This window comes from Gossypium raimondii, chromosome 7 (genome assembly GCF_025698545.1).
Source record: "Gossypium raimondii isolate GPD5lz chromosome 7, ASM2569854v1, whole genome shotgun sequence".
NCBI lineage: Eukaryota > Viridiplantae > Streptophyta > Magnoliopsida > Malvales > Malvaceae > Gossypium > Gossypium raimondii.
In genome coordinates this window covers 864,506-928,731 of record NC_068571.1, presented here as the reverse complement: position 1 = coordinate 928,731, position 64,226 = coordinate 864,506, and the positions used below count along the sequence as shown (strand labels likewise).

Here is a 64,226-nt window from a genome sequence, read left to right as displayed (position 1 = left end):
CAGCCTCTGGTATTCCGTTCAGTGTACTTTGAAAAGTAGTATAATCATATACACCATAATCGGGAGTTAAGGGGTGTTACATGACTGGAGGTGTCGATAGAAACATATCTTCAGTAGTAGGTGTACGTGCTTCCCAATCGAGCTCCGGGTGGTATAAGAACGATCCGGACCGTGTCGAATGTTGAGGCTCGGGGTCGTCACTAAAAATATCCTTGAACGATAGAGGAAATTAGGGCTCGGGCTCGGGCTCCAAGTGGTATGATGAAGAGTCGGATGCTTTATATTGGGGTTTGGGATTGGGGTTCGAGGCAGAATCGGTTTTGGTGTTCCTGAATGGCGGAACTCGATTACGACACGGTCGTGTGTTCCTCTGTTGCCATTGGGAAGATTTCAGTTACGCGTCTTTCAGGATCAGCATATAACGACCTTGGAATATAAAGGGCTTCCCGTGTGCCATATATCATTCTGCGGACTTGCGCGTAAGAGAGAACCTTCCCTCTAAGACAGACTAGGGAGGGCGTCTCGAATGTCGATCATTCTACAGAAAGATATACGGTTCATGTTTTTCCACCCAATTTAAAGCGTCCTAACCCAAACCCTTTTTGCCCATTCTGTGGACTTCTTGGATGTCGACGGGAAGGTTCGGGATAAGTTATGCGCAACTAAACTGCCTCAATACTCGACCTCCATCGTGCTATTCCACCATATGGAAATGAATCAAAGGAACATTTGACACAAACAATTGTTGTTGCTCGATAACCCATGATGGTATGAGCACTGCGACCTCTTCCTCGACATATGGCATCCATAGAAACTGCATAATATAGACAACACATTATTAGTTTTTTTGTTCAATTATTGTATTTAAAAAAGAAAGATTTGGAACTGTATTTTATGCCATCCCCGGAATGAGTCTCTATCATTATACGGTACACAGGTACGGTGAACGATCGACCGATTCCCGGTACAGTTTCCCATAAAAAAATGAATAAATTATCATATTATTTTTTCCATGCAAAAATGAGTATACTATACTATACAATTAAAAAACATATTGCAAAATTGAAAATATATTTACCTGTTCACGAGTGGCCAGACATACAGTTGGTGGCTCACTAATGCCAGAAATGGCATTTAATATAATGCTCAAGACTGGAGTAGAAGTCAGCAACCGTCAATTATTTTCGTAGACAGCTTTGTCACTCGACAAAGCTTGCTGTATAAGCATGTCAATACTACAGAGCCCCAACTAAATCTTCCGACAAGCCAGAGATCCTCTAATAAAGGGAGATACGTGATGTAGACTTTATTTTGATTAACGTCTGGCAACAGTATCCCACCTATAAGTTGCAGAAGCGTAGATAATGTCCATCTGCGTTGGACTGCTCGGAAGATACTGGAAGTTTTCTTTTAACCAAGTAAATTTAATATAGGTTAATCGTCCTTCCTCATTGTTGGGGGCACTCTTCCAAGTAACTGTTCGCAAGTGCCCTACGGATTGAGTATTTTTCCAAGCTCGGTCACTGCTTCACCGTTTATAGACAGCCCCAGTTGGACTACTACGTCTTGCAGTGTAATAGTTACCTCCCTACACGGGAGGTGGAACATATGTGTCTCCGTACGCCATCTTTTAACTATGGCCGATATTAAATCAGCTCGCAGCTCAGATATCTGAATGTACGCGGCTATCTCAAAACCCGCGACATTCAAATACTACAAAACTCTTCGATCGAGAAAATAACCGAGATCATGCAATCGGGGTCTCACAATTCAGAACTGATCTTGCGTTTATAGTAAATATAGAATGTTATATTTCTCGTTTCAAAAAGAATTTAAATGAATATTTAAAATTAAATGAAACATTTTTCTTCTCATTTACCTTAGTCACATAGGCTGCAATATAGTTGTTGTCATTTAAAAGAATATTAGGATTAGGATCCATGGAGTGATCGACGGTGGTCAGCGGTGAACGACGGTTGTCGAAGGTGTTTGGAGGTGATCGGTGGTCATCGATCGGCGGAGGACGGTGGCAGATGGCAGTTAACGGCGATGGTCAAGGATAATCGGCAGTTATCGGCGATCGTTGGCAATTTTAGGATGAAGTACCCCATTTATTGAAAAAAGAACTTGTTTTAAATTTTGGCCCGTTGGGTCTCGTCGCGCCAAGCTAGTGCCGGCCAATGGAAGGCCGAATGGGCCCTGGTCAATGCTAACGCAGGCCTGACACAAGCCCTGTCTTTCAACCTTTTTTTTTCATTTCATTTCATTTCCATTTCTATTTCCATTTCATTTCATTTACATTTCCATTTCATTTAAATTATTTTTTTCCATTTAAATTTAATTTTTTTCTCATTTCAATTTTTGTTTTCATTTCAATTTATAATTTATTTTCATTTAAACTTTCATTCCATTTCATATTCATTTAACATTTCATTTCATTTCATATCCATTACAAATTACATTACATTACATATTTATTTAACATTTCATTTCATTAATTTTTTCCATTTAAAATTTTTTCCTAATATACAAATTTCTTTTTATATTAATCACGAGTAGTCTCATTTCAATTTATCTTTTTCAATTCAATTTTTTCAATTCATTTCATATTTTTTATATTAATTAGAAGTAGTCTCAATATTAGTGTCATTTAAAATTTTTCATATTTTATTAAAATTTTTCTCAATTTAAATATCATTTTATTTCAAAATTTTAATTTTCATTTAAATTCAAAAAATTTCTCATATCATTGTTTTTGGGTTTTTTTATGCCTGACTTGTTGAGTCACATTGTAGTAGGCCTAGTGCCTGCCAAGCTGCTGGTGCCAGCCATTGAAAGTTCGCTTGCCAGGCCTACTGCAGGCTTGGCCTGAACTGTCCTCTCATCTTTTTTTTTTCATTTCATTTCTATTTCTATTTCATTTTATTTCATATGTATTTTCATTTCATTTCATTTAATTTGTATTTGTATTTCATTTCTATTTCTATTTTATTTAAATTACCTTTTTTTCATTTAAATTTAATTTTTTCTCATTTCATTTAAATTATCTTTTTTTCATTTAAATTTAATTTTTTCTCATTTCATTTAAATTAAAAATTTTCCATTTAAATTTAATTTTTCTCATTTCATTTAAATTATCTTTCTTTCCATTTAAATTTATTTTTTCTCATTTCATTTAAATTATCTTTCTTTCCATTTAAATTTAATATTTTTCTCATTTAATTTAAATTATCTTTTTCCATTTAAATTTAATTTTTTCTCATTTCATTTAAATTATATTTCTTTCTATTTTAATTTAATTTTCTCATTTCATTTAAATTATCTTTCTTTCCATTTTAATTTACGCTTTTATATAATTTTTCTCTCATTGTAATTTATTTTTCATTTAATGTGTTTTAAAATAAATATGTATGTATATTGTATTATAATTTAATGTGTTTTAAAATAAATATGTATGTATATTGTATTATAATTTAATGTGCTTTAAATTAAATATGCATGTATATTGTATTATAATTTAACGTGTTTTAAATTAGGAATAAGAAAAAATATGTATTAATAATTATATTTAATCAATTGTATAATTTGAATAAAGTATATCATTTGTGTAATCTTTCATATTTTTACAATGTTTTTTACAAGAACTTGCGCTCAATAATATATCATTCATCATCTTAGAGTACGACATTACGAGACGATTGACCGGAAACATAGACACGATGTGGGCAAATTGATCGATTGTGTCCGGATGTTCGGCACACAATGCACAATTTGGGTTCGCCCGTCTCCCTGACGTCCATGTCATTTCGAATTCTTGTCGATTGTGGTCGACCTTTAGGATGTTTACGGAGACTACGGCCAGGCACCATCTCGAAAGCAGGCGGTGGAACTTCTCAGTTTGAGATATCGGGGATTACAGGAAATTTGTTCCCCTATATACACAATGTGCATTGCAACGTGTAGATCTCATCTATGAATTGTTCAACATTTAAGTTTGCTCTCGCACACGCTGCATGAACATGCGCACACGGATATCGAAGAGTCTAAAATATCCCACACTCGCATCGCCTATTTTGCAGATCAACTGCGTATGACCTAAGTGGAAGACCCGAACGACGATCGATGTACTCTTGAACTCAAAAAGTCTCCAAGTCGCGTGAATACAATTCTGCGTTCATTGTTTGTACCCTTCAACTATTTACCGCCATGGCCTTTGGACGGCCTCAACGTACACATGCCCGGCCTTAATCTGCTTAGCTTGTCTTGACCCCATCCTAGGCATCAATGTGGCCAACCTATAGAATATTACCAAGAAAACAAAAAAAATCAGCAGATGACGTGTGTGCCTCAATATAGAGTTGACCGCCTCTACCAGGTTGGTCGTCATCAACCCATACCGAAACCCCTCATCGTAACTTTGAGTCCATTGCCAGTTCTCCATGCTACCCAACCATGTCCGGAGATCTGTTGGTAAAGATGACATCTTAGATTCAAGCCTCGTGAACCTTTGCCTGAATCTTCGTGGTTTTAACTCATGAGCTGCATATGTAATATGGAATCAGTATTTTAAAAACTTACTGTAACACCCCTTACCCGTATCCAACACCGGAATAGGGTACGAGGCATTACCAAAACACATACACTTGTAGACGTATTTAACCGAGTTATAAAATTTCATCTAAATTAAAACTTTCAAAATTATTAACATGCTTTTATAATTCTTCATAATATATATAATGTAACATTTCCTGCCAACCACAATCTCAAATAATGAATTTATCCAATCTAGCTCAATATCAGATGTCAACTTATATTCTAACATTTAGCTTCAATTGTACTACAAATACTTGTCAAATTAAGGATCGTCTTACGGATTTGAGTACATCGTTTGCTTGGTGCCACGATTTGCTTGAATATTTCACATTGCTATAACTCAGTATGGTTTTCTTCACGGAAATACCATACCTACTTTTCACAACTCAGTATAGTTTTCTTTACCTAAATACCATACCTACTTTTCACAACTCAGTATGGTTTTCTTTACCGAAACACCATACCTACTTTTCACAACTCAGTATGGTTTTCTTTACCGAAACACCATACCTACTTTTAACAACTCAGTATGGTTTTCTTTACCGAAACACCATACCTACTTTTCACACTTTGCCATGGATCCACCATGGACTTATTCGTCAATTCATCATCACTGGTTACTGAACGTATGTACTCAATCCTGCGTATCCCTTAATTTGAACTAACAATCTCATTTTATTCTTATTTTTACCATAATCATAATTCAACAACAATATACGAATTGATACATTATATCATTCCCACATTAACCATTAATCATAAAAGTTTAGCCATATGAACTTACTTTTCATTATCTTTCCACACTCATTTTCTATGCACATCACTCAAGATATAAACACATCATTCAACCATAGTCGCAAGCTAGTGTATTTAAACATAACTCTTTTTGGAACTAACCACACGATAAACCATTTCAATGCATAACTTATAAATTTAACGTGGCATAATCTAGCCACTACTTGGCCAAAGCCTAAGCATATACACCAAATATGTTAGCCAAATACACGTATAGCATAAGCATTATAAGCATGGATGAGCACAACATTTATTCATGTATCAGGCTTACCAACATGTGTTAATTCATAAACCATTCATGACATTATTTCATGCCAAATCATATACCGAATATACCATACACACATACTATGAAACTTTTATTTTCACACATGAGCTTAAACCATGACCAATAATGCACAAATATAAGCATCATTTCTATTTCATCGTTTATCAATTAAAATCAAGCATATGACCAATTATATACAAATCATTAATATATTTCCAAATTTTCCTCCTCCTCCTCTCCATTCCACATCCTTAATGTGTATAACACACTTAAACAATATTAGCTATAATTTCACTATTCACTTACATGTATATTCAAAATGTTTATTCGAGTCAGAGTCACAAAATTATTTTTATCCAGAGCTACAGAGCTCCAAATTAAGATCCATTAATTTTCCCTGAAACTAGACTCACATATCTTCATACCATGAAATTTTCAGAATTTTTGGTTCAGCAAAATAGTACAGTTTATTCTTTAAAGTTTCCCCTGTTTCGCTGTCTGACAGTTCCGACCACTCTTCACTAAAAATTAATTATCTCATTGTACAGAATTCGGATGATGTTTTCGTTTGTTTCTTCTAAAAATAGACTCATTAAGGATTCTAACCATATAAATTATAACTCATAATCATTTTTTACAATTTTTAATTATTTTCCAAAATCAGAATAGGGGAACCCGAATTCATTCTGACCTTGTCTCACAAAATCTATTATATCTCATGATTTACAATTCCATTGCTCATACTGTTTCTTTTATAAGAAACTAGACTCAATAAGCTTTAGTTTCATATCTTATTCATCCTCTAATTCAATCTCTACAATTTTTGGTGATTTTTCAAAGTTAGACTACTGCTGCTGTCCAAAACTGCTTTAGTGCAAAATGTTGATTTCCATTTTGCCCCAAATTTCACAGTTTATACAATTCGGTCCTTTCTCAATTAACCCCTCAATTAATCTAATTTTCCCAATTAATACTTTACCTAGACATTATAAGTTGTTACACAACTATTGAAATTCAGAATTTCCACATATAACTCTATCTACAAACTCTTTTACTATTAGGTCCCAAACATTCACTTTCTATTCAATTCTTTCAATAAAATCAGCATATGAACAATTTAAAGATCTAATTTCATGCTAAATCATCATATAATTCCAACTCATATTCATATCAACTTTCAACTTCTTTCATAAAATCAAAAACTAATGAATTTAACAAGTGGGCCTAGTTGTAAAAGTCATAAAAATACAAAAATTTCAAGAAATAGTCAAGAATTGAACTTTCTTGTAATAAAAATATGAATAACCAGCTTGAAGAAACCCTTCCATGGTGTTTTAGCTGATGAGAATTCAGAAAAATGAAGAGAAATCTAGATAATTCCACTTTGGTTCCAACTTTATTAAGCAAATTTTTGCAATATTCCAATTTTTCCCTTAATTCTTCTTACTTTCTTGCTGATTTCATGCATTTTCCGTCCAGCCCAAATAGACCTTGCCTTTTAATCCCTCTTCCTTTTATCATTTAAGCTATTTAATCATTTCCCAAAATTTTGCATTTGTTACAATTTAGTCCTTTTTGTTCAATTAATTATCGGAACTTTAAAATTTCTTAACGAAACTTTAATACTAACTTTTCAACACTCCAAAAATATTTATAAAAATATTTATGGCTCGGTTTAAAATCCCCGAGGTCTTGATACCTCATTTTGATTCTAATTATTTTAATATTTATATCTAGTGCACTATTCACTATTTCAAAAATTTTCCTAACTTCACATTTAAATTATACTTACTAAATTAATAATATTTTCTACCCATTTGTTGAATTTAGTGATCTCGAATCACCGTTCCGACACCTCTGAAAATTCAAGCCATTACATTTTTTTTTCTCGTCGGATTTGTGGTCCCGAAACCACTGTTCCGACTAGGCCTAAAATCGGGCTATTACACATACAAGCTGAAAAAATTTGAAAGGGAATTTTTGAAATAAATACAAACAATATTTTTTACCCATGTTCACGAGTTTTTTTTTCCAATATTTATTTTTATAATCTTTGTGGAAGTTTGCCGTGATGTGCCAGATGCAATAAATAGATCACCTCCATGGAATCCCCAATCGCCTTATCGCAACAAGTATCCTTTCGATTTATCTGATATAAGGCAAATGTTGTCTTCTCTGAAAACGTGCCTCCGTAGATTTCTGAGGAAAAATTCCCAAGACTCGAAGCACTCACATTCCATGATGGCGAAAGCGATCGAAAGTACATTTCGGTTGCCGTCTTGTGCAACAGTAATCAGGAGTACTTGTGTGTATTTTCCGTACAACCAGGTCCCGTCCACCTGCACCATTGACTTGTAGTAAGGGAATGCCTTAACACACGACTCGAATGTCCAAAACAATCAGTGAAAAACTCGTTTCCCTGATTGTATCTCCCCGTTCAGGCCTTTATATGGTAGTGTTTGTAAATCAGTTACTGTCTCGACTATCCACGCTTGAAGCTCGTTGTATGACGCATCCCAATTACCATACAACTCTCGCATCACCATTTGTTTTACTCATCATACCTTTCGGTACAACACTTTATACTTGAATCGAGCTTGCATGTCCGCAATAAGGACCAACACCTGAATGGTGGGTGACTCTTTCACCAAAGGGATGATGCAATTGCATATAGTTTTTTCATCTAACTTTCGATGGTCTTGCGACATATGAGCAGACATACATGTGTGTGGACCTTCTAGTTTCCTTATCATCCACATTTGTGTCCACTGCACTAATGCGGCTCGAACACGCCAGTTACAACCACTTGAGACTTTCTAACATACTCCTACGTACAAAGATCGCGTCAACTTCGTTACTTTATAATCCACACCTAAGTTCAAGCTAAGTTATTTTATAACATGTAAACAGTCTTTTTTGTTATCGAATTATTGTCCTACGAACAACTCTTCATCGTCGAATTCATCATCAAATAGGTGAGCCAGTACAATGTTTGTATATTCTCGGAACTCGCGTGCAAGAGCCACATCAGGATCCACATCGGTCATGAAGGACCCTGAATTATTTCTTATAACTATGCCAGGTCTCGTGTTCCCGGCCGAATAGGGGTTTGCATTTTTACCCTCCACCAATCCTTTCTTATCATGTCTTCAGGGATGTCATCCAAATCGGGGTCATTAAAATCATCGTTAGGATCACGGTGAGACTGATCATCATTATCGGACTCTTCATCACCATTTCTATGGTGGCCAACATCTCTGGATGGATCTTTAGACGAGTGCACGAGTTTGGGGTGTTATACGAACATCCATCGGTGTTTGGATTTTCGGGAGTTGACATTGATCGTCCATAACCCGGCTGATCTTCCCAGGAGACGTTAAGATCAAAGTCAATTCCAGAGCGCTGGCTTGTTGGAATTACAACTTGAATGGGATCCAGTTCAACTATCTCCGCGAACAGCTCAACCGGGCTGGGATTTTCTATCTTAGGGGGGCAATAAATTGCTATCGTCACTAGATCATAATTATCTTCAAGCTCCATTTCTGAGAACTTGAGCGGATCTGTTGAAATCGAAAATTTGTAAAACAGTCTCAACATCTTCTTTCCACAAGAAGTTGCTATCTTTGTACTGATTTTTCGTTTTAAATCTGCCAACGAAACATGCTTGTTGAATCTCATTCCTGTTTTTTTTCGACTTTGAAATACACAGCCTTCTTCAATTGTATTTATCATTTCTCCATCAAAATGAACATAAACAAACAAAATTTGGGAACTCATCTTAAAAAATTTTTGCTTCCTTCTCAACAAAGAAAAAAAACAAACATTTTTAATCTCGATTTTCAACTAATAAAGCAAAGAAAAAAGCAAACAAAAACTCAAATGGAAGATAAAACACCTCTCTATATATCTAATAAATTTGGTGTTGGCCATTTGATTCCCAAAATTAAGAAAGCTAATTTTTTTAATACTTGATGCAGACCATCAATGTTCCAAAATAAGAAAAAAAATATTTTTTTAATGTGATAAGTTGGTGTCGGCCGTTGGTGTCCCAAAACCAAAAAAAAAAAAATTTCGAGACCCAAAAAAGTTGGTGCCGTCCATCAGTGTCCCAAAGTAAAAAAAAAATTACCTTGGGACCCGAAAAATGTACCTGGTGCCAGCCATCTACTGACCAGCACTCAAATTTTTTTTAAATTGACATTGGTGTCGGCGATCAGTGTCCCAAAGTAAAAAAAATTGCCTTGGGACCCGAAAAATGTACTTGGTGCTGACCATCTACTGGCCAACACCAAAATTTTTTTTTTCAATGTGTTTGGTGCCGGCCATTACATGGCCAGAACTAAAAAAAATTCTTTCTTTCAAATACTGGTATATTTGTATACCAATATGATACGATTTAAAAAAAATACCCTAGTGCTGGCCATTGGATTTTCAAACTAAAAAAAATCATTTTTTATAGCCTGACACAATCATCAAGTAATGGTGGGGCCAAAACACAAGGTGGTGCCAGCCATTGGATTCCCAAAACCCAAATCTATTGTTCATTTCAAGTCATTTTAGTGAATGTTTTTGAACTAGGGTTATTTTTGTAAATATTATTTTTTGGGGGGTTAGATGGGTAAAATAACTATCATTTACACTTGAATTGTAATTTACTAAGTATAAGTTTCTTTTCCTTTTAAAAATAAACTTTGAATTAGTGCATAAAATTATGGAAAGTAATATAAAAAATTAGCGTGGATTGACTTTTAGCTTGGTTGGCATCAGTATTGTTATCAGTGTAGGAGAACGTAGATTTGAGTGCGCTAAAGCGCATTTATCCTTCTATTTAAAAGTTGAGGAGGGTTTATCCTCCTATTTGATATTTCCTCTTCAAACAACCATTACTTTAATACTTCATTCTTTTTAGATACTTTTAACTTATTAATGCTAACAATTTTCATTCTTTTTACGGGTGATTTCTTTTAGATGTTACCAATGGATGCTATTTATAGATCAAAACTTAAATTTTAATTGTTATATAATTCTAATACCAATTAAGTGATAATTAAAAGATAAAATCAATCTCTATTTATATACTTAGACTTCTATTCAAGTTATAATTTTATTTTATTATGTTAATAAATATGAAAGTAGAAAATTTTGCTTATATAAAATAAAAATAATTTTAAAAATAAAAATATTTTAACTTTAATTATTAATTATTTTTATTTATTAGTAATATTAATTTAATAATATGATAGAAAATAAAAATATTCCACACTTAGTACTTGTATATATTACAGATTATAGATTATAAAGTTAGCCCTCACTAAATTTTCCATACTTGTACTTAAATTTAAATATGGAAGTAGGTGGGGATAGATTTAGGCAATGTATTTTTGTCTCAAATCTAGTGCTGGCCCCTTTTACATCTTTGTCCCATTTGATTTTAACACTTATTACATGTTATGTCATTTAATCGTCCTTTGCTTAAGCTGTCTTTTGGCCTAAAAATAAGAGCCCACTTTTCTAATCATTGACTACCTTTTGTCTGTTCCTCATGGGATTAAACATTATTCAATCTCACATTCCCTTCATTGGTTACTGATTTACTGTTTTTTCTTTCTTCTATTAATCATTTATTATTGTTGATGTTTGGATCTGGCAAGGTGAAGATAACGATGAAGTTGGACGGTTCATCTCATTAGATACAAATGGAGAGCCATCATAGGGGTGCTCTGGCAAAGGTAGTATTGAGGTTGGGTGAGACAGTTGGAGGAGAAGAGAGGGAAAGAGAGTTGGAAAGATCCCCTTTTTAGCTAGAGATGAGGGTTTTTATACTTCAATTACAATTTCTAGGTGTCACATATCATGTTTCTATTAGTAGATCAAGGACAAGTGATTAAATAGATTGTCTTCTTAGTCAATTAAATATACTATCAATAATTTTAAATGGAACGTGATAATTGGCCTTAAAAATGACAATTAAGCTGAGTATTTTCGAGGGATGTGTGCGAGGAGTAGGTGGAGCTCTCATGAGGAGTAAATTTAAGAGGTGTGACCGTAGGGTCGTCTCTGAAGGAGGAAGCTATAATAATTATGTAGGAAAATTAACATGCTAATCATCCTTCTGAAAAGTTGTACTCACGCTATGCTAAAACATGGCTTACCTGAAACATGTGAACTATAGTATGTTGGGTTTTGTAAATAAGAGTTTGATGTTTTTTAATTAAGGTTTCGAGTTCAAATATTGTAAATGAATAAATTAACTTTGAAAATATAAATTTAATCAAAATTTAATATGGCTATCAATTACGGTAAATTTCAAATAAAATAAAAAGGCTAAAGGGACATATAAGTTCCTGAACTTTGGCGAAAAAATCAAGTAAGCCCTTCTGCAAAAAACACATTTAATTAAGCTTTTAAACTCTCAATTTGCATCAGCTAAGCCTTTTGACAAACAATTTTCATTTTTGATTATTATAACACTGATGTGGTCGTTAACGATGTTGACATGGTGCTCCATGTCAGCAACAGACACTGACGTAGTGCTCCATGTCAATGACAATCGCTGACATGACAATGCTACATTAACAAAAAATTTAAAAACAATTTTTTAAAAAATAAAAGAAACATTTTTTTTACTTTTTCCTAGAATGAATCTGGACAATCATTTGTCCAGGTTCATTCAATTCAAAATTTAAATTTTTAAATTAAAAAGGTGTTTTTAATTTTTTATAAATTTGTAAAACCATATTAAAATTCATAAAGTAAAAACATAAAAATAAAAATCTCGGACATGATAATTATTTTAATATATATAATTTCAATAGGTTAGGTGTTGGACATGTTAGTCCTTTTCTGACAATTCTTAATGTAATTACAGTATCTCGTAGTCAAATTCATCATTGGGTCCGATGAAAATCTGAACATTATATTGTAAGATAAAGCTGCCCCATCTTTAAACTCTTATCAACATAAGACCAACCATGTTAGAATGGGTCAAAGTGAAATGAAAATTTATTATTTTTAAAAATATATTTCAGAAATTTGTCTTTTTATTTTTAAAAATATAATTCATTGATTTTCAAATTTAAAAAATTTAGACTCAATTATTAATAATATAATATAATATTATTTTATTTTATTTTATTCAATAGCGTGACATTTTGAAATTAAAATACTCATTTAATAACCATATAACAAAAAATGATATTTGTTAAAAAAACATTAGTTAGTATCGTTCATATCCGTGTTGCAGTCTATGTTTGAGGTTTATGACTGCCCTTCCCAATAATATCGTCTTCAATATTTAAATCTGTGTCTTCCCTTGAGAATACAATATGTCTTACTACTCCACTCAAAACTTGTTGGTAGAAGAATTTTAATGATATTAATAATTAGATTTACATTTTTACAAGTGATTAGAAGAAGTGACAATGAACTCTTTCCCAAGCATTTGAATGAAATTTGAATCTTAGAGTCATCATTATTGAAACGACTCATACCATCCGACCCTAATTAGATTATTCTTAGATTATAAAATCAATGATACATGTGATTATAAAAGGTTTTTGAAAATAAAAGAAAAATAATTAAATTCTTGAAAAATATAAAGAATCAGACTTGAAATAGACCCAACCTTTTATACCAATCAACTTTAGCATATATCAATAGCCAATGATGATGATATCTGCTATGAAGCTTACACTGAGTGAGATGCCATGTCCAAAAATGCAGATTCCAAGCCAAACCAAGCCAGCTACTTTGGTCTGCTCCCTCAGCCAACATGCCTCTTTGTCTGCCCTTTTTCCACTACCAAGAAACCAGTCCACTTTATGCTTCACCTTGGAAGTCGCGTGACTTGAGTTTGTTTTCGGTAAAAATATCACCAAGGATTTTGTATTGTAAGTAAGATCGTATTAAATATTTTACTAAAAACAGAATAAAATTAATTTTTGTATATTAAATTAATAAATAAATTAATTTTTTATTAAAAAATTAATTTATTTCTACTAATAAAATTTGATTTTTGTATGTTATAATTATATGATTATTCTATTAATCACGTAAATTTTTAATAATAAAAATAAATATAATTTTTAATTAAAAGAGTTGATTTGCTCTTCAATCTTACGAAGATTAATTTATTTATTTTTAAGTAAATAAAATAAAATTATAGTTTTACAGACTAAAATTTGTCATTTGGTGATGTAAAAGATGGGCAAAAGCGCGTGGGGTTCAAGGTGTTGAAGTTGATGATGGGGCAAATTGTGTAACAACGTGGGTCTTGCCTTCAAAACAGGCTGTCCCTCCCAGGATTTAGAGTGAGTGCAAAGCTTTTTTAGCAGTAAATCCAATTTCCAATGATAATGCTTATTTATTTATTTCCATTAACTTCTTTTGAGAAATGACATTGAAAGTGCTTGTATCTTTTTGCCATATATACATATATATGTTAATCAATTATAGAGATAATTCAACTGCAGGTGATTAGCTTATGATGACAGTTGATCTATCATTACACAAAGGAAAGTGAGATTAATTAAGAACTAGGTGCTAATGCAAAATTACATTATATTATCGAATCTTAACACGGATTATCTTCTTCATTCAAATAAACATAAAATATATTAAAAAATTATATGTAATATATTTTATATTCATGTTTGAATATAGGATAAAAATAAATTTTAAATATGAATTGAAAAAAGAAAACACCCACGTGATGCCATTGTTACAAATATCAGAAAACTCCAAGGTCATTTTGGATGATTCCCAACAGTTAAAAATATATTAGTTATAGTAATCTCTCTCCATTTCTGCATTTCTTAAGCAATCATCTTTCTCTCTCTGCAGTCTTCACTTTGCTTTGTCTCTTTCTCTCAAGAAAAAATAAAGGCCTTCCTCCATTAATGCACCTCCCTTTTAATTGCCTTATCGGTTACCTTTTGATTGTTTCTTCCTTTTCAACTACCCACTTCCATTATATTTGCATTTTGCAGCCAAACCTGCAGGCAGGTGCAGTGCCTTAGTACACTTCTCCTCAATATCTCGCTTCAATAGTATTACTTCCAATTACAGAAACTCAACCATACCATGTTCAAATTAACCCTTGCAATTTGCAATTATTAATGCTTCAAGTTACAATTTTTTTTTCTTTTTTATCTTGTCTTGGTGTTTCTGGGTGGTTGTTCATTTTCCTAGAGAGTAGCAAGAGAGAGAGAGAAGGTGATAAAAGACATTTTCATTGGATCATGAAACTTGCTTGTTTGTTAATGCTCTCTTGTGTTTCTCTGCTTTGGGTTTCTTTCTTTTTTGACTGAAAGTTAGTTAAAGTGTTGAACTTTTCTTGGGAAAAAACACCATCTTTGATTCTTCCCAAGTAAGAATTTTCTTTTTCTTTTTGTTTTTTTTTTCTCCAACAAGCCTTTTTATGCTTTTAAGTGTGCTCTTGAATTTGCAGTCCTCAACACTATTGAAATTTCTGCGCTTGGGTTTTGCAAATAAAGGTTCAACCTTCAGGTAAAAGACATTGCTTATGAAAGCTTCCCTATTGCTAGGTATGTTTCATTTTCTTCTGAATTTTAACATTTTTTTTTGCTTATAATTCTAGGGCTTTTACATCTGGAGTTTGTTGCTTCACGAGCTTCCTGAATGGGATACTTCTACTTGTTTCTTCTAGTATTGTTTTCATGGAGTTGCCATGGATTACAAACTTACCAAACTCAACTTTTGTTGCAAATAAGGAAGCATTTAGAGTACCCTTCACAGCTACAAATTCTGGATAATTACAATGGGGATCTCTGTAACTTGTCTGCAATGTCTAATTTGACTATATCTTGCCAGGATAATTTTGTCACTGAGTTTAAGATTAGGGGAGATAAGGTTGCAAATGTTAGTGACTTCAATGGATATGCAATTCCTAGTAAAACATTGTCTAAGACTTTCTCCATTGATTCATTAGTTACCACGTTGACAAGGTTAACCAGTTTGAAGGTGCTTAGTTTAGTGTCTCTTGGAATTTGGGGACCACTTCCTGATAAGATTCATAGGCTATATTCCCTTGAATTTTTGGATTTAAGCTCCAATTTCATGTTTGGTTCAATCCCACCTCAGATATCTAGAATGGTTAAGCTTCAAACTCTAACATTGGATGGCAATTACTTCAATGATACTATTCCTAATACACTAGATTCCTTGTCAAACCTTAGTGTTCTAAGCTTTAGAGGCAATAGGTTGAAGGGTCAGTTTCCTTCCTCCATATGTCGAATTTCGAGCCTAACAGATGTTGCAATGTGCCACAATAAGCTTTCAGGTAAGTTGCCTGATTTGAGTTCCTTAACTCGCTTGCGTGTGCTTGATGTAAGAGAGAATCGGTTGGATTCCGAACTGCCTGTCATGCCCCAAGGATTGGTTACAGCTCTTCTAGCTAAGAACTTATTTTCCGGTGAAATTCCAGCACAATTTGGTGTATTGAGTCATCTTCAACACCTTGACTTGTCTTTCAATCAACTGAGTGGAACACCACCCTCTGCTTTGTTTGATTTGCCAAGCATCAGTTACTTGAATTTGGCATCAAATGTGCTGAGTGGTTCACTTCCAGAGCATCTAACATGTGGTAGCAAACTCGGATTTGTCGATATTTCTAATAACAAGTTCGTTGGTGATCTTCCTTCTTGCTTAGACAATAAATCAGATAAGAGAGTAGTAAAATATGGTGGGAACTGTTTGTCAACTGATGGCCAACAACAGCATCAAGGTCTTTATTGTAAAGAAGCAAACACAAGGAGAAGTGGAAGAAAGACAGCTGTATTAGTTGCTATTATTGTAGTATCTGTTCTACTTTTGATGCTTTTGGCATTTGGGATTCTTATTCTGTTTCAAAGATGCCGACCAAGACGGACTTTTGAAACTCATATACGACAAAAGGTTGTTCAAGACAATCTAACAACCGGGGTTTCATCCGAAGTTCTTGCAAATGCCAGTAAGAAAATGCTATTCTAACCCGGTTTTATAGTGCTTCAAAGGGAAATTTGAGTAACCATTGATGTTAATCTCTAATCATTGATTACTTGATGTTTAGGATTCATTTCTGAAGTTGCTAAACTTGGGACACAAGGTACTCCAATATGTAGACTGTTTTCCATGGAAGAGTTGGAAGAAGCTACAGATAACTTTGATTCATCAATGTTCATGGGTGAAGGCTTTACTGGAAAGGTATCCTCAATAAAACAGGGTTGGAAATTATGTACTTGGTTCTGATATTTGCATATGGTATCATCAATGGCCTATCTAACTTCATTTGTTTCTATTTTTCAGCTCTACAAAGGAAGATTGGAGAATGGAACCTATGTTGTCATTCGATCATTGACTTTACAGAAGAAATATTCAATTCAAAATCTTAAAGTTAGGCTTGATTTCTTGTCAAAGCTTCATCATCCACATTTAGTAGGCCTTTTAGGTCACTGCATTGCTGGTGGCGTACAAGATGATTCCGGCGCAAGCAAAGTCTTCCTCGTATATGACTATGTGCCTAACGGGAACTATCGTATGCACTTGTCAGGTAAATGTTGTGTTTGAACGTTGAATTATATATATGCTGGATTCTGAGTAACATAATATGGAAAAATGGTGCAGAAACTTGTCCAGAGAAGGTTCTTAAGTGGTCAGATAGATTAGCGATTCTAATCGATGTAGCCAAGGCTGTACATTTTCTACATACTGGGGTTATTCCCGGAGTTTATAATAACCGGTTGAAGACGAACAATATACTGCTGGACGAGCATCGATTAGCAAAGCTGAGTGACTATGGGATGTTTATCATCATGGAAGAAAATGAAAAACTAGAGGCAGGTTTTCTAGCTATTTATGTTTAACTTGTTACTTGCAAAAGATATCATTGGTCCTAAGTGGTTATTCTGAAACATTATATTTTTCTGCAGGCAAAGGGAGAGAGCTTAAAGTCTAGGTATCTATATTTAACTTGTTACTTGCAAAAGATACCATCATAATGCATCTTCATATATAAGATAATGGACATGTATTGATAGTAGAAATTATGGTAGATGGAAGACCATTTGGTAATCTATTCTCATTGCATGAGCAGTTGCTTCTGTCTAGGATTCTGGTATGAGTGCCGGATATAGGTACTTGTTTAACATGTGTATGTTTAATTTTTTTTCGAAGTTTTTCATGCATATGGAGAGTCCTTGATATTCAAAAGTGTCGGACACTAACACTCGAAAAAAATGAAAAGTCAAAGGAACATAGGCTTCTGCTGCTCCCACTTTTGCGCCATGGTAATTGCTGGAGCACCCTTGCCTCAACAAAAGTACTATAGACGCCATTGTATTAGGATTCAGATTGCATTTTATCCTCTCTATTCAAAAAATGACTAAAGTAGTCTTTGTACATTAGCTCAAAGAGCAAACCGGTCCTTTTGTTAAAAATTTCATGCTACTAACATACAAAGACCTCTTTGAACTAACGTATAGGGATTAATTTTCCCATTTTTTGAGTAGTAGGAGCAAAATGTAATCCGACTCCTAATATAGGGGCATCTATGATACTTTTACCCCCATGCCTCAGCAGTTGACATGGTTGTATCTCAATGAACAAAGTTGTATCTAAGGATCATCATATTTGAGACTAGATTTGCAATTTGTTGTGTATATAATCAACTACCTTTCATTGTATATTGCAGCCGAAGGAAAACATTAGAGGATGATGTTTACAATTTTGGATTTATATTACTTGAGTCACTTGTTGGGCCTATTGTGAGTGGAAAAGGAGAAACATTTCTTTTAAATGAAATGGTAAGCCATTGTTAAAATGCAATCAAAATGTGTCAAGAATCATGATCATTAATGACTTATAAGATCTTGTATCACACATTACAGGTATCTTTCGGCAGCCAGGATGGCCGAAAGAGAATTGTGGATCCGACGGTGTTGACCACTTGCTCACAGGAGTCGTTATCCATCGTAGTATCAATTACTGGCAAATGCATATGTCCCGAACCATCATCTCGGCCATCGTTTGAGGACGTTCTTTGGAACTTACAGTATGCAGCTCAAGTTCAGGCTGCAGCTGATGCCGATCAGAAATCCGATTCTACATCGTAGTCAATTGTATATGGTTGGTACACTCCGGATGTTTCGTTTTCGGAGAAACCTGCTGATAGTGCTCGGATAAAGCTCTTGGAAGGTGCTTTCCTATATAAAATGAGTTAGAGCTAGAGATGTAAAGCTGAAAATGTCATATTTTAGACCTTATAAATGGAAAATTTTGGTAAAATAGATATGTCTTTGCATACATTTTTGTTGCAAGAAAGTTGCTGTGAGGCCATCAATGGGCTCCAAATGCTGGTCTCCAATAACCAATATTATTAGCTTAGCTCAAAGGTCTGTTCTGTTCCTTTTATTCATTTCCTTTATGTGATTTTTCTTTGCTATCCTAGCTATAGTTAAAAGTACCATGGAAGTCCCTATACTAGGAGTCAAATTATATTTTACCCTTTTTTTTATTAAAAAATTCATTCAATTCTACTGTTAAAAACTAACATGATTGATGGAATAACTAGATAGTTACACGTGGCATGTCATTTGTAGCTCATGTTGACGTACAAGGACTAATTTTTAATGGTAGAAAAGCATGAAATTTTAACAAAAAAATCAATTTGCACTTTGGTCTATCATATAGGAACTAATTTACTCATTTATTTAGTAGAGGATACAAAATGCAAACCAACTCCTAACAAAATGACCTTCATGGTACTTTTACCCCTAGCTGGATTACAGGACTCGGATGCATGTCAAATATATGTTCAGTTTTTTTCAAGCTTTTCTATACCTTTGGAATGTCGAATACTAATAGTTATGACTAAATATGTATCGTACACAAATATTTAATATGAATACTTAAAAGAAAAATGAAGAATCGAATATGGTGCATATTAATTTTTGGAATGATATTCAAATATACCCTCTCAGAACAACAAACCAGGTCATCAAACTTATAATGCCCCATTGCTTTCAAATTCAGGCAAAAAGTTCACAAGTTTTTGGTTTCTGGTAGATCTACCATTTGCCTGCAAAGCAATGGGCTCCCCCAGAGTTATACAAAAGTCATGATTTGCAAGTCAGTTCCCAATATATATATATATAAATTATATTTAAAATTTATGATTTTCTCTCCTAATAATATCATATCTAAAAATCCAACTACATGATTCCGGTGCATTTTTCAACGTGAGTTCTTGTCACAGAGTAGGAAATAACATATATATCTGTGTCCCCAATTCTATGTCATATTCATACAAAACAGCCAATCTTTTTGTTGAATATGGTTGCTAGCTGTTATGTAATGAATCTTACAAGATAAGACAAGGATATAGGTCAAACCCTACCTGAAAAAACATGGGTATTTTAGATTATCAATACAGGTACTGTACAATAATAATCTTTAAAGTATTTCTGGGTATAATATTTAAAAAAATAAAAAAAATATTGGATATTTATTTTCAAATACCAATCACATAAAATTTTAACCTTCACCAACTCTATGGTTATGAACAAATCTTCTACATATGGAGTTTGACATCTCAACTCTCCCCTTTTCTCTTTGGTGGTAGTGTTTGTTTGTTTCATTGCTTTGAGTTGAAGTTCATTTTTCTTGGAACAAACTGTGAACTACAATTTGATTTCACCCCCTTTTTTTGTTGGGTAATTTGTTTGGGTTTCTTTTAAAGAATCGATGAAAGTGATAATAATATTTTAAATTATTTAAATATATTTGATTTAGTTGGGTGTTTTTGTCTTTTTCATTAAGTTAATATATGATTAACTCATCAAAAAAATTAAATATAAAAAATAATATTACAAATTCACTTTTTCTTAAAATCAAGCGATGTCTAAAAAATAATAAAATATCAAAAAATTAATTGAAAAATGTAGAGATAAATTGTTAATTTATTTATTATTTGATCATTTTCTTCGGTTCAAGTTTCATTTTATGAGATCGCGTTTGTTATTAATAGGAAAGTGGACAACAACAGTGACATGTCGGCGAAAGGAAACACCTGTTTCACTTTAATCCTCCCACGCGAAATTCCGAAGCGTGACTCAAAACTACACAGAAGGCATCGGAGAGTTTCCTTTACATTCCATTAAAGCGCGTGACAGAATCTCTTCTTACGTCTTCGCAATATTTAATTAAGATGAAGCATTTCCGCCATGGCATCACAATCGGACGCGATGAAGCCTTTCAAAACTACATCGTTTTGGCTTTGACAGAATCAGATATTATGGTTTTAGAAAGGTCAAATTCTGACATTAGTCCCTATACTTGTGAATTTGACCTTTTAGAAACCTTCTTGCAATTTTGGGTAAAAAGATTTTTTGTCCCTCTCAATTTTAATATTGAGCAAATTGACCCCTCTAACAATACAGAGCAATTTAGTTCTTGTCAAAAGAACAAGTAATCACAATATTTTTCTATCAATTTATTCTACATTTGATTGGTATAACAACAAAATTAACCTTTAATGTTTACAAATATTGTCAATTTTCTCCAGACTCTAAAAATAATTCAACAAATTTAGAATAAAAACCAAATTCACAAAATTCACAAATATTGAGGATTAAATTTGTTGAATTTTTTAGAATTAGGACAAGTTGAAAAAATGTCTAAACATTGAAATCTATCATACGAATAAAAAATAGGATAAATTGACTGAAACCATGACTAATAGTCTTTCCGAAATAGACAGGGACTAAATGAAAGAGAAATCAATCAAGAAGTACTGGAGAGGTCTTTTACCACAACTTTTTTCTAGTTTTAATTTCTGCCGAATTTTCTAGTTCCCTTCTCGGTGTAAGAAAATAATTATTTCTATTTTTATTCTTCTCTTCAATTTTCATATATTCTTTTTGTTTTTGGGTCAGTAGTGTACTCAAAAACCAGCCACCATCTTTAATACTGGACCTCAAAGAAAAGGCCTTAAATATCTCTCAGCTTGTATTATTCTTCAACCATGGAATTGGAAACCATTCCCAAACCGACTGTTTCAAGCTTTTAGCTTTCCCATTGCCTCACTTGCTGCACTTTTTCTTCTTATTCTTGTAATTTTCCTGGAAAATTTTCTGGCCACATTCAGTGTACCCAAGGTGAAAATCGACTGCTTTTCTCATTTTCTTGTTCTTCTCCTCTTTGGTTTTTTTTTTAATCTCTACATTGTAATAATTCCCTTTTTTCTCAGCCTAAAAGTTTTGATTTTTTTGGACCATATTTTGTTTATTTGAACTGGATCTGATGCTCATGAATAGAAAAGTTCCCATTCAACTTGATGAACTTTTAAGTTTCTGTTTTTGGTTATGTTTTATTTTATTTTAAAGCTTTGTTTAACTTATTTAATGTTCATTGCATGAATGAGCTCAAAGTTCCTTTGCCAATTTCATTGCTTTAATCCTTTTTCCTTTTTTTTTGAAGAAATAATCCTTTTTCCTTATTGGTAGCTATGATTTTTAAGCTCTTTTTTGGCATTATTTCTTCATTTCTATGCTAATCATTTCTGCCTTATTGGCTTAACTTTTCAGTGCATCTATCATTTGTTACTTTATGTTTCTTTTATATGTTTGGTTGTTGAGAAACTGCAGGAAAATTTGAAGGGAAAAGAATTGCCTTTAATCTATTTTTGGGATTTACAAATCAATCTTGTTTACCTGAGTTTGGTGGTAAAATGTGATGGGATTTAGGAATTAGGATTATAAGCTCGGATTTGATTAGTTTTGCATTTAATTCTTGGTGCAAAGTTTTCTCTATAAAAATTATAATGTTTTCTGCATTATAGGAATTCAACTTGGATTGATAAAATACTAGTATATCTGCAACAATGGTTCTCGGTTTGAATGCAAAAAACCGGAGAGGACCGACAGTTCGAGTTGATTATCTAATCCACATTCAGGAGATTAAACCTTGGCCCCCTTCACAGTCACTGCGATCACTTTGTTCCGTCTTGATTCAATGGGAAAACAGTGAACGTAACTCAGGGTCTACCAAAACTACTTCACCGACACTCGGTTCCATTGTTGGTGAGGGAAAAATTGAGTTTAACGAGTCATTTAAGTTACCAGTGAATCTAGTAAGGGACTTGTCTGTTAAAGGAAGGGATGTTGATATGTTCCATAAGAATTTCTTAGAATTTAACTTGTATGAACCTCGAAGGGAAAAGATCCAATTGTTGGCAACTGCCATTGTGGATTTGGCGGAATACGGTGTTATCAAAGAGACATTAGAGATTACTGTTCCAATGAATAGTAAAAGGAGTTATAGTAACACTACACAGCCGATGTTGCTCATTAAAATTGATCGAATTTCCAAGGGTCAGAACATTTCTTCATCAAGAAGCGGCCTGTCAAAGGAACTATTTCAGGATAAGAAAGGTAGCGAGTCGGTTTCTTCTCTTATGGATGAAGAATATGCCGAGGAAGCTGAGATTGCTTCATTCACCGATGATGATGTTTCCTCACACTCATCTCTGACTGTGTCTTCATCAAATTTAGAATCTAATGGCAGTTCACTTCCTCAAAATAAAGAGGTAACTCTTACTTATTTGCCAATATCTCCCAAATTTTCCCTTCAGATTATGATTCTGTTGTTCGGGGACATGGCCTTTAGTCAGCTTAAAGGGGTGTATTGGTTTTTATTTAATAAGTTTAATTACACCTGGTAATATAGTAATTCGTACTGAATTGCAGAATGGATTGGTCGCTGTAACTGTTGGAAAGGAAGTTAAAGGGGAACATATACTGGCTTCGAAGTTGAACCTGGAAAGAACAAATGTGGCGAACTCATCATTAACAGACTTATCATCCGATTTTGAGAGATCAGTAGATGTGCGTGCTTCAGCACTTAACTCTTATGGTTCCAATTCATCTGTACGAGAAAACATTGTTAACCATAAATTTCAATTTACTTCATCATCCTTGACTAGTGAAAAGATGCACAACGAAATCAACTCTTCTGGTTCTAAGGCTTCAGTTGCTGATGATGCATATGGTTTTTCTTTGGAAGCAAACTCGGGATATGGTTGGCAAGAAAATGGACATGAAGGACAGTACTCAGTAGACAAAAGGTATTTTACCAAAGATGAACAATTGAATGTTCAATCACAAGAGAATGCTTTAAGAATGAAGGCCAATGATGTCAAATCCATTCGACCTTCATCAGACGTGGTTAATGAGGAGTTGAAGGAAGTTGGTTTTGCAGTGGATGTACACCATAGGCCGGGAAGCTCCAGAAGCAAATCGAGCAACAAAAGGAAAGATTCAAAGGTATATCCCAAGGATACTCGAAATGTCATTTTGGATAACAAAGTGCAGCAATTGGAAAACAAGATAAAGATGCTTGAAGGAGAGTTGAGAGAAGCTGCTGCCACTGAGGCTGCTTTGTACTCGGTAGTTGCCGAGCATGGAAGCTCCATGAGTAAGGTGCATGCTCCAGCCCGTCGCCTTTCTAGGTTGTATCTTCATGCTTGTAAGGAAGGTTCCCAATTAAGGAGAGGGAGTGCTGCTAAAAGCGCTGTTTCTGGACTTGCTTTGGTTGCGAAAGCATGTGGAAATGATGTTCCAAGGTATGTCCCGAGTGCATGTGGACTTGCTCTTTCTTTTTAAGTCAGATCATATGCATGATTTCTCATTAACTTATAGGTCATATGCATGATGACTGCAGGTTGATGTTCTGGTTGTCAAACTGTGTCGTTTTGAGAGCAATTATAAGTGAAAGTACTGTTGGACGCACAGAAAGAAATGGAGTTGAGAAGGGGAAGAAACTGGCATCATCTCCATTGAAATGGAGAGAATCCTCTCCTGGTAGAAAGGAAAATAAAAGTTTTAGCGACTGGGACAACCCGCTTGCCTTTACTTCGGCCTTAGAAAGGGTTGAAACATGGGTCTTTTCTAGAATCATCGAGTCTGTCTGGTGGCAGGTAACCCATAAACTCTTTTTCGTCCTCTATTACATGATGGCATGGTACAGAATGTCTCAGATAGTTGTCTGACCAAACTATGTTCCGTATTTCCATATCAGGCACTCACTCCGCATATGCAGTCGGAGGGTAAAAAGGAAATTTATGAAGGGAAGGGCTCTGGTTCAAGTAAAAGCTATGGGAGGATACCTAGTTCAAGTAATCAAGACCAAGTGAACTTTTCATTAGACCATTGGAAGAAAGCTTTCAAGGATGCTTGTGAAAGACTTTGCCCGGTTCGAGCTGCGGGGCATGAATGTGGCTGCTTATGTTTGCTGTCTAAATTGGTAATTTACTTCTCTTTTTCTCCTTTTGCTTTTGAAATCTGACTAAATGGCACACAATTTTGCAATGGGCCGACTTGGCTTCTGAATCTATTAACATTAAATGAGCATAAAGTTGTTATAATTCATTGTTATCATATATCTAGATAATGGAGCAATGTGTGGCACGATTAGATGTGGCAATGTTCAATGCCATTCTCCGTGATTCTGGTGATGAAATCCCTACTGATCCTGTGTCTGACCCTATTAGTGATACTCTGGTGCTTCCTATTCCAGCTGGGAAAACAAGTTTTGGTGCCGGTGCACAACTGAAAAATGCGGTAAGCAATGCAAACGTGTAGTCGTGACTTTAAGTTTGATTACACCTGTAGTCAAAACGATTTTGGTTACGATGTTGACTGTACCTTGGTTTTTCTCCTTTGAAGTAAAGCAATTCTTGTTGAAATTCGTTTTTGTGGATGTCAGATCGGAAACTGGTCGAGATGGTTGACTGACCTATTTGGCATAGATGACGATGACTTGGTTGGAGATGAGAATGACTGGGATGACAATGACAAGCAACAAATCACATCATTAAAGTCCTTCAATCTCCTTAATGCCTTGAGTGATCTCATGATGCTTCCCAAGGACATGCTTCTAAGTAAACATATCAGGGAAGAGGTTCGGTATCCTATCTTTAGACCTTTTATTTAATCTCCGGCATTCATGATCATTGCGTTTATTCACCGTACTTGATCTTATTTTTAAAAGGTATGTCCGACATTTGCTGCAACATTGATTAAGAGAGTTCTCGACACTTTTGCCCCTGACGAATTTTGCCCTGACCCGGTTCCAAATGCTGTGCTTGAAGCCCTGGAAGCCGAGGTTAGTCTAAAAATCTTAAAAGTACTCATAGACTAGACATCTTCCATGTGCATATAACTCAAACCTAACCATTTTTGCCTCTATTTCGATTTAGGATCCTGTTGAAGCTAGGAAAGGTTCAATTACAAACTTTCCATGTGTAGCATCTCCTCCGGTTTATTCACCTCCTTCAGCAACATCCGTTGCTAGCATCATTGGAGAAGTTGGAAGCAAATCTCAACTGAGAAGAAGTGGGTCCTCAGTTCTCAGAAAATCACACACAAGCGATGATGAGCTCGATGAATTGAATTCACCCCTATCATCGATCTTCATCGATGGCTTCTTATCATCCCCTTTTCAATCAAAGCCTAACAGGATATCAAAGGGAAATAGTAACCAAAGTGCTATCAGATATAAACTCCTAAGAGATGTATGGATGAACTCTGAATAAACCATCGATTACATGTTCATGAGCATATATGCAAGTAAATTTTGGTTTGTATTATAATACGTGGAAATGAAATGACAACGCAATCCCTTGTATATTAAGCTACTTATATATATATATGACAATGATCATCAAACTACATTGCATAGCAACTCACAAAAGGGAAACAAAACTTCAGAGGCAAATTTGCCGCACTCAGAAAAACTTGACTATCACTCATAGTTACATATTTACTACCATGCCGGAATAGAAGGGAAGGGTGAACACTAGTTTTGAAAGTATTAATGAGGGTTTTATGCCGTCAGCTTCTGTGAAGAAGCGAGAGCATTAATATGTTGAAGATGTAATGCAGCCAAAAGACCTTGCCATGCATCTGCTGGTGCACCAGACACCTGAAAATTGAGAAGCTTCTTTTGCTTACTGTAATAATCCTCCACTGACTTGGCCTATGTACATCAAAAAACATTATTTGGTTAGCAAAAGAATCAAATAGTTTATCATAAGCTTTTTATGTTGGCAGGCCAATATATGTTGAGAAAACGATGAAATCCTTACAACCAGTCCAGAAGATGTTGGTAATAAAAGTATTGTTGAGGCTTTTTTACTAGGAGTCAAATTGCATTTTATCCCTTTTACTTATACAATGGGTAAATTAATTTTTATATGGAAGATCAAACAGTAAAGTAGTTCTTTTATTAAAAATTTCATCTATTTCTACTATTAAAAACTGATCCTTGTAACGTCAAAATGAAATACACATGGCAGACTACGTGTAACTATCAAAATATTCTATCAATCAGACCAGTTTTTAACAATAAAAATGGATGAAATTTTTAACAAAAAAGACCAATTTACTCATTGATCTAACATATAACTAATTTGTAAAGTTTTTAAATAAAAAAAGTAAAATGTAATCCAACTGTGAGCTTTTACCAACATGTTGCTGCATTAGACAACTCTATCAAACAGGGATATCAGTACCTGCTCTGAGTATACATGGACATTTTTCTTCCAGGAAGTTCCTACATCTTTAGAACTGCCAATGTGAAGAACCTCACTTTCTGAGCTCTTCAACATTTGCTCTTCAGTACGTTTAAAGTTGACAACCAGATCAATATCAGTAATTTGATCAAGAATCTCCTGAAAGAGACAAAACATGAGATTGATTTGCATCTATCTATCTATCTACCAATATATACATATAATTGAATCCTATAAAACATGCAGAAAAGCCATCAAAATCTTAGATGACTCACAGCCTGGATCCTGGTTCGTGGAATCCCATCAAGAATGAAACCATTTTCACCACCATAGTAACCTTCTTCAAGCCTCTTAGACAATAAAGCAAAAATAACATCCTCGGGAACAAGCTTCCCTTCATTCACAGCATTTGCAATCTAAACACAAATGATTATATTAAACAAAGTTAATAACAAATAATAATTATAAAAAAATAATAAAAAAAAGAACTTCTCCCATAATATAGGAACCTTTACAGCACAAAAAAACAACATAATATTCAAATACCCAACTTTGAGAAAAGATCAAAACTTATTCACAAAGAGAAAAGGAAGACCTGTTTGTAAAGAGAAGAGTGGGGATTAAGCTCTTGTCTAACGAGGGTACCCATTGAAATATGTGGAACTTCTAGAAGCTTCGAAAGCCTTTCAGCATAAGCATGTCGTTTGACCCCAGGCTCTCCTATAAGTACCCATTGGACTCCCCTGTCTGTCGCTGACCCATCCACATCAATCTTCGGCTGAGCTGAGCGCCGATCCCGGTGAGCTTGTTCGTACTCGTAGTATACATCCTCGTCAGGAAGCTCCAACGCAGCTGCTGATCCGAATGATCGGAGCCCATGTCTGAGTGGCTTAAGGAAGGTGGAAACGGAGACGGCTGTGGCGGTGGCAAGTCGGAGTTTTGGCAGGCGTGCTATTGCCATGGTGGCGGTAGGGTTTTAAGGAGAGAGAGAGAAAATGGGAAAGATGTTGGTTTTAACTAACGAAAGAGAGTATCTTTCTTTCTTGTGATGGGAAAAGTTAAAAACGCCACTGTTGAATGAGAAATTTGCGCTCGCGGTATTGACAGGTGTCAGCTTCTAATTTGATGGTTTGGAACTCGGAAAAGATCATGTGGTTGTGATTTGTGGAATCGTGAAAATGTGATTGGTTGTTTGGATCACAAAAGTTGTCGGAGCTTTGGAAAGTGGTTGGTTGAAAGGTTTAGAGAGTGACGCGTGGATTTAGTTGCGCTTCGAAAAGTCTAAACCCCAAATACAGCCTTTCAACTAAATTAATGGTTAAAGTTCCATAATAGCCCTTATACTATATCCTGGATTACATTTTAATCCTTATTTTGAAAAAAGTGGAGAAACTGAACTTGTAAGAGCAAAATAGTCCATTTATTAAATTTATATTGTCAATATATAAGATATAATAATAAATTTAGTTCTCAATATTTACCTCTTAATTCAAATTAATCCTGTAGTTTTTAAATTGGTCAATTTTAATCCCTATAATTTTAAATATTAAAATTTTAGTCCTAACCCAAATAGTAACATTAAATTCGTTTGGTTAAATTCAATTACTAATCATATATTAAGTATATAATTATAAATTAGTCTGTATTCTCTAATTGAATTATTTTAAGTACTATACTCCACGACTTAAAATAACTAAATTAATGTATAGAGATAACTCAAAGGAGTTGCATGCATGGGCTCTCACTTTAATCCTATCTTAAACCCTTTTTTTATGCTTCATTACCATTCACTTTCCAATTCACCTTTGGATAAAGAAAAGTCCAAATTTTTGGTTGTCGTGTTGTGTCTATATATTGAGTGAACTTGAAGCTATAACAAAAGCCATGAATCTATACGAGAGGGTATTTAACGACATTGATAAAAACGGAGATGGGAAGATATCGGCGGCGGAGCTTCATCAGTGCGTGAAGGCAATAGGGTGGGAAGTGCCGCTTGTGGAGGTGGAGATGGCGGTGGTGGAGGGTTTGGATAGAGATGGAGATGGAGTGTTAGGGTTGGAAGATTTGATTAGTTTAGTGGAAGATGTTGAAGACGATGATAAAATGAATGATTTGAAAGAGGCTTTCAAGATGTATGAGATGGAAGGGTGTGGGATTATTACACCACTGAGTTTGAAGAAGATGCTTGCTAGATTAGGTGAATCCTCTTGGAGTTTACAAGATTGTAAATTGATGATTGCTCATTTTGATCTTAATGGTGATGGCGTTCTTGATTTTGATGAATTTAGACTCATGATGTTGTGATATTACATATATATATATATATGTAACAATATGGATGTAGATTTTTTTTTCTTACTGTCTATCCTAATATATTTTTATTCAACATGTTACCATTGTATTAAGAAACATGAGTTTACTTATTATCCAATTCAACCAATTTCAACACGAAAGAAATATTCGGTAATCAATTTAACAGGCTCCAGATTATTAACACAATTTCTTAGTTTATGACGTGATTTGATTAAACGATTACAGTTTTCTCATTTTTATCCATTAACCATGGCTGGCAGTTGATTCCAAAAGGATACCACGAGATCACATCTAATTAATTGTGATTTTAAAAAGATTCCACGTGAATCCAAAATAATAAGATCTCACATTAGAAGTTAACTTGAACATCTCTAAAAAAAAAAAGAAACTAATGTTGTAAAAAAAATTAGGAGAAACAACTAAGACATGTAACCACATATAGTTAAATTTTGTTATTAGTCTTTATATCATGCATAAATTGTGTATTTAATCTGTCTTGACTCAATGGTAATGATTAAATTTGTTAGGTCAAATTCTACTATTAGTAACCAGTGTGTTTCAATCATGACTCAAACAAAATTATTAGATCTTTAACTAAACTAAAAAAAGTGACATGATTTTAGAAACATAATTTAACTTCACAAATTTAATAGCTAATGTTTATCAAAATTGAAATTTGAAAATTTGAAAAGAAAAAAAACTAAAATTATCAAATTATAAAACAATAACTAAATCCTCAACTTACTAAGAAATTAATAGCATAATTTAACCACAGCCCTATATCATGCAGATTTGAGTAAATATTATGAGAAATGATTGTATAAAATTGTAATTCCACGTCATTTTATCTCTTTTCTATTGGAAAAATAATTGAAAAGGATAAGAATAAAATAGAATCACAGTTTTATACAATTACTTCTCAAATTTCATATACATATCCAATATATGGTTATTATCAAATTTTCATATATCTGTATCATTTTATTGAATTTCAAAACTTATCAAGTGAGACCAATCTATTGTACACAGATATTGTCATGAACCGCCCCCCAACAAATGCATTATCTTGCAATGTTTTTTAACATTTCTCCTGATTTTCCAAAACACTCTTTCTCATAAGGGATATAACTGCAGCTGGCTCTGGAGCTCCAAATACTGAACTCCCTGCCACTATGCAATTTGCTCCGGCTGATGCAGCCACATCAATAGTTGAAGGCCCTAATCCGCCATCGACCTGCAAAACAAAGCCAGACAAGCTTCAACGGTAGGTCACTTCAGCTATGTTACTCGGACTCCTCTTTAAGTGTCAGATATGGGTTTTATCCATGTATTTGGAGGATTCTATTGTATCTCCTTACCTATGTCCATGGTAAAAGTACCAAGGAGGCCCTGATACTAGAAACCGGATTGCACTTTGCCGCGTCTACTAAAAAAATGGGTAATAACTAGTCACTATTCGTTAGATAAGGTACATATGAACTATCTGGTTATTCCGTTAGCCACATCAATTTTTTAATAGTACAAATAGATGAAATCTTTAACAGAAAAAAACAAATTTGCTCTTTAATCTAACGTGTAGGGACTGATTTGCTCATTTTTTGAGTAAATGGGGCAAAATGCAATCTTAGTATAGGGGCCTCCATGATTCTTTTACCATATGTCTATATATGTATTGGATAAGGGTACATTAACGAAAAAGAAGAGTTATTGCCAAATCCAAGTGATGAAAATGTTATAGAAGATTACGAAGGTAAAAACGTTAGTTACCTCTATATCGAGAGATGGATACTTGTTCCTTAGCATGCGCACCTTCAACACAAGTAAAGAATGTCATTCAAATAAAATCTCTATATATGATATTAACTTGAACAATGAGAATTGAGAAATGATTTGAAACCTTTTCCATCATTTCTGGCATGAACTTTTGTCCACCAAATCCAGGTTCCACAGTCATCACAAGAACCATTTCCACGGGATTTTCACTGTTGATCTAATAGATAATCACCCACCCGAGAGAAAGACCATATACTAGTGATCATCCATTCAATTCCGAGAACCAGCTAAAACAAAAGGTTCGAAAGCTATCAAAGCAAAGTAAGGAATTCATACCAGAGGATAAACCTCCTCAATCGGTGTTCCAGGCTTTAACGCCACACCAGGCCTCATGCCTTTCAACTTAATTTTTTGGATAAGTTCTTGCCAGTTTTCTGCAAAAGTCGATATAAGATGGCAGGAAGTAAAATGAAAATGAAAAACAGAAGGCCGGATCAGAACCCACCTTTGGATACCTCAACATGAAAAGTGAAACCGGATGCACCAGCTTTACCCAAAGGTTCAACGTAATCAATCGGATTAGTGACCATAAGGTGGCAATCCAAATATGCCCTGTACGAAAACCAGAAGGATCCTTGATCTATTTAGAGTTGTAAACTTGGTGATATTAAAAAGCTAAAAAAGTGCAAGGGGCATAAAGACAGTTTACTTTGTGTGCTTTCTTAAACTTTCAATGACCGGAGCACCAATGGTTAGGTTCGGAACGAAGTGCCTGTATAAAAACATAACAATCAACAAGTAATCATCTACAAGTACTCAATAAGATAAACAAAAAGGACTAGGCAAATCCAAATAACCATAGCAAATTATAAAGAACAAAGATGAAAACATGATTAATTGACACATTGCAAAAATTTCAAAAGCTAATATAACAACATATGGTAAAAGTACCATGGAGACCGTAATACAAAGAGTTGAATTGCGTTTTTCCCCTCTACTCAAAAAATGGGCAAACTAGTCCCTGTATATTAGATCAAAATTGGTCGTTCTGTTAAAAATTTTGTCCATTTCTATTGGTAAAAACCTGATCCCTATACTTCACAATGATCTGATTATTCTGCTAGCCACACCAGTTTTTAACAATAGAAATGTATAAAAATTCTAACAGAAAAGACTAATTTACTCTAATGTAGAAAGACTAATTTGCTTCTTGTTTTTTAGTAAAGGGGTGCAAAATGCAACTCCTAGTAAAGGGCTTTCATGATACTTTTACTTCCCAAATGTTTCTGATAATTTTCCAAGCTATCAATTATATATATAGTATTAGTACCTCAAGTTCCTAACATATAAAACATATCCTCAGCCTAAGTACAAAATTCATAAAAAATTCTGCATAGCAGCCAATGATTCATTAAAAGAAGTCACAAAAAATAAAACGTTGAGGAGAATGAGAAAGAGAAGAACCAAAATCCTAAAAGGAGAGAGCTTTAATGAAACATACCCATCCTGCAGAACAACACCCAGAAACCAAAAAAGGGTTAGATTTTTGAAAATCTATTTGTTTGCCTTCAGAATCCATTAAACAAAAAAGGCAAATTAAGGAAGTTTTTTTTACCATGATATCCATGTGAAGCCAATCAGCGCCGAAGTCAAGCATGCGCTTTGCCTCTGATGCTAAGTTAGCAAAATCCGATGAAAGCATGGATGGAGCGATTTTTGGTGTTACACCCATCTTTGGGATCCGACCCGATTTCCCTCTGTGTGTGTGTGTGTGTGTGTGTGTTTTTTATTTTTGGGTACGGTTTTATGAAGAGAAGGTGGACCGCTGGCTATGGTGGAACTGGAAGTTCGTTGTAGTTGAGGACTTAGGTAGATCCGTCTAATGGCTTAAACGGCGCCGTGTTTCTCTTCAAAGTTGTTGGCGTGCTTACCTACTACCTTCGCTCCTCAAATTTTTATTAGAAAGCGAAACAGATTGGTTAAAATATGCCAGACATCCCTATACTTTTCATAAATTTATAATTTAGTTTATATACTTTTTTTTTTAGGAATTTAGTTCGAAAATATTTCAAAATTCAATTAAGTTGTTAACACTATTAAATTTTTGGTGTGACATTTGAACTAAAAAAATTTACTCACTTGGTAGCAATGTAACTACAAAAATGGTGTTGTAATGAGCCCGAATTTAACAAAATAATTTTAAGAGTGCTAACAATTGAATCAATTTTAAAATCTAAAAAGTATACGGGCTAGATTCTGAATTTATGAAGAGTACAAAGACTTATGAAATGTTTTAACCAAATATCTTTACTTTTTTTTAAATAACCACACATATTTTTTTTGAATAATTTGACTAGATTTATTTCATATAATAAAGAAAACATAAGAAAATTGGGCTGAGGGCCACTACAAGAAAAGACTTGAAATAGAAAGCAAATCGGGCCTAACTAGCCCACCTCGTTTAAATTAAACTAGATTTAAAAAAATAAAACTAATCCTATCCTATACCAGTCAAATCTAAATAGCTGGATACCACTGATCTCGTCTTTTCAATTCAACCGTCCAACCATAATGATAGCAGGTTTCCAATTTAATGCGTTGTCTCTACTACCTTTTATTGCTGAAAACTCTTCACTTTCTTCAATCCGGAGGTTTTGGCCAGAGGTTTCCTAACGCACTCTGAACCATTTCTGGGGCTCCCTTCTCCAGGTAAAAACTTTCTCTTCTTCTAAGAGCCTCCGTTGCTATAGTATGAGCGTAGATATTTTTTGCTTTTGGGACAAAAGTAAACTTAATCTCCTGGAATGTTTATTTGGTTTTGAATATCTCTGATTATTGCTCTAATGACCGATTTATCCGTATTAGAGCTTTGAAATTTCTAGATGACAGTTTTCAAGTCTCCCATAACTTCTATTTTGTTGACTCCCAATCCAATCCCTAGTTTTATTGCCTGTAATCCTGCATATGCCTCTGCTGTGAATGGATTTGCAATGTTGGAGTGAATAACTGCTTGTGTTGCAAGAATTTCCCCTTCCTTGTTCCATACTATTAGCCCCGAAGTAGATCTGAAACCCTGATGATCGAAGGCTGCATCAAAATGAACTATGGCCCTTCCCCTTTTGAGTACCTGTTGAATATTGTCAGAAGAATGAAGAGCAAGTTTTCCCTCTTTTGTTGCTGCAAGTTCTGTAATATAGTCTCTGATTTTCCTTGCGATTTCAGTTCCTGACGTGTTTCTTATTTCATATACGAGTTGGTTTCAGCTGAACCAGATGAACCAGAGGTTACAGTAGAAAAGTCGAAGCTGCTCATCATTCCCTTGAGCAAAGACCCAGGTAAGCCATCCTCACATATTATCATTATTCTGATTCAGTATCCATGAAAGATTTAACTGATTCCAAACCTCGATCGATGTAGGACATTGTTGAAAAATATGGTAGCTATTTTCTTCATCACCACTGCATCTGGGACAGTGAGTATTCATCATGACCCTCTTTATTTTGAGGTTGATAAAGGATGGGATAAAATTCCAAGAAATCCTCCATATTGTCATTTGAATCTTTGAGGGGATATGTAATTTCCATAATTTGCTGTAGAAATTTTTTGTCTCGGTATGTAACAATAAACCATTAGGATCCCGGTTAGACTCATGTAATAGTTTATAGGCACTCCTCACGGAGAACTCCCCTGTCGGTTCTCCTCTCCATACTTGAAGATCTTCTTGTGCTGTCTCCGCAAGTGGGATCTGTAAAATTTTCTCCGCTACATCCGGTTGGAAGGTATCTCTTACTAGCTCTGTTTTCCAACTCCTACTATTTGGCTCAATTAAATCCGAGACTAATTTAATATTTTCATTAACTTCTTGAATCTGTATTCTGTCTGCTTCGTTCCCTGGTATCCACAAATCATCCCAAATGGAAATTTGATCGCCTCTCCCCACCCTCCAGCAACGTCCTTTTTCAAGAAGCCCTCTCGCAGCCCATATACTTTTCTAGGTAAATGAAGGTAAATTCCCCAACCGAGCTTTGTAAAAATCTGAATTAGGAAAATATTTTACTTTCAAAACGTGGGCCAATAATGAATTCGGATAATTAATAAGACGTCATCCCTGCTTCGCTAATAACGAAACATTAAACTTCGTAAAATTACGAAAATCGAGGCCACCATCTTCTTTTAATAAACATAAATCCTTCCAAGCACACAAATGGATGCTTTTTTTTATTATGTCTCTTTTGCCACCAGAAATTGGCTACTATTTTATCCAGATCTGTACAAAGAGTCTTAGGGAGTAGAAAACAAGCCATCGAGTAAGTTGGGATAGCTTGGAGAACTACTTTAATAAACACTTCCTTTCCTCCTTGGGAGAGATACCTAATACTCCAGTTGTCAATTTTTTGCTTGAGTCTGTCCTTCAAAATTTGAAAAGATGATCTCTTTCTTTTCCCCACCATACTAGGAAGCCCTAGATATCACTCTAAATTATTTGCTCTTCTGACTCCAAGGATCTGTGAAACAACACCCCTTTCACTCTCTTTTGTATTTGTACTGAAGAAAACAGTCGATTTTTCAAAATTCACACACTGTCAGGAGCTAGACTCATATTCTTGTAGTATTTGTTTTAATGAATGTGCTCCCCTTTCAGTAGCTTCTGCAAATAAGATATAATCATCTGCAAAGAGTAAATGAGAGATAGCTGGCCCCCTTCGACTTGCTTTAACACCTTTAAAAATGTTATCTCCTTTTGCTAGCCTCATTAGACTTGAGAGTCCTTCTCCACAAAGTAGAAATAAAAACGGGCTTAGAGGATCCCCTTGTCTAAGACCTCTAGATGGAAGAAACGTTTGTCCAATGTTTCCATTAAAAATCACAGAGTATGAGACCGAAGAGACACAATTCAAAACTAAATCAACCCATCCTGGATCAAAACCCATTTTTTTCATCACCCCTTCCACAAAACCTCATTCAACCCTATCATATGCCTTACTCATGTCCAGTTTGACAGCCATGAATCCTTTTTTCCCTAACCTCTTGAGTTTTAAGGTGTGTAGAATTTCATAAGCAAGTAGCACATTATCAGAAATCAACCTTCTTGGAACAAAAGCACTGTGTGCTAAATCAATACATTTATGAATCACCCCCCGAAGTCTATTCGCAATGACTTTAGCAATCGGTTTGTAAATCACATTACATAAACTAATAGGTCTAAATTGAGTAATGCTTGAGGGATTCTAGGTTTTTGGGATAAGTACAATATTTGTTGTATTAATTGAACGTAATTCCATACCTTCATTTAATCTTTAGAGACAAAAATTAGAGACATCATCTCCAATAATTGGCCAACATTTTTGATAAAATAAGGCTAAGAAACCATCCTCTCCTGGTGTTTTTATAGGTCCCATTTCTGAAAGAGCTTCCCGTATCTCCTCCTTCGTGTACCTTGCCTTCAGTTTAATGAGACGCACCTTTCAATTCCTGTCAAAGTTTTCTCAAAGCTATTTTGCCCTCCTGTTGAAAACAACTTTAGAAAATACGATCTAGCAATTTCCTCAATCTCTTTACACTCCTCTGTCTCCCTTCCATCTTCAAACTACAGCCTGTGGATTCTATTTTGCTTCCTTCTTTGTGACGCTTGTTTGTGAAAGAAAGCTGTATTTCTGTCTTCAAGTTTCAACCAGTTAATTCGGGCCCTCTGCTCCCAATAGATTTTCTCCTTTTCAATCTCAAAGTTCAGATGGATTTTTGTGTCAATAATCTCCGCCAGGTTCTCATCACTTCTATCAGATTCAAGTAACATTGCCAGTTTTGAAGTTAAAACCTCTATTTTCATCCTTCTATTCTGTTGGATCAGGACTCCCCACCTCTCTAAACCTCTTTTTAAGTTTTCCAGCTTGTGCACAAATTCTCCTGTGGAGTTTTCCCAAATACATTTAGTTTCATCAAAGAATGTCTCTTCCAAAACCCACCACGCTTCAAACTTGAAATTCTTTTCCGCAGTCCTTCTAACTCTGTAATCCATATCAATAAGAAGTGGACAATGGTCAGAAAATGAATGTGGGAGGTGCTGAATTAAAGAATTTGGGAATAAAGCGCTCCATTGTTCTGTTGCCACTTCTCTGTCTAATCTTTCCTGGATATTTGTTTCTGGCAAATTGCCCATCTCCCACGTGAACCACTTACCTGAATAACCCAAATCCACCAAACTGCAATCTTCTAAAACCTTGCAAAAAGCTTCCATCCTTATTTCCTCTCTAGGCAGTTCACCTTTCTTCTCAAAACCATATAAGATTTCATTAAAATCCCCACAAACCAGCCATAGGTAATCCCCCTAATTTTGTAATTGTCGTAATAGGTTCCATGATTCATCCCTATCATATGAGTAAGGAGAACCATAGAAACCTGTAAATCTCCACTTTTCTCCATCTCCTCCTTCCCCAATAATCACATCAATATGGCGGTTTGAAAAGCTTTGTAGAACTATACTAACATTCCCTCGCCATGCTAGACTAAGTCCTCCTCTAGATCCAATCGAATCAACATCAATCCCAAACTGAAAACCACAACTTCTTCGAATTTTTTCCATCCATTTTTTGTTTATTTTTGTCTCCATTAAGAAGATCACATGGGGATAGTGTAACTTCAGTGAATGCCGAAGCCGACGAACTGTCTGAGGATTCCTCAAACCTCGGACGTTCCAACTTAAGATTTTTATTGCGACCGATCGGCTTGCCTCTTGGTAGCCGCCGATAACAAATGGTTGATTTCAGGAAATCTCCTGTTTCTCCCTTCCATATCACTCTTTTCTTCAATATCCTCTCTCACTCTCTTTTTCCCCTCCTCCCCTATAACCACCTCATTCTCCAAATCATGATCCATAGCCATTTGACTATTATCAATTAAAGTTCTAACCCTTTCTAGTCGTGAGGGGAGCCTTTTACCTTCCAGGTTAAATCCTAAAATAGGATCAACAATTCCCTCAAATTTTTCTACACTTCCCCATTCACTATTTCCCCTGAATTCACCCCTTCTACTCATTCTTACTCTAGATCCACCTTCCTCCCTTAACCAGACACTACTCATTGCTTGGGCTCTTCTTGACTGTGTATGCAAAAACAAATCCCAGCCCATCGCATCAACTTCAACCCCTGCCTCCATCTTTGCTTCACAAAAAAAGTCATTGTTGCCTAGATGGCCGCAGTAAAAGCAAAAGAGAGTCAGTCTTTCGTACTTAAATCTAACATAAGAACACTCGTTCTCAAACATAACCTATTTTTTCCTTTTGAGAGGGCGCCGAATATCAAGTTGAACTCTTATTCGCATAAAATTCATATTTTATTTCCCCAAACTAGAGCCATCATATTCTTGGAAAATTCTAATAAAATTCCCTAATTGCATAGCCAAATTATCAGAATAAAACCCCATGGGCACATCATGAACTTGTACCTAGAACGGTGATGAGATTAATGGAACTCTTAGTGGATATTCCCCTTTGCAACTTGTGCAAAATCAGCAGATGATTATTGAATGTCCAAGGAGCCCCTTGAATAACTCTTTCTATATCTATAATATGAAAAAATTTAGATAAATACCTTTTTTCCCCCAGATCTCTAATTTGAACACCTCTGACCGGATGCCATAAATTAACCATGGTGCTTTTCATTGCTGGGTAATGGATGATGCTGGCTGTAAGAAAACATCCAACCAGACTAAGAATTTCTTCATCGCTTACCGAATCTGTATCACATTGTACTTGCAGGATTTCTTCTTCTTCTTCATCAAGGGATAAACCAGCAAATTCTGATTCCATGGACGCATGACAAGAAAACCCAGATAAAGAAAACTCTTCAAGTCTATGGAGCAAAAAGCCGCCGAAACAAGAAAAACTCAAGAAAACCAATATACTTGCCAGAGAAGCAGATAGAGACGTGCTAGGGTAGCAGACTTTTTTTAAATAACCACACATATTTACTTTGTAACTACAATGTAAGTTAAAAAATAAAATTTTAAAACCTTTTTATTCTTGGGTTTGTAATTTCTTTATTTAAAGATAATATAAAAATCTCATCATAAATACATAATAATATTAATTATTATTTAAAATAATATTTATATATTTTCGTAATTAAGTTGATAATTTGATTGGGAATGATACCAAGTTACCAACTCAATAAAATATTTAAACATAAATATTAAATATTTGTTCAACATTATTATATTTTAAAATAAAAAATGAATTTGTAACTAGATGTTAACTTTTTATGGTAGATATTTTTAGTATGGATTAAAAAACTTATAATATAGTTTTAGTAAGGTATAATGTCAATTTTAATTCTTAATATTTATATATTTTGTTGATTTAACTTTTATTCTTCTTCTTTTTAGCTAAATTGGCTCTCAACCTTTAAGGAAGAGTCAAATTTGTCTATCAACTTTTGAAAAAAAGTTAAAATGATGTTTTTAAGGAAAATATTAATTAAAATGTTAAATTTTTAAACACGACGACTTGCATGACAATTCACGTGTAATCCATGATAAATTTTTAAAATTTTTATGAACTTTTATTTTTAATTTTAATTTGATTTTTAATTTTTAATTTTATAATTTTTGAATTATTTGTTAACGTGACATATAACACAAATAATGTTAAGTTAGCATGATTTGCATATAGACTGTCATGTGAGTTGTCACGCTAACAATGTTAAAAATTAGTGTTTTAGTCGTCATTTCTGCTAAAAAAAAGTAATTTGACTCTTTTTTTTAAAGTTAAGGGTCAAATTTAGCTCATAAAAAGTATCAGGGCCAAATTGATAGAAAATGCAAACATTGAGGCTAAATTTATCATAATGCCTTTTAATAATAAGTTAAAGAGGATTAATCTCAAAATTATACCTTTACCAAAAATATCAAAATTATACATGAACTTTGGTTTAATGTGCAATTTAATACATGAACTTTAATTGGATGCAATTATACAAATGATACTTTGATTTTAGTTAAATGTATACATGAAACTTTAATTTTGATTCAATCATACACATTTAATGAATTAAATACATCATTTTATTTTATTAGATAAATATAATTATTTATGCATACAATATGTTATATTAAGCTTTATTTGATAATATGTTTTAATACAACAAATTAAAATGTTTTCGAACAAAAGTTAAAGTTGAACAAAATTGCCAAAATGATATTTCAAATGAAGTCTAAGAGATAAAATTTTGAACCTATTACTTTGAACTCTTAGAAAAAACTCTTAGAAAACTTTTGAATCAACCTTTAAATCAAATTAAAATAGTTTCAATCAAGTTAGAATTTTTCAATCAAAGTTAAATTGTTTTTAAAACAAGTGAGTATAGCTCCAGGCCAAAAAGTATCAATACTTTTTAGCCAAGTATCCATATTTTCCAAAATATCGACACACCTTCAAAAATTGGTGCCAAATTGACGTTTTGTTTCTCAATCAGTTCAGCTAAGTATCAATCCAATATTGATACTTTTTATACGGTATCGATAAAAGTCCATTGGTATCGATATCTTTAGCTCCAACAGTCACTGAATTTTGCATTAAATGTAAAAAATATCAATACCTTGTTAGCAAGTATCAATACTTGTAGTTGCAGGTGAATTAAATGCACCGGTTATTTCATCCCCAACGACTCTATTCATTTCTCCAACAACCACAATGGTTGGAAATTAATTAGAGGATATAAATACTAGCTTCCAAAGGTCCTTCAATAACAAGAGATATTATCAAACTTAAAGATCAATAAAAAACAACCTTGTGCTTACAATTCTCAACACTTTTCTTACATACACTTGTGAGCTTCATTATATTTCTATCAATTCAAGTGTTCTTCTTTGTAGTTGTGCTTAATTGGCAAACACCTTGATCTTGTAAGGGTTATTTCTTTGTTTGCTTATTTGCATCTCTTTGAGAGGGTTTGTGTCTTAAGGTTTGGATAGAAACCTTAAGGGAGTTTGTAAGATTAAACATTGTATTCAAATGTTGTCAAATTAGTGAATTTGGTAAAATCCTTAGTAATGGAAAGCTAAGATAGTGGAGTGGCAATTGGGGCCAAACCACTCTCAATTCTTGTGTTCAATTTTTCTATCCTTATTCTCTAGCATCCACAAATTCTTTAAAAAGCCAATTCACACCATTTTGGCAATTTAGGTTTGATAATTTGAGCTAACACGATATATAAACATAAAATAATGTTATATCAATAATTATGTTAATAATTTGTGAGAATATGATAAAATCAAAATTTTATGTATAAAATTGCATAGAATTAAAATTCATGTATCAAATTACACATTAAACCAAAATTTATGTATATTTTTAGATTTATTCCTAAATTAAGGGATAACTAATAAGTGTCGAGTGACGTAGTAAGGTATATTGTCAAGATGTGTAATAATAATGTTTTTAAATATTTTCTATAACAACCTGTTTTTAGTGGTGTTGGAAACAATGGTTTTAGGACCATAATTTCAATGTGAGAGTCTATAAATATTATTTATTTAATATTTACGAGGTCATTATAGTGTCACATTGAAATTTGGTCTAGTAATTTTGATGTTTGATTAATTAATTAAAAAAGACTAAATCATAAAAATGAAAAACTTAATAGCTATTAATTTTATGGGTTAAATGAGCATAAAAACATGATTAAATGGTTTTAAATGACAATTTAGCCATATTTGTTTAATAGGATGGTTAGTGCTTGCCATAAGTGATATTTTAAGTTAATTTTATAATTAATAAAAGTATATGTTACGATTAAAATAATAAAAAGTTTTCATCTTCTTCATTTCTTTCTTCCCCAAACCGAAACCATAAAAAACATAAGGAAGCCATAGCTTTTCTTCAAGCTTGACATTTGACCATTGCGTGTAAGTCCTACAATTATCGGTTTTTCATAAATTTTATATTTTTGAGATCGTTGTAGCTTAGTCTAACTAGCCTAGTGATAAATTAAAAATATTGTTAAAGTTTTGGAAACTTATCATTGATGTTTTTGAATCGTTTTAGATGTTAATGCTTGAGTTTGAAGCTTGATGATGAAATAAGACTATTTTGTAAAGTGATTTTGAATAGTTTTGAGTTTAGGGACTAAAATGATAATATGTTAAATATGGCATGGATTTCTTGTAAAATTTCAATATTTGAGGGTTTTATAGGGATGATGTTAAATTTGACACTATGGTTTAGGGCTTAATTGTGAAAAATAAGCTTGTTTCGGTTTTAGGGACTAAATTAAACAAAATGCAAAACTTTAGGGAAATTTTGAAAATAATTAATAAGAATTCATATTGATGCGGTCGTTGAAAGCACCAAAAATATCCTATCCCTAATAAATAATGAAAAATAATAGTAAAAGGGAAGTAGGGTCAAATCCTCAGGGACTGGATTTGCACAATATCTTGTTTTGTGAAATCTCAAGCAGAATCTTACCCAAGAAAACCTGCGTTCCTGAAAAAAAATAGAATTAAAAGTTTGGATCTGGAAACGAAAAATAAAATAAAAACAGAATTAAGAATATTGAATCGAAAATTCGAGAAATTAAAAATAGAGTTAAGAGAAAGAAAATTCTGATGGGAGATTCCAGCCTCTAGTTGTCTCGTTCCGCATTGGGTTCAATCCTCGGCTTTTAGATGATCCTTCTCAAGCCGAATAAGCAAGTTATAGTGGAAAAAGACGCCTACGATCACCAGCTCCAAGGATTTAGACTTACGATTTGGTGGAACCTGACTTTAGCCAACAATCGCTTCTGTGGGATCGTCTTATGCTAGATCAACGCTTCTCAATGGCGAATCTCACGCCATTTTGTCTTTTGCGCTCGCTAACCTCTGACGCAATAAGCTAACGAACCGACTGTGCAACCTTCCCAAAACATACAAAGCGGCAGCCTTTGCATACGTTGAAAAGCTTACTTCTTATGGGACATGGATGGAAGCATCAGCCCCGTAGTACGGAGAAACGATGAATACTCAGTGAGGAGGCTAAGTACGGACTCTAAGCCTCATGAACCCTTTTTGGGAAATATTTACAACTTTCGGCTAGATGGGTTTAGTGACTCATGGTTGTGGTGGAAAAAGAAAATAAATATAATAAAAATGGAGATTTTATTGAAAGGAAATATGAGAAGAACAAAAGCCTAGACTTTTGGGGAGAGAGTGTTTACAAAAAAATATCGATCTCTTTTGAGTCACTTCACCCCCTATTTATAGTGCTAGGGGAGATAGTCTAATCCTACTGAAATTCCCAAAAGATAAATACATTTAATTGAAGATAAATAAAGATAAATAAAATAAAATCCTAAAATTAAATAATCCTTAATAATCATCTTAATATTAATTATCCTAATTAATTAAAATAGAGTCTGATAGAATAAAATCTCTTCTTTTTGCATTTCAACCCCTGTGTCCTCCATGCTTGCACTTTTGGCACCAACTTTTTCTTGTGTCGCACATTGGCCCATTTTATCTCTAAATTCTCGCTTTTGGCCCTTAATTTTGCTTTTGCCTCAAATTTAGTCCCTATGAGATAAAAGATCATAAATAGCTCAAATTAGCAGTATTATACATAATTAATACATAAAAATACATTATTCTAGAGTGTTATCACATATACATCAAATTGATTGTTAAAAGGTAATTGGGGCTGATAATTGGAAATAAATTACTGTATAGATAAAAAATAAGTAGAATCGAGGAAAAGAGAAAATTATACATTAGTCCCTAATGCTGCTATCTTTGTTGTTTGGCCCTGGTAAGTTCATACGGTATTGTCTTATTTATTTTGATAACATTTTATTGAATCCTGTATATTGTGGATGTTGAATGCAAATTTGAATGTTACAATTGATACAAGGCGAGAAAAATGGATTTAAATGGAAATTGTTATGCTGATATATGTATCGAGCCCGGATGAACATAAGATATGATACAATTGGCATGCCAATAGGTTATTTTGTGCGTTGTAAGGGATTGATATGTGATGTGATGAGATGATGATATATGACATGATATTATACGCTGAATATACCTGAATCCAACTTTTGTTGCAGATTACCAAGTTATATTTACAGTGATCTTGACATGTTTCTAGGGGAGGATGTAAAGTCTACGGGCTTAGCACTTGGTGCCCAGGCGTATTCTTGGGTGGATTGGCTCGATTGAGCATTCTGGCATGTTTTAGGTGGATAATCACGTATCTGTATCTGTTCATATAGTTCATCGGGTTGAATTTTGATGGTTAAATGACATAGTGAACTGTATTTGATACTTGGTAATAATGCCTTGATAAGTTACTTGTTATATGTTTAGGTTTACTGATATTAAATCGTGACTTGGTATTGAATGGTCTCATATAGCTTGAATGGTTATATGACTCATGTATAATGAACTCATCTATTGAATGGTTGTGATGACAGGGTTAATGTTAGTTAATATTGTTTGTTATTTAAACTATGATTATAAGGTATTTTATGTTATATTTTTTTACATACGAACTTATTAAGCTCAATTGAAGCTTACTCGATGTCGTTTTTTTCTGTTTCCTTATAGATATGGTATTGCGGAACCGGGTGATCAAATCAATTTAAAGATCACACTATCCAACTATATTTTGGTATACCTTGAAAACATTATATTTTGGTTTTTTGGCATGTAATAGAAGTATTTGGTATATGTGTACTTATGTGATCAAAAGATGATGAATATGTTTTAGCTTGTGTATATATATGTGAGATATGCTTGTTGGCAAAATGGTAAGGTAGTTCGTGTCATATTATGTCAAGCTTGGATATGGGATTGTGTTAGGTAAATTATGGAATGTGATGAGTAATTAGTAAATTGTAAATTGTCATGGAAAGTATAGTTAGGTGATAGTTTGATTGGGACATATAACTTATTGATTTGATCTTTTTTTAGATGTTATATAAATTTCAAGTATAATGGTTCTTTTGGTGTCATATGTATAAGTGATTATACTTTGGTGTATGGTTGATGGTTGATGATAGAAGTCATGTTATTTTGTTGATTCTTATAGCATGGTTGGGTATGTTTTAACTTAATAGGAAATGAAGTTAAATGATAGGTTTGAAGGTTGTTTGTGATGGTGCCCTATGGCATATTGGTTAGAACTAGACAAATGACATGTTTTTAGTATGTTTTTGGTGCATCTTGAATAGGATAAATGAATGATTAATGGTATTTTTGTGGCCTAAGTAAGAGAATACATATATGACATGCATTTGAAGGTAATATATGGCACACATAGGCTGTCACATGGTTTGCCACACGACCGTGTGACTTATGTTACAAATTTTGCATTTAGGTCCACACGACTTTAGTCTGTTACACGAACGGGGGACATAGTCGTATGACAGTTGTGTGCTATTGCACTACATGGCCTCAACCTATCACACGGCCGTGTGACCCCTGTTTTATGTTTTTACCCTACTTTTATGTTATGTTTCGAATTAGTCCCTACTTATTTCTAAAATTAATTCTAGAGCTTTGTAGGCTTGATTTAAGCCTCATTTTTGTAAACATGATTAGTGAATGACTATTTATTAATGACTGTTTTAAAGTAAATTTTGAAATGAAATAGCATATTCTTGTCTTGTTACATGTTGTAACATCTTGTAACCCTAATTCAACGACGGAGAAAAGTGAGGGGTGTTACATTTTCAATATTAAGTAGATTAATTCTTTTAAAAAATGGAGCAATTTAATTAATATTAATTTCAAAAGTGAGTAAATAAGTACAATTAATTTCTAGACCTTAAACTTGAGCCTTAGGCTTTAAACCCTTACCCCTTAATCCCTAACCCTAAATAATAAATCATAAACCATAACCCATAAACACTAGCCTCTATACCACAAACCCCGACATAAAACTTCAAACTCTAAATTCCTAACTACTAACCTACAAACACCAATCAATAAGCCACAAAACATGAACCCTGAACATATAAACACTAAACATTGTTTATAAATCCAAAACCTTAAACCATGAATTGTGAACCTTGTACCTTAAACCATAAATCTGAAACTCAAAACTCAAAAATTGAAACTCAAAACCCTAAACTCAAAACTCCAAATTCAAAACCAAAACTTGAAGCCCTAAACCTTAAACCTAAAACCCTAAAATCAACCAAAAACCCAAAACTTTAGACCATAAACTCTAACCATAAACCATAAATCATAAACCATAAAACTAAAATTGGAGACTCAAAATCCTAAACCATAATCCCTAACCAAAAAAACTCATAACTCTAAGCATTAAACTCAAAAACCAATTAATGAAGCTCTAAACTAAAAACCCCAAACTACAAGCCATAACATTTAACCCCCAATCCACATACCTCGACCTAAAAAGCCCAAACCCTTAGCCTTAAACCTTATACTTTTAAGGGTTTATATAGTTCAAGGTTTATGATTTATAAATGTTATGGTTTAAGTTTTTAGATCTGAGGTTAGATTGTTTGGGGTTTAGTGGTTATGGATTTAGGATTATTATTTATGTATATGGGTTAATGGTTAGGGTTTAAAGGTTGGGGTTAGGTTTTTAAGGGTTTCAATGTTTAAAAGTTTATGGGTTGGGTTTCAAGTTTAGGGTTTGATATACATAATACCTATGTTTTGGGTTTTGAGGCATCAAGTTTCGAGGTTCAAGGTTTTGATATGGTAGTATATATAATGATAAATTAATTTATTCATCAACATATGTGTTATATATACCGAAGATATTATTAGTGTCGTCTATATAGGATGTATTTTAAGAAGGTTAAAATATTTCATAGGTCCCTATAATCTGTGTAAATATGAAATTTAAGCCATATGTTTTTTTTAGGAATGTAGTCCATTTACTTTGCAAAATTTTAAGTTAAATTGTTAACACTATTAAAATTATTTTGTTAAATCTAGGTTAATATAAAGTATTTTCTTTAGTTAAGTTACATGGCTAGCAATTAAAAGTATAAGGACTAAAATTCAAATATGTAAAAGGAAAAACTAGAAAATAGTTTATGGAAAAAATTACAAGGACTGAAGAGAAATTTCCCCTTTTGCCTTTGCACTTTTTCTCGTGACGGTCGCAGATGGGTTTTCGCTTCTTTTTTATTTTGTATTTTTCACTCTTTACTCCTCTTCTTCCTTCTCCATCTCCCTCGGCCCAACTGATACCACCGGAGTGCAGCTCTCTTGCTCCTCAGTATATTTTCCGGCTTAAAAACCTAAAACAAATTCGGATGTAGGGGAATTTGAAAAGGAGACGTCACAAAAAAAAAAAAGACTGTGTGATGTTTATCTTCCTTTTTTCATTATTTTGATTTTTTTTTCACCCAGAAGTCTCTCTCACTCTCGCCGCTGCCGACAACATCGTAACGATTGTTTGTGGTGGTCTTCTCAGTACTTAAATGTATCTACTCTACCGCTTCCGTGATTTGGATTTGACTCTCATTTCCGATTTTTAGTAGAGCTCTCTCTGCTTTTTGTTAGCTTCGTCTTATTGAAAATCATCTCTAAAAAGGTACTAATCGGTCTATCTTTTGCCACTTTCCTTTTCTTTTAGTGATTCATTTAACAACCACTGCAATCAAGATTTCATCTGGCATTTATATTGTTGATAACGACATTTTCTTGGAATGATTTAGTTCTTTATCCGTTTTTATTCTCATTTTCTAGGTTTCATCTGTTTGATTTCTTCAATTTTTTTATTTGCTGAAGCTGATAATGTTCGCGTTTCTCTTTTGACAATTTATTCGTTTTTCACTGATTCTCTTTTGACAATTTTAAATTAAGACTGTCTAAGATGGGGAAACATCTGTTGTCACTCTGTATCAAGTTTTAATGTTCTAGGTTGTTATTCAGTATTAGGGTTTAGTTTTTCTTCAATCCAATTTTTTTTTGCATTTCGTATTGTGCTGTTTTGGGTTTCATGGTCATAGTGGAGATTGTCTTGATTCGTGTATGCATAGACGTTTTTTTTTCATACTGCCAGGTGTTTGCATTCATCAGTAAGGATTGGGTAGATATTCTTTAAAATAGTTTTGAATGGATCTCATCGATGAACTTAGTTGTGATTGTTTGTGTACTGGTGGGTATGATTTGCAAAGGGATTTTGATTGAAAATTTCAGGAAGACCCAAGGTATCTCTATATATCAGCTGAATGGGAAGTTTTGTGTGATTACTGATATATCCATGAGGTGAAAATGCTCAGATTTTGATTAAAGTTAGAATTATATTCATCTGGGTTACCTAGGCTTATAGCATGTTTACATGAAGGGAAATTGAGTTGTAATCTTTTAAGTGAATAGGTTCTAGTCGCAACCCTTAGATTAACATAATTTTGATTTGGTTATTGGTTGTTGGTTCTTATATGAGACTGGATAAATGACTTGTTGAATATATTCTTTAACAATTGCATTATCAATTTCTTCTTCATTTGTTGTCTTACTTGATTTCTCAATGCATTCTGGTTTTGAATTAACTTTTTTTTTCTTTTGATCATTTGTTTTGGGTTAGCTTAAAAGAGAATTTAAAAATTTTCTTTGACCAATGGTTTGATAATTATTACCTTATACGAGTGCTGTTTGATTTTCTTTTTTCAAGGAAAAATGCAGTTTGTATGGCATTGTTGTGTGTTTTCTAATAGAATTGAAAGCAAGAGATTTTTGGATCAAATAACCTCAATTTAACTAGAAGAACGTGGTCATATTTGGAATGGAAGATTTGTGAATTTTTTTCAGTCTCGGAATTTACCTGTTGCTAAGGTGGTGAATATTAGTCATTTTATGGATCAATGCATATTCGGGTTTCTTTTCATACCGCTAGGTGCTTGCACTCATCAGTAAGGATTGGGGTGGATTTTCTTTAAAATGGTTGAGTGGAGCTCATCGATGAACTTATTTGGGATTGTTTGTGTGCTGGTGTGTATATGATTTGGAAATGGATTTCGATTGAACTATTCAGGTAATATCTAAATGCATGGCATGGTTGGAATTAGGGATGTAATTGAACCGAAGAGATTGTTTTATATTACAAAGTAGTTAAGAATGGTTATTGTGTTGCATTAGATGATGTTAACTATGTGTTGTTGTTTTCTTCCTTGTAAAAAACACAGTGTATTTGCCTTTTTGATCTTACTGTGATTGTTTTCTTTCAAAGTTTCATATTTGAATCATATTATTGGTTTATTTAAAAAAAAATCCAACTAAAGCTTGACTAATGTACTTATCTTTCACTTGGTATTGTTAATTATGTAGCAAAAGGAGGTTTATCTTTTGAGGACTTCGGCAGTGTTTGAAGGGGGGCTTCAATTGGTCCTTCGATTGGCTTGGCCATTCATATGCACCCAAGGTATCTCTCTACAATCTCATGATTTTGTTTGGAATAACATTGATGTGTGCTGTTTTATTTGATTGTTATTTCCTGTCTGCATGTCTGTGAATGTTTATTTGGCACCTTCCATATAAATTTTGCTGCATGCATCTGCAAGTGAAATCAGCATGTATATATATTCTTTTGATATATTTCCATATAAATTTGCATGTAAGGATTTTTAGGTTCTGTTTATTTGGTCACCTTTATTCCTTATATTCCTTGCGCACACAATGCCTTTTGAGAACGTATTACTATACATTCCATGTCTTAAAAACCCTAACTCATTTTGTTCCTCTGATCTTTCAGGCTGTAGCCCCCTTTTTCATTATTCCATTTTTTCTTTATTTTGTCTTTGTTCTTTTTCTTTTATTATTCTCCCTTTCCTTTTCATTGCTTAGTTCCTGAAAAGTTACTGTTTTTTTTTCTAAAGAATTACCCTGGTTACTTAGTACTTATATCCGTATGTAATCCTTGGTGCTTTGCATTCCAGCTTAGAGCCAAGGCAAGGTCAGCTTAATTCTTTTTTTCTTTTCAAAATTCGATAATTTTGCTATTTGGTTTCTGTTTAGATTTGTTTTTTTTTCTGCAAAATTGTACGGGCAAAAGGTTAAGATTGTGTGTGTTTAATTTTGAGAAGTTTGATTTTAGTGTAGTTTGTAGATTTCATTTTGGGTGTTAGGTTATCCGAGTTATTGTGGTATTTTGGTTGACTTGGTGTAAGAAATTGAACTGGCGCAGATTGGAATCTGTTTGTAAATGGAATAAAAAAGCGGTCTTGGATGATGATTAATGGTTTGTGATTATTGATGAGAGTAGATATGTGAATTTTGGTGTGAAAAAATGAGAAGTTTGTACCAGCTTTTCCAATCCCGGGTATTTCTTTTTACTTTTTTTTTTATTCTATAGTATGAGGTTTCTATTAACTGTTTTGTAATAGTTATTGATGTTTAACTTCTCTTATATGTGTTTTGTGTTGGCTACCTCTTAATCTCTTTGGTTATTAATAGAAGTTAGAATTGGTTCATCATAGGCCTATAACTAATTAGTTTGAATTGAAAATTTGGTGGCTGTGTATAATTCATGGCTGTAAATGTATTCAGTCCAGGAGTTCATTAGCGTGATGTTGTCATCTTTGTTTCTAAATTGACTTATGCGTTTCTGGGGAAAGAATAGTATTATATTGACTTAGTTTCATATTTGAATCATATTACTGGTTTATTTTTAAAAAATCCAACTAAAGCTTGACTAATGTATGTATCTTTTGCTTTGGTATTGCTAATTATGTAGAAAAAGAAGGTTTCTCTTTTGAGGACGTCAGCTGTGTTTGAAGGGGGGCTTCAATTGGTCCCATTTCGATGCTAACCCTTTTCTCTACCCACTTCGCTGCTAACCTCTGTTTAACTAAAGGCCGAAACGCACCATTTAATTCACCTTGTTTTATTTATTTTTTCCAGTTTTAATTTTGTCCCATAACTCTCTCACCGAGATTTATCCCTCACTTTCTTGGCAACCAACCACTCAAATTCGAGCCCAGAAAATGTCGTCTTTCGATTACCCTATACTCTCACGTAGTGACATAATTTCAATCCTGGCGGAGTCACAGATCGCTGCAGTCACTGACAACGATTTCAAGAATATCAAACCCGATTTCATCTCTAATCTTTATACACGCCTCCTTATCTACCTTGACGCTCTCAACGAGTCTGCTCCTTTCCCTCCTCCATAAAACCAATTTCCTTTCTTCTTCTTCTTTTGATATTTCTTAATAATATTATTTGCTTTTTGCAGGGAAGACCAAGGGCAAGTTGAGTTTTCAGCATTGGAGCAAATTGAGAACCCAGATCTTCTAATTGGTTCATTCCAGGTTATGAATTTGTATTGCAGACTAAGAGAGGTGATGGCTTCTCTTAATTGTCCGATGCAATTTAACCTTAGGGATTTGATCAAACCTGATCCGCGTCGGACCGAGCATTTCCTCAGCGGAATCCTCAATTTTTGTCTTTATAAGTACGCATTGCCTGACTTGAAAGTTTTGGTTTTGATTTACTTCAATTTTAGTTGCCTCATTTAGTGGTTAGGTTTAGAAGCAAGAAATTGTTATATAGCCCTCTTTAATCAGTTCAGTTGTAGGTTCAAGTAGTTTGGATGTGAAATGTTTATTTAAATTTACTATGTCAGCATAGAGCATAAATGGTTTCATAATTTTCAATAATTTGAAATGTTTTATTAAGTTCTTAATCTTTGTAATTGGCATGGAAAAGCCTATATGATGTGTCACGTTGTGGTTTTCTGGGATGATATTGATATACCATTCTGCTATAAGTGGAAGTCGGTCTAATGACCACTATAGCAGTTTTTCTTGGTATACAGATATTTTTAATCCCAATTTTCTCAGATTAGTCTTCTTTTCTGATGGCCTTTTATTTGAAATTCTGGTTCCCAACCAACAGTGTATCACAATAAATTTCCTTTAATCAGTTTTCCAATCGTTTCCGGCCTTGCATGCATTTAAGTATTTTGTTTGTTGATTTCCATCTCAGAGAAACAAAAATGAATCTTCTAAGACCTATTGTAGAGGAACTGGCCCTTCTAGATGATCAGCGGAAGGAGTGGGAGGCTAAGATTTCTCAGGTATTTGCACAATGACATGTGATACTTTAGCATAAAGATCAATTTTCACCATATCTTTTCCATGCAGTTGAATGCAGAGATTGCAGGTTACAGTGAAGCAAGAGAAAGGGAGTTACCACTAGTTCAAGAGGTAGAATCAAAAGTTAAAGAATTGCGTGAGATGATTGCTGGCCTCAACAGTAACCAGATGTCACTGAGAACTTCTTTTCGGAATTTGAAGGAGAAGACTGGGCAAATGGATGAGAAGGTTAGAATGTTAGCACTCCTTACAAAAGCTTTATTTCACTGATGTAGACATGGCGACAAGTGTTCAACTTTGATAGGAGAGCTAACCTATATATGTAGACACGGTGACAATGCGTGAGATGATCTTTCTTTCTTTCTTTTTTTTTTTAATGATTAGACCACCATTTGATCCTAATGTAGATTCCCTTTTTTCAGTAACTGTTTTAAATTTTTAGGTTCAATGTGATTTTGGCTTTATACATGCATTATAGTTTCCCCTCTTCAAGCGTTAGTGCTATTTATTATTGCCTTTTATGACAAGCCTCTTCTTTACAGATTTCGAAGGCTGAGTTTGACCTGGTTCAAAGTGTCCAAGAAAATGCAAATCTGCGTTCAAAAATAGTTCAGTCACCAGATAAACTACAGGTGCATATTCCTTCTTATTAAGTTTAACTTAGGTGATTATGGCTCAGATAAGTAAAGCATTGCTGTTACTGATTCTCATAAACCAAGTATATATGCTAATGATGCTACTCCAAATGGGATTCTCGTATGAGTTTATTTTTTTGTGGTTTGTGTTTTTATATATGGTTATTTATTTTTCTTCCAGTGGTATTGTGTAATTACACTTTTAGTCTCAGGATTTGGGAAATTCTAGCTTACACCAAGACACATTATACATAGCTGTCCTAATTGTTGTGACCAAAAATTGTATCTGGCATGCTTGACTAGGGCATCTAACTTGGATAGAAAGCATAAAATAGAATCATGTTCCACTGAGGACCTAATTATCCTGCTAGCATATGTACCCTGATTTATGTGTTTGCTATCAAGCCTGAAACCACCTTTATATTATTATAGCATTGTTGTCATCAAACCTTACATGCACATCTAAAACTTTATATGATTTTCTTTTCCTTTTCTGGTTGTAGGCGGCTTTTTCTCATGCCCCGTTATTGCTTATTATTTTCATCCCTTACTTTTTATTTAATCATTATTTTCATCCTTGTTAGAACCATGGAGTAGTTGCATATCTGATTTGGCACCTTTCAATTCTTATCACATCCTTTCAAGTAGAGGTGTCTATACTTGTACATTTTTCTAGTATCTGAAGTTTCAGCTTTGATTCAACTTTGTTTTTAGATCTTACAGGCATATGGCAAGCGCCATGATCATCTTGCAGTATTTAAAGTTGTTTTCCCTTAGCATTTATATGAAAAGTAAATTAGTGCTAATTACTTTTCTTTGGTAAATTGACATGTTGATTGGAGTATTTAATGTAGGTTGGTTAGTTTGTTACTCACTCCTTTGTGGATGGTATGACTGCCCTTTTGCACTAAAACATTATTCTCCGTATTTCTTTCTTTACTTTTATTTTGCCAAAAAGAGAGCTTTAGAGGAGAAGAAATTAGCTCGAGATGAGGCAAAGAATGCTGAAAGGTCAGCTATTCAGTCATTTCAGGAGAAAACTGCCACTGTTGAGGTCTACAGCAAGGTATGCTCATTGTCATAAACCATGGTATCAGGTGTCATTGTATGGCTTATCATCATTCATCTGAAAGCTGAGTCGATGAGAGTTTAGCTTGCATGATTTTATTTAATTAAATGCATCAGGTGTTATTGTCAGACTTATCATCATTAATCATATGAGAGAATGCATCATGAGAATTTTCATAATTTATTGATCTTAATATTAGAAGAATGCACATTTATCTGTTTCATATAAGAGTTAAAAAATTGCTTACCTCACCTTTTGTGCAAGATCCTGTCGTCTTTCTCTTTGTATCTCCATCCTCAATGTGTTCAATCATATGTTATCAATGAACTTCTTACTTCACTCTCTCTTTTGTATCCTGTTTTGTTGGAAAAATCCAGAATCATGTATTGCTCCTATAAGATTGGATTCTGTTGGGAGCTTTAGACAAATAACATGAGCAGAGATGAAAGCATGTTCACATGCATGCATTTGAGTTATGAACAGATTGATTTATCATTGGGCTATCAAACTTTAGATTTTCCCCTAGGAAGCTTGCTTCTATATTTTTTCATACTGTTAAATCTGAACTTTTGTGTATCTATTAGCAATCAAAGTAAGTACTTTTTTCCTTCTCACATTTCAACAATAATTTTATCAAACAAAGGTGACAAAATATCTCAAATAGGAGAAAGATATGAAACATTACTAGTTAATTATACATCAGAAGAGCCAACTAGAAAGATATTCAGAAAGCTAAATATCTGGAAAAGCATTAAAGTGCATGGGCATCTAGTTGACATGAACGCCTTACAAACTTCATATGGTAGAAAGCAATGGATAACTTATTCTTAATATTGGGTGTTGCTACAGGCTCTAAAGAAAATGTCGAAGCACTTTGCCTTGATGCAAGCTATACATGAACAGGTACACGGACTGTGGGCCAGTCCCTTTTTGTGCCTTTTCTCTAAGACTGAGTAGCAATTTCTTTGGCTTCCACTAATAAGTTTTCTATGGCTTGTCTTTTGGAACAAAATCCTCTCCCACCCCCTTCTCAGAAAAAGAAAAAAAAAGGGAAAGGGGGGGAACAAAAATAAACCTACTTGGGATTTTCAAATAAATATCAGTTTTAGCTTTTAATAAAGTTGCAACTCTTATTGCTCCTTTACCTTAAATTAGTGAATAACTTGTTTCCTATAAGGAAAAGTTTTGAGTTTTGAATGCTAGCCTTTTTACTTTGCTTGAGAACCACTTAATAAGCTAAATACCTTGTTTATAGCATTGTTCATTTTAATAGGTGAACTCTGCAAAATCAGTTGAAAAAGAATGCAAGGGTTTGAAAGCTAAGTTAAGTGATGATGTTGTGTTAGACAAGTCACTTGAAGCTAAACTAATTGAATGGGAAGGAAAAGGCAGGTTCTTATTCCAGCTATGTTGTATTATTGTCTATTTTTAAATTTAAACCACTATGTAGGTGCTTAAACCTTTTATCTTTATTATTTTACCAGTTGGACAATTGGATGAACACAAAAGGCAGTTACAAAAAGAAAGAGATCTCAAGTTTGAGGAATCTACCAAACATTTGAACAGTTTGAAGTCGGAGGTGTTGTCTAAGCGGTGTGAGCTGGAAGCAAGGCAGAAGAAGGTTGAAGATGTGGTAGCAGAGGTAATCGACATGTCTTTTTATTCCATGGTACCAAATTGTCTCTACTTTCTACCAGGAGTTGCTCAACAACTCCCATTTGTATTTCTTAAACTTATTAGGTGGACTCCATAACGATAAAGACCAGTATGGTAAGAGAATCTGGAGCTGCTAAAGTTCAGCAATTGATTAGTAAGTGTGAAGAGATTGTAAAACAGGTACTGTTTCGCTTATGTTAACCTTGAATCTGTCTTTACATGTGTGCTTATAAAAAAAATTGAATATTTTTTCTTTGGTTCATTCAACCGGTAAAAATCTTGTTGAACTAGGACTATTAGAAGAGCTCAGTTTAGTTAGAATTGAATTATTATTTGATAATTATCAGAAAAAAATAAAGAACTATTAGTAAATATTCTTTCAAGCTATGGAGGATGTGAGATTGCAATATCTGGCCGTCAAGAATAATAATGCGTTGTTGTTGTTACTACTACTTCTGCTGCTGTTGTTGAGCTGTATTCGTCTGTGTTGTCTTATGCTGAGTTCATTGTATATTTGAAACTTCATTTGTTTTAGTTGATATAAGAAGGCTTGAGTCTAATCTCATGAGCTGAAAATGTTAATTTGAGTGCAGTTTCAACAATATTCATCCTCTATTGGGCTCCTCTTGCCAGTGGATGGGAATGGAACAAAGACAACATTTGATTGAGTAGCTATAACCAGGCTTCAACTTTAATTTCAGGAAGCCACTCGATTGTAAGTTGTTATTAGTGCGTAGCAGTAATATATATTGATTTGATCGCCTATTGCTACTAATTTCATATGGACTTCCCATTACTGTATATGAGGCTTGTAAGCAAGTTGAATTTATAGTGTGTACCCAAAAAACAATTCTAATATCAACTTGTTATGGTGTTCCGTAGAAGATATGTAAGGTAGTGTTACCCTTTAGCTTGTATGTTGCTTGCTTGATTTACAGTTCAAAGGTGATGAATGGAACCATAATATAATGTTAATATTTCTAGTGAGACCTGCAAATCCAAATTAGTAGATTTGCTTTTATAGTTAACTCTTAAGATAGTTCTTGTCTTCACCTAATGAGAATACCTAAACAGTCAGTTTTTTTAGAGCTGTTGGGTGTTCTCTTAGTTTGGTCTTTTGGACACATGGGTAAGGTGAATTTGCCATCATATTTTTCTGGGTATTGAAAGTTATATATATTATTTTAACTTATATTTTCATTGCATTTTAAACTTTGTTTCTTTTCTCAAACCAATCTTGGGTTTTGTTTTTTCATGTATAAAGTTAATGTCGGTAAATTATATAAATAGTTATTCAATTACTAATATCAGTGTTAAAATTTTCTATTTTAATTACTAACGTTATATTAAATCACTAATAAAATGTTGACGTGGTATTTTTATCAACGTACTAACAAATTTAGCCCTCTCATGTTTACATATTCTAACAAATTTAACTCACAATTTTACACGTCAATTTAATATTTGACTCTTAAAATTTTAAAATAAAATATATGTAAAAGTTTAGTTTTCTATAAAAATACATAATTATACCTTTTTTTCTCTAACATGAATTTTATTTATTAAAATAATAATTTTATAAGTAAAATATTTATAATAAAAAAACACCTTCGCAAACAAAACTAAAACTCGATCAGTTATCCTGTTCTCACTTATAAATTTCAATCATGCACACCCAATACAACCTTAAATGCAACAAACTTGTTCTATGCAATAACTTGAAAGATGTTGATTCTTACACTTTTTAATTCTATATGGTAGTTTTTGACCAAACCTAAATATAATGATCGTTAATGTTGAAAAAAAAGAGGGAAGAACTAAATTTGTTTAAGTCTTCTTTATGATTCCCCCTAAATGGCTTTATTTATGAAATTATTATTTTGATAAATATATGTCATGTTAGAAAATGAAAAAATAGATATTTATTTATAAATATTTTTATAATTTTGTTTATATTTTTATCGAAAAATGAACTTTTGAATATTTCTAAATTTTGAATTTTTAAGAATCAAGACTAAATTGATAGAATGTGTAAAGTTGAGAGTTAAATTTATTGGAAATTTTAGAATTAAAACTAAATAGATAGAATATACAAACATTGGAGGGTTAACTTTATTATTATGCCAATAAAAATGTTACGTCATATTTGGTTAGTGATGTAATAAATAAGTGATTAAAATATTAAATTTTGATAATGTTAATGACTAAAATAAATATTTTTAAACTTAGGTAATCAAAATAAAACACACTAATAATTAACTAACTATTTATACAATTTATCCGTAAAACAAAAAGATTATGGGAAATAAATGGACATTTAGAAACATTAATTACTAGTGTTTTGGATTTAGACAAAGCAGAGGATAATTTCCTTTAACCAATTTTCAATATATCATTTCCTATTTCTCCTTTCACACTTCTACTTAATTTGATTTTTAAATTTTTAATTACTATTTTAACATCATATTATCAATTAAAATTTGAGAATTTATTTGCGTAGATCAAACTTAAAAGACAAGTTTATTTACGTCACTGTTTAGGCTAAAAGACTATCTAGCCTAATTAACAACAGCTTTCGTATACAGTGCATGATGCGTATTTACTTTCAAAATTCGCCGCACAAAGATAGGTGAGTCAAAAAAAGTAATCAATTGATCCAAACTACCTCTAGCCTCCTTCGTCATACAGTTAGTAACTTTGTTACAATCTCTATAGATGAATCTAATCCTCACTTACCAATTTTTTGAAACTCAAATATGAATCATCCTAACTTCAACGACGCTATTGTTTTCAGTTAATCCATTTTGTAGAATGTCAACTAAAAAAAGCATGATCACTCTCCACTTCCACTTGTCACTATTATTAGAAACAAACAATTTAAGCTTATTCATTTAAATATATATATATATATATGCGAATATACATAAATATAAATTTATTAAAAAAAAGTTTCTTATTTAATACCAAAAACATAATAAATTTCCTATAAAGTTACCGCAAACCTTTTTCTTTAAATAATAATTTCTATTTTGATATACAAAAAAGCAATTTTACTTCTACACAACAAAATGTGCAAATTAATGATTATATATAAATCTCATTTTCCTTTTATATATAAAACCACGTCTAATTCGATTCCCTAAGTCAAATCCTCCATTCTACTTCATCAATTCATCGGACTTTCTGAGGTTAGGCAAATCCCTCAATCTATGAAGTTAGCAATGATATCCTGAGCTCTCTTCTTCACATCATCTCGGAGATGGCATAGGTCAATACTGTTCTGGAAGTGCCCTATGTTGTTGGCGCTATCAACTAGGTGAGTAGCTTTCCCGTAAAAGGTGTGCACGTCGGTGGCAATAACAACAACCTCAATCTCACTGAGATGCATCTCAGTAGAACCAAAGAATACCTTATCCCCTGCATTCTTGTTTACAAAGACTCACCGGTAAGGGTGGACTGATCAATCTTGAGTGGATCACCCTCAAGGAGACGTGCATCTGCTAGGACAATATCTCCCAACTTAATGCTGATGATGTCTCCTGGAATCAGCATCACAACTTTTGCCCGCTCCACTTTCCAAATTGGCTGATCAGCCGTTTTGACAGATAACCAGCTCGCCAATTGTCGTTGTCTTCCTTGCAAAAAGTAATTGAAAGACGACATTTTCTGGGTTCGAATTCGAGTGGTTGGTTGCCGAGAAAGTGAGGGAAAAATATCGATGAGAGTGTTACGAGACAAAATTAAAACTGAAAAAAAAAACAAGGTGATTTAAACAATGCGTTTCGGCCTTCAGTTAAACAGAGATTAGCAGCGCGCTTATACGTGTGGAAACCATATAATTAAAACACAATAAAAATAACATATAAATGTATTATTTAAAATTAATTAATAATAAAACATAAAATAAGTACCATATTAAAATTTTAAAAAAAGAGGAACTTTAAACACATAAAGAATATATCATGGTGTTGCCATTAATGCTATATTGATGTCGAATTAATTTGTAACAACATTTCAATTAGCAATATTATTAATACATATAATTGATGGAGGTTATAAATTTTGTATAATAAAATTAAAATGAATAAGCAAATTAAAATAATGCGTTAGTTGAGTGATAAATTTAAAGTTTTTCAATATAATTGACATGGGTTCAAATCTCACCTTATGTATATTTTTATTATTATTTTTAAATTAAAAGATTAAATTATCCTCGAATATTATAACTTATTTTAAATACAAAAGAACATTTTTGTAATTTCCCAATCGAGTTGATGCCTAGTTGACTCATGACACGAACTCATCAAAGATTTTATTAATAATATAGATTTATATATATATATATATATATATATATATATTGTATTTAAAGATTTTGATTAAGTTGATGTCATCCATAATTAGGTCTCAACTCAATTGTTAAATCACTAAAAGACTCTTTATTTTAATAAAGTAGTAAATATTAAAGATATTTTTTTGTTTTTTTATATAAAGTAAAATACTCAAAATTGAAAATCGACCGTGTGTTTCAACCATTTATGGAATTCAAGTTTGAAAAACATAATTACTCGAAACTGAACCAAATTCTATTTTGTATTTAATTTATAATTAAATTTATTTTTTATGATATAAAAATAAAGATATTCTATTCCCACTATCAACACTAAAATTAAAGTTTGCACCTCCCCCATTCCTTCTATAACAACCCGTTTTTCAGTAGTATCGGAAATAATGATTTTGGGACCATAATTCCAATGAGTGAGTGTGTAATTATTATTTAATATTTACGAGTCAAGTATTATGATAAAGTGAATTTTATTTGATAATTTTTATTTAATTGGATAATTAGTTAAGTGTAAGTGAGTTGTCCCTAAAGTCAAGTAGTTTTAAAAAATGAGGAATCGGTACCTCATTTCCATAAACCGAGCCCATAAATATTTTTTTAAATAAAATATTTACAGAGTTGTTAAATAGGTGTATTAAATTTTGGCCCGAAAATTTTAATGTTTGATATAACACCCCTAACCCCTCTCCGTCGTCAGATTAGGGTTATGAGTATTACCATACAGTGGAACATTTATATTTAATTTCACTTAATACCATAAACTATTCATACATACACATATCGTTCCTAAATCAACCTCCGAGGACCTAAAAATACTTTAGAAACAAATCGGAACCAATTTGAAATCATTTGAAAACTCTAGGAAAAATTCACAAAATTTGAAAACAGAGGTCACATGGCCGTGTGGCCAAGCCGTGTGCCTCACATGGCTGAGACACATGTTCGTGTCTCAGGCCGTGTAACAATCGAAATAGGGACACACAGTCGTGTCGTTGCCCGTGTAACATTCGAACTAGAGACACACAGTCGTGTCCCAGCTCGTGCCTCTGCCCGTGTAATTCACTGAGTAGGGTCACACGGCTATGTCACACGCCCATGTGCCAGGCCGTGTAACCCTCGAAATAGCCCCACACTCCAGTGTACCAGGCCGTGTGCTAACTAACTTGCACCCTAAACACTTATCAGACGACACAAGGTCGTGTCACCAAGCTGTGTGTCTCACACTCCCGTGTGGACCCAAAATGTACCTTAAACAACAAATTTATCATTTCCTACTTGCTTGGGCATTAAGCAACTCAAAAACCAATCATTTAAACTATTCAAAATACAATCAAACATACTCAAAACATGCCAAAACATGCCAAAACAATCATCTTAGATGCCTAACCAATGTACCCTCATTGGTACCACATTTTATATCATCAAAACATATCAACAGTGCATCATTCAAATCAAGATTTTAAGCATACCAAAATCACTCAATTTAGCCTAACATATAACTACCTAAAACATCAAGCTTAAGTTCATAACACCTACCAATCCTTGGTTCAAAACAACATGCCAAACTTATGGTGTCAACACAAACATATACTTATATACCAAACCAACCTTATACTTAAATCTCAATTTACATCTCATTCACAAAATAACTAACAACCAAACACATCCTAGGTACATGCCATTACAAAAAGTAAACATCACCACACTTGAGATCAGGATCATTGTTGGATGCTGAGTCGGTGATCAAAAGAGAAGTACCTAACCTGCACACGGAAAAAAAACCGTATGCTGAGTAAACTCAGTGATATTTCTGTAATCCGAACACTTAAAACATAATGATACATGAATGCTTAAATTGAAATATACGAACATACTATTGTATAAGCTTACAATTACAAGATAATCACCATTTCAAATTCACTATTGTATAAGTTTATCATTTCATACTATACTCGATTTTCACATGTTATCATATTTGATTTGTTTAACAAATATCTCAATTCACATCACTTGCTATATAAATAGCTTTCCTTATGTCAATCAACATTTCATTTATACAATGGCACAACTCATTCCATATTCAATTAATGAGTGTATCACTCATACATTTCATATATGATCACATCACATTTCACATTCATTTTTCAATCCATATTCTCATTTCCAATTCACATACTTTGCTATTTCAATATCGATTACAGAACTTTATCATTTAATTACCTTATTAACACGACTCGGACTCGGACGGATACACGGATCCAACCAACACACCAGTTTGGCACCCAGTGCCTCATCGGATAAATCAGAAGTAATAACTGCGCCTTGCACCATATAATTTGACACCCAGTGTCTCATCGGTTAAACCGAAGTAAATTATCACCCAGTGCCTCATTGACTCGAAGTCGAATAAATCCTTGAACTCTTCCTCTCCTATGGCATGCCATCTATATCCGACTTAGCCCGAAATAGTTAATAGGGTTCCATTTCATTTACAAATACATCCAATATCCAATTCTCATATATGCACATTAACATATTTAATCATATATTCATTTTAATTTCATATAATCAATACATTCATAATATATATACCAATTCAATCCATTTCAGTCAACTATAATTTCAATTCAATCTCAAAGTACCAAAGTACTCACCTCAACTACTTACCATATGCAATAATTCAAAATACAACAATTAACAACTAGGTTCGGATTATAGAAACACAAACTGTGGATTCCGAGCTATTCAACGTTGATTTTATCCTTCCCCTTTTTAGTCGAAGATTCCAGTACGACATTAGCTATGGAATTAAAACAATTAAAATACATTAATACTACATAATTCAATTCCACATTGAATATTTTAATTTTTACACAATATTTGCTTAAATTTCAATTTAGTCCTTAAACCGAGACTAATTTTTAATCTTCACAATTAACTCTATATTTTCATACTCATTTCACTTTAAACTAAATTTAACTCCCTATTTTCACTTATACCTTTAAATTTTGAATTTTTCATAATTTAGTCCCTAATACTCGTAATTCATAATTTGTTCTACAATTTAGTCCCTTTCCATTTCTAACTTAAAATCTATCAATTTATTCCCCAATACTAAAACTATTCAACAATAACAACATCTAAAATCTTAATCAATGCTAAAATTTCAACATGGGTCGGGTAGTTCTAAACACCGGGATTCCAAAAATACAAAAAAAATACAAGAAAAGGGACTAAATTGACTAACCAATTAAAATTGAAAAGTTAGAAACCCTTTAGGTGCCGTCGTTCTCCTTTCTCTCTTTTTTTTTTATCTTTCTTTTCTTTTCTTTCTAATTTGCATGCTAACATCTTTTTCTTTTTGTTTTTATTATAATAACCATTATTATTTTATAAATTATACATAAGTTAAAATTCATTTTAACTATTATTATAACATATACACACACACACACACACACACACACACATATATATATATATATATATATATATATATAATTTAAACTTTCATTAGTGACCGTCCACTAACATGTAATAATGTATATTTGCTACTTTAGTCCTTTTAATTTATTTCAATCTATAAATCAACTTTTAACTTATACGTGATTTAGTCCTTATACTTTAACAACTCGTAATTTCACAAAATTTACTTAACCAAAATCTAATTAACTACACAACTAACATAAAAATATTTACGGGTCCAATTTATGGGAACAGAGTCTCGGGAATGTACTTTTTGACACTCCTGACTATTGGGTCGTTACATTTGAATAGTTAATTAAAGAAAAAAGACTAAATTGTAAAAGATGTAAAACCTAATTGCTATTAAATTATATTGATTAAATGGTTTAATTAGTAAATATAAGGGGACTTATGAGACAACTAGGCCATTATCATGGTGGGTGGACGGTTAGTGGTGTTTTTGGATTAAATTATTTGTTAAAATTATATGTTTATAATAATAAGTAAAAAACATAATAACATTTCATCGTCTTTTTCTTCTCTTTTGAAAACCGAAACACCATGGATGAACATTCAAAAGCTTTTGGCCATCTTTCCTTACTTTGCATGGTATGAATTTTTGATTCGTTGCTTATAATTTTTATGTTTTTGAGATCATTGCAACTAGGTTCATCTAACTCGTATCTTCGTTTTTAAAAT

The 64,226-nt window shown here is 33.3% G+C and overlaps 6 protein-coding genes across 7 annotated transcripts; 4 read left to right on the top strand and 2 right to left on the bottom strand.

The window, feature by feature from the left end:
• Positions 1-14,463: 14,463 nt before the first annotated feature.
• On the top strand, positions 14,464-19,061 carry LOC105769444 (probable inactive leucine-rich repeat receptor-like protein kinase At3g03770). Its single transcript, XM_012590084.2, has 9 exons — positions 14,464-15,023; positions 15,105-15,163; positions 15,255-16,625; positions 16,725-16,858; positions 16,961-17,204; positions 17,279-17,490; positions 17,584-17,609; positions 18,345-18,456; positions 18,541-19,061. Exons 3-9 carry the CDS (start codon positions 15,296-15,298, stop codon positions 18,763-18,765), a joined length of 2,283 nt encoding a protein of 760 aa, XP_012445538.1. The 5' UTR covers positions 14,464-15,023; positions 15,105-15,163; positions 15,255-15,295; the 3' UTR covers positions 18,766-19,061.
• Positions 19,062-21,543: 2,482 nt separating this feature from the next.
• Positions 21,544-26,335, top strand: LOC105769455 (uncharacterized). Its single transcript, XM_012590106.2, has 9 exons — positions 21,544-21,807; positions 22,491-23,237; positions 23,398-24,272; positions 24,371-24,626; positions 24,728-24,952; positions 25,096-25,269; positions 25,415-25,609; positions 25,700-25,813; positions 25,908-26,335. The coding sequence occupies exons 2-9, from the start codon at positions 22,533-22,535 to the stop codon at positions 26,241-26,243; spliced, it is 2,880 nt and encodes a 959-aa protein (XP_012445560.1). The 5' UTR covers positions 21,544-21,807; positions 22,491-22,532; the 3' UTR covers positions 26,244-26,335.
• Positions 26,271-28,256, bottom strand: LOC105769463 (probable adenylate kinase 7, mitochondrial). The gene is made up of 4 exons (XM_012590119.2): positions 27,817-28,256; positions 27,497-27,637; positions 27,222-27,380; positions 26,271-26,686 (listed from the first exon to the last, which is right to left on the bottom strand). The coding sequence occupies exons 1-4, from the start codon at positions 28,180-28,182 to the stop codon at positions 26,534-26,536; spliced, it is 819 nt and encodes a 272-aa protein (XP_012445573.1). The 5' UTR covers positions 28,183-28,256; the 3' UTR covers positions 26,271-26,533.
• An 830-nt stretch (positions 28,257-29,086) lies between these two features.
• Positions 29,087-29,525, top strand: LOC105769472 (putative calcium-binding protein CML23). Its single transcript, XM_012590130.2, has one exon. The coding sequence runs from the start codon at positions 29,106-29,108 to the stop codon at positions 29,523-29,525; it is 420 nt and encodes a 139-aa protein (XP_012445584.1). The 5' UTR covers positions 29,087-29,105.
• An 882-nt stretch (positions 29,526-30,407) lies between these two features.
• On the bottom strand, positions 30,408-33,235 carry LOC105769478 (ribulose-phosphate 3-epimerase, cytoplasmic isoform). Its single transcript, XM_012590142.2, has 8 exons — positions 32,923-33,235; positions 32,809-32,813; positions 32,017-32,079; positions 31,813-31,919; positions 31,644-31,741; positions 31,432-31,524; positions 31,302-31,343; positions 30,408-30,768 (listed from the first exon to the last, which is right to left on the bottom strand). The coding sequence occupies exons 1-8, from the start codon at positions 33,037-33,039 to the stop codon at positions 30,613-30,615; spliced, it is 681 nt and encodes a 226-aa protein (XP_012445596.1). The 5' UTR covers positions 33,040-33,235; the 3' UTR covers positions 30,408-30,612.
• Positions 33,236-47,454: 14,219 nt separating this feature from the next.
• On the top strand, positions 47,455-56,692 carry LOC105769485 (kinetochore protein NUF2 homolog). Of its 2 annotated transcripts, XM_052633527.1 has the most exons (14): positions 47,455-47,853; positions 49,590-49,683; positions 50,446-50,580; positions 50,995-51,408; positions 51,496-51,714; positions 52,248-52,338; positions 52,406-52,585; positions 52,900-52,989; positions 53,951-54,058; positions 54,911-54,964; positions 55,335-55,449; positions 55,546-55,703; positions 55,802-55,897; positions 56,311-56,692. In XM_052633527.1, exons 4-14 carry the CDS (start codon positions 51,245-51,247, stop codon positions 56,383-56,385), a joined length of 1,350 nt encoding a protein of 449 aa, XP_052489487.1. In that variant the 5' UTR covers positions 47,455-47,853; positions 49,590-49,683; positions 50,446-50,580; positions 50,995-51,244; the 3' UTR covers positions 56,386-56,692. The 2 variants fall into 2 exon arrangements, with proteins under 2 accessions (XP_052489487.1, XP_052489486.1); XM_052633526.1 differs by lacking the exon at positions 50,446-50,580.
• Positions 56,693-64,226: the final 7,534 nt, after the last annotated feature.

Excerpts from the sequence above, each read along its gene's own strand:
- LOC105769444 (XM_012590084.2), top strand. The coding sequence starts at position 15,296 with ATGGGATACTTCTACTTGTTTCTTCTAGTATTGTTTTCATGGAGTTGC. Across the intron at positions 16,626-16,724 it reads CGAAGTTCTTGCAAATGCCA|GATTCATTTCTGAAGTTGCT; the intron begins GTAAGAAAATGC and ends CTTGATGTTTAG. Across the intron at positions 17,610-18,344 it reads GGAGAGAGCTTAAAGTCTAG|CCGAAGGAAAACATTAGAGG; the intron begins GTATCTATATTT and ends TGTATATTGCAG.
- LOC105769455 (XM_012590106.2), top strand. The coding sequence starts at position 22,533 with ATGGTTCTCGGTTTGAATGCAAAAAACCGGAGAGGACCGACAGTTCGA. Across the intron at positions 24,273-24,370 it reads TGTGGAAATGATGTTCCAAG|GTTGATGTTCTGGTTGTCAA; the intron begins GTATGTCCCGAG and ends TGATGACTGCAG. Across the intron at positions 24,627-24,727 it reads TCGAGTCTGTCTGGTGGCAG|GCACTCACTCCGCATATGCA; the intron begins GTAACCCATAAA and ends TTTCCATATCAG.
- LOC105769463 (XM_012590119.2), bottom strand. The coding sequence starts at position 28,182 with ATGGCAATAGCACGCCTGCCAAAACTCCGACTTGCCACCGCCACAGCC. Across the intron at positions 27,381-27,496 it reads CACGAACCAGGATCCAGGCT|GAGATTCTTGATCAAATTAC; the intron begins GTGAGTCATCTA and ends TGTCTCTTTCAG. Across the intron at positions 26,687-27,221 it reads TCCATGTATACTCAGAGCAG|GCCAAGTCAGTGGAGGATTA; the intron begins GTACTGATATCC and ends TGATGTACATAG.
- LOC105769472 (XM_012590130.2), top strand. The coding sequence starts at position 29,106 with ATGAATCTATACGAGAGGGTATTTAACGACATTGATAAAAACGGAGAT.
- LOC105769478 (XM_012590142.2), bottom strand. The coding sequence starts at position 33,039 with ATGGGTGTAACACCAAAAATCGCTCCATCCATGCTTTCATCGGATTTT. Across the intron at positions 31,344-31,431 it reads TGCCAGAAATGATGGAAAAG|GTGCGCATGCTAAGGAACAA; the intron begins GTTTCAAATCAT and ends CTTGTGTTGAAG. Across the intron at positions 30,769-31,301 it reads ATCCATCTCTCGATATAGAG|GTCGATGGCGGATTAGGGCC; the intron begins GTAACTAACGTT and ends TTTGTTTTGCAG.
- LOC105769485 (XM_052633526.1), top strand. The coding sequence starts at position 51,245 with ATGTCGTCTTTCGATTACCCTATACTCTCACGTAGTGACATAATTTCA. Across the intron at positions 52,339-52,405 it reads GGGAGGCTAAGATTTCTCAG|TTGAATGCAGAGATTGCAGG; the intron begins GTATTTGCACAA and ends TTTTCCATGCAG. Across the intron at positions 55,898-56,310 it reads GTGAAGAGATTGTAAAACAG|TTTCAACAATATTCATCCTC; the intron begins GTACTGTTTCGC and ends ATTTGAGTGCAG.